This window comes from Phyllostomus discolor, chromosome 5, assembly GCF_004126475.2.
Source record: "Phyllostomus discolor isolate MPI-MPIP mPhyDis1 chromosome 5, mPhyDis1.pri.v3, whole genome shotgun sequence".
In the NCBI taxonomy this organism is placed as follows: domain Eukaryota; kingdom Metazoa; phylum Chordata; class Mammalia; order Chiroptera; family Phyllostomidae; genus Phyllostomus; species Phyllostomus discolor.
In genome coordinates this window covers 157,700,548-157,772,636 of record NC_040907.2, presented here as the reverse complement: position 1 = coordinate 157,772,636, position 72,089 = coordinate 157,700,548, and positions in this window count along the sequence as shown.

Below are 72,089 nucleotides of genomic sequence, written 5' to 3'. Positions count from 1 at the left end.
TTAATGAGTTAAAAGGGGCAGAACACAGAGTTTGAATTAGGAGGTGGGGGGTGAAGGTTCTTGTGTAAAAACCTTAGTAATCATTGACTGATAGTCAATTGGTTGATTGATTCACCTTTGAACATATTTATTGATCCTCTATGTCCCAAACATGGTGACAAGAACTAATACTAATTATGACATACTATTAGATGTGCCCTGGCTGGTCTAGGCCAGCTTCTGGTCTAGTGGATAAAATGACATTCAGCAAATAATAACGTACCTTAAAACAAGCACATAATTATAAACTGAGATAAATTCTATGAAGGAGGGGAACACCACTCTTCAACATAGAATTTACAAAAGGGTTTGGCTTTCCTGAGAAAGGGATACTTGCAATATTAGTAATAAATAAGGAGGAGAGTGATGAAGAAGCATTGCTTGCTTCCAGAGCAGCATGTACAAAGGAGTGTGGGTTGTATGACCAGCTAACAATGGTTGACATGAGAGTGTGAGGAAAGTGCTGGGAAGGGTGAGAAGTAACCAGATTACATTGCTCTGAAGGCTGTGTTAAGGATTTACTTCGTTTTATGTGCAATGGAAAGGTTTTGGAGCCTTTTCAGCCTGTGTTGCCATAATTAGATCTAAGCTTTGACAGTTCAACTTGAAGATGAAAACTCCAGTAGGTATCACAGGATCTACTTTGGAGCTCTTGGCCATTTCCTAGAGGCAGTGCTTTCTTTCATATGCGGTGAATGTACGTGATGTTGTCTGAAATGTGTGTGTGTAGAAGTTGAACTGTGCCTTTAGTTTTTCAGAAGGGTTCTAAGAGAGATGCAATGAATTACAAAGTCCCCAATTTTTATTTAGATACTGTCTCTGTCAATATATATTTAGAATTTTGTGCATTCTTTTTCGTCATTTCATCTTAAATAATAACAGAAAGTGACAGAGACTAAATATGTAACAATTTCTAGCTTTGTATTGAATCAATAAAACTACTAGTTATCAGTAATACCAGGGTATTTTTAAGTTTTTAACCTTTTCATAAGAAGTGCAAAGTACAATGGATTATTCATATTATTGTTTTAGTTTGTAGTGATTATAGGAAATGGACTCTTTGGTAGGTCTAAAGATCTCCTTTTCCTGGTTCTCATGCTGTGGTGTGGCCCCCTATCCAAGTCTGGGCAATACCTGTGATTTTTTTTCTTACCAATAACATATAGCAAAAGTGACAAGCTATATATGATTATTTGTATGTGATTTTATGATTAAGTTACATGAGCCTGTAGGGATTCTCTTGCTGGAGCCTGTCTCTACCCGCTAACTTTGAGGAGATTGTTGGCCATCTGGGGAACTCCACACTGCAAGGAGCTGTGGGTGGCCTCTAGCAGTTGAAAGCCGGCTCCAGCTAATAGCCAGAAACTGAAACCTTTACTCCTGTAACTGCGAGAAGCTGAATTTTGCCCACAATATGAGTGAGCTTGGAAAGCAGAAACGTCCCCAGTTGAACTTAAGGTGAGACTACAACCCCAGACAAATTAGCTTTTATTGCATCCTTGTGAGATCCTAAACAGACAACCCATTTTCACCGTGTTTAGATTCTTGACCTACAGACAGTGCGGGTTATTTAATGTGTCTTGTTTCAGCTTCTGAATTTTTGATAATATGGTTATGTAGCAAACAGTAACTAATACACTGATGGTGCCAAAACTCTACTGTGTGTGGCAGAAAGTCTCACCACTCAACAGATACATTGTTACTGGTCAGTATATGCATGGAAGACTGAATTCAACCTGGGAAACTTGATTTAGGAGCATCTATGCGTTTCTCAGAAGAGTTTGTTCTCAAAAAGTCAATTGTATCAATGTAGAATAATGGTTTCATATTAACTGGGGAAAATTACAACTTCTTCAGTGTTCGTTTTCTCATCTCTAGAAAGATAATATTTGCCCTTTTACATGAGGGATTATTGTAAGATTAAATTGAGATCATTTTAATTAAATAATTAGTAGGTTTGTCATTGTATAATACTTTCATACGTAATAGATAGAATCCAATGATATATGTAAACTGCTGGCTATTTAAGTGGAAGTATTAACATAGTGTTAGTGAGTTCTCCTTCACTCTCTGAAACCTGCCGTTGATACATCCAGCTTAAACAGATTCTCAGAGTTCTTGGTTTATACTCTTTGATTTAAGAAGAGATTGGTTGTTAATATCTTTAATAGCACCCACAATGTAGCTCATCACTTCAGCAGGGGCAGGTGTGTTATTCCAGGTCTAAGTTATAAGAATTCATGTGGATGAGTTACCGCTTACCCTTAAATTGTGTTCTTGGTTACAGTGCTACTTGAAATTCTTTTGTTCTGTAAAAATTCAGTGCTTTACATATGTTCATGCCTTGCCATTAATATTTGCCTTCACATTTGCAAGCCTGTCACAAAAAAATGAATTTATTTTCAATTTTTTACCATTTGTGCAAATACCGTTGTCACCGAAGGGTGAAGCTATAGAAAGAATTTAAATGTATAATATCACAAATGTTTTTAAAACTCTTTTATTAATGCAGTTCACAGCACAATTAACATAAATAATGTTGTTTTTAGTTCACTGGTTCCCAAAAGCATTAAGATGTGAGAGTAGATAATACAGAGAAGGAATCTCAGTATAGTTAGAAAACGAATGTCAGCGACTGGGTAGAAAATGTGGTTCAGCTGCTCCTGTAAAGCTACTAATAACAGTTTTAAAAAGAAGATACGAATTGCAAGAGACATTTTTTGTTGTGCAATTTCCCTGTTGACTGATTTTTCAGCTGACAAAGTACCCTTCCTCCCTGGGTGCCCCACTAGTGATATCTCCAGATTTATGTGTGTGTATGTGTGTGTCAGTGGCAACCCACATGGGGAAGGACTAAACATCACGGGCAGAAGTTCATCTTGAGGCGTCTCACCATTTCATTGAAGCAAGGGAAATCACAAATCACTTTACTTAAATTAAGATGTGTCCCTCAAAATGGCGGTCCTCAGAAAATGGGTTCTTTCAGGTTTCACATTCACTGAGGACAAGCTGTAGCATCTGCTGTAGCTATTCCGGAGAAGAAATGAACGTAATCGCAAAATTGCTGGGTTAAATGTCTTAGCTACAGTTTTAAGACATAGCTGCCCCAAGGTAAGTGGGAATTAATGACAAAGAAAATATGTATTTATTTAATGAGAATATCTTATTGCCTTGAGATTAAAAGGTTTAACAAAACACCACAACTCAGATAGGTACTAAGAAATAATTCAAAGGAAAATGTAAACTTTTTTAATTTTTTAAAATTTTCATTGTTGTTCAAGTACAGTTTTCTGCCTTTTACTCCCATCCCAGTCCCCCCAGTCCTCCCCACCTCCCTCCCGTTTCCATCCCCCCCTTGTTATTGTCCATGTGTCCTTTATACTTGTTCCTGCAAACCCTTTCCCTTTTCCCCTGAAATTCCCTCCCCTCTCCCCTCTGGTCACTGTCAACCTGTTCTCTATTTCAGTGTCTTTGGTTATATTTTGCTTGTTTGTTTGTCTTGTTGTTTAGGTTCCTGTTAAAGGTGAGATCATATGGTATTTGTTTTTCACCAGCTTGGATAACATTCATTGGGTGCTTACTATGTGGCAGTCTCTATTCTGTTGTTTCTACACAGGTTATACATTTTATTCCTTATTACTAATCTTATCAGGTGTATACTTGTACTGTCTCCATTTTACAGGTGAGGGATGTGAGACAATGAGAGATCAAGCAGTTTAGCCAAGGGCCAGAAAGTTGGGATGAGAATCCAGACAGTGAAGAAGCTAGAAATCAAATGTAGGCAGGTAAATTACAACCTGCCCCAACCAGGTATCTTTGATGTAGTGAAGGTAGGGCAGGCTTTGCAACCAGTGAGAAGCAAAACAGAGACCTGATTCTGCTACCCAAGAAAGGCCTTATCTTCACTACTTAGCCCCTTCTGAGTGAGACAGTGCATTTTAAAATGAAACAATCTAGAAGTATAACATGAACAAGTCTCAAGTTCTTTCCTCGGGTTTTGGAACAACACAAGGAAGAGTGTATCTAGTGAAAGAAGAATTTTCTGAAACCTCTCCAAGGAGCCTCCTGTCTTTTTCCCTACTCTCATTCTTCAAATACAAGAGACTGGCAGAGAGAGAGGGATATTGAAGAGAGCTGAGCCAAAATTCTTAATGAGCAAAGGGAGAGATATAGTTTGTGGCTATATACATTAATAGCTCTTGTTCGGTTATGACATTATTGACATGTGTTTAAAGGCATTGATGGAATGTACTTGGAGACTCCAGAGTTTGAACATGTCAGATGTTAGAGGTTGGCCAGCTGGTATTGAAAACAGAAACGCACAAGCTCTTATGTGGCTTTATAGCCCACCCCCATATTATCTAATCCCTTCAGAATGAATTGTAGTAATGTTATATTTACCCGTGTATGTAGGCAGGGATGAAGGTAAATCAGGACACAATTTCTAAGAGATTAATTGACAGTTATCTGCTTAACTGTACAGATGGTGTGTTGGTTGAAACAGGAATGCTGGTCTATTGTATCGAGGTTTATATGTAGTTTGTAAATGGTTCTCTGTGAGAAATATTAATTACTAATACCATTTTACTGGGGAATAGCACTTCATTAAATTTGGATCTGAAGTACAATCCCAGTGTTACTCTTAAGTGACTGAAATGAACATTCAGGAATGGGCAGTTTTGTTTTCACTGTGTGTTTCATAATGTTGTCACTTTAAGCCACATACATTGAGGAGGGGCAGCCGGAAGCCAAGGTGTGAATGACAGCTTGCTCTTGTGCTTTACCAAAGAGAAGTCAACTTCCAACCAACCTACACTGTCGCTAACAAGAGTTTTATATTTGATCGAATCCATATCAAACTGAACCACAATTGGGGAAGCCCAGGTTTCAAAGTTCAGCCTCCCATAATTATTTCACTTTATATTATCCCCTTTATACAATATAGTAATGAATTAGCTTCTGTAGACCAAAGCCCAAATAGTCACAGAGACAAAAGAATATCAGAAATTTGTATTAAGTTCCAGAGTTCTCCAGGGCATTATGATAGAACCTAGCAGTAGAGCCTTCATATATGTTAATTTAATCTTTGTAACAGTCTTCTAGACAAGGGATCGACCCCATTTTAAAGATAAGAAACTGAACTCTTGCCCTTCATTTACAAAGAAGTGATGGAACATAGCTCAAACTCAGGCAGATTTAAACATCTGGGGGTTTTTTGTTGTTTTTTTTTAACAAAAATATTTTACAGTAAAAGATAATGGGGTTTTCATTTACCCTCTACCCATAATCCCTATTATTGACATCTTACATTAGTTTGTTCGTTTGGCTCTGTTAAAACCAATATTGAAACATTGTTAATTCCGTATTTTTTCAGATAGCTAAGTTTTTATTTAATGTCACCATGACAGCCCACACTTAAGGAGTGGGGAGTTATGTTCTACCTCCTTAAAGATAGTTAACTTATTTGTATAAATTATCTATTTATCAAGTTTTGAATAATGATCTATTATCTGGATATATTATTTGGAATTATTCTGCACGAGAGATTTGTCTCTTCTGTCCCATATTTCCCCTATTAACTTACTTATATCAATATATATTCATGAATACTTATTATATATATTGGATATATATTTTATTTTGTTGCCACAAATCTGAAATCCACATGTTGACAAGACTGTGCTCCCCCCAAAGCCTCTAGAGGAAGATCCTTCCTTGCCTCATCAGCTTCTAATAACCTCGGATATAGTCCCTGGTTTGTGGCAGTGTAACTCTAATCTCTACCTCTGTCTTCCTGTGGCCGCCCTACTCTCTCTCTCTCTCTCTCTCTCTCTCTCTCTCTCTCTCTCTCTCTCTCTCTCTCTCTCTGGGTCTCTTCTCCTCTTCTTATAAGGACACCAATTATATGGATTAGGACCTGTCCTAATGACCTTATTTTAACTTAATTACATCTGAAAAACCCTATGTATACATAAAAATACCATGACAGGTATCAGGGACCAGGAGTTCATTTAAATTTTTTGGAGGAACACAAATAAAACCGTAACAAGAAGTATCATATTTTCGGAATTGCTAATCCATAGCTCCAAGGGAAACAATGTGTTCAAGGAGAGTACAGTTTTTATGTAAAGTTTCTTTTGTCTTAATCATATAGACTTCACTCGTGTCCTTAATTAGATCAGCACTTTTTCCTCCATCTTCTTCAAAAAAGTTGTTTCATACATTTTCAGTACAGTTAAATGATACTTCCATATTCAGCATTTTATACTTATGTCCCTTGATCTCTTAAATTGTTTTTTAACATTTGCATATATGAAGGTTCATTATTTGTTCTTTAAAATTGTATGGGTCTTGTTGAATGCATAATGTCATGTATCCACCATTGCCGTATCATCCAGAACAGTTTTACTGATTCCAAAAATAACGCGTGTTTCACCTCTTTAAACTGTTCCCACCCGATCTCTGTCAGTCACGGTTCTGTTTACCATCTCTACCGTTTTGCCTTTTCCGGAATGTCATCTAAATGTAGCACTTTCAGACTGGCTTTTTCTACTTAGCAATATGCATTTGAAATTCATCCAAGTGTTTGGTGGCTGGAGTTACTCTGTTGGTTAGATGCACCACCATTTGTTTACCCACTCACCTTTTGAAGGACATACTGGCTGCTTCCAGTTTTAGGTAAAATTGTATAAAGCTGCTGTAAACATTCATACGCAAGTTTTTGTTTGAACACAACTTTCAAATTAGTTAGGTAAATAACTCGAAGTACAATTGCCAGATCATATGGTAAGGCTGTATTTATCTTGGTGAGAAAGGGCCAACAGTTCTCCAAACTGGGCGTACTGTTTTGCCTTCTCCTCGACAGTGAAGAGAGCTCCTGTTGCTTTGCATCTTCCTCGGTCGTTGGTGCTGTCCTTTTTTTTTTGCAGGGAGGGGGGATTTGAGGCATTTTAATAGGCACACGGTGATATCTAATTGTTGATTTGGTTTTTATTTCACTAAGGATAAGTGATGTTGAGCATCGTCTCATATGTTTACTTTCCATTTGTGAATCTTCCTTGGTGAGATGTATGTTTTTTCCAACTCTTACCCATATTAAAAATTAGGATTCTCATGTTCTTATTTTGGAGTGAATATCTGTTTTAATGTATAATGTCAAACTATGAGGTTGGAAGGGCATATATGGACTGGGCACTCTGGCATGCATTATTCATTTCAGCCTAAGTCTCTTCCTATAAGATACATATTATGATACCTTTTTAAACACATGAAATATATAAGGGTAAGAGATTAAAGGTAATGACTCAAAGCCATACAACCAGTAAAAGGTATGATGGCCTTTTTCTAATGCAGTCTAAAAAGTGGTTCGTAGACCTTTCAGACCTAACAGCTCCTTTTTTGTTATAAATATGTTTATATCTCAGAATGATACTTATAAATAATATAACCAACTTAAATATATGATAAAATAATATAAAAGCTTGTAATATGGATTAAAAAACAAGAGGAAGAAAACAATAAAATATATGTTTATAAATATAAATACATGTACATAATTATATTAGATTATAATACTAATACCAATACTAGCACCCACTTATAATTAATACATTTAGATGTAAAAGAGCAAAAGACTTTCCATACAAGACTCTTGGAGAATTAAAAGAGAATTTATATAAGTAGACTCTGCAATATAAAAACAAATGTCAAATTAAGTATTAGTTAATGAGACTTATTTGAGTATGGGAAAAAGACGAACAATAATGTTTATGTAAAATAAGGAAAACATGACAGGATAAATTGTAAAATCTAAAAGTGGAGAAATGAGGAAGCATACATTTTTTTTGCAAATAAGATGTATCCAAAAGTCAGGCAAGATGTGGAAAAATTACTGAGTGAAACCGTCATGCATTGCAAGGAATGTACCGTCCCTGGTACCCAACCACTACAACACATTCCAATCATAACCTGCATTTACTGTGATAACCCAAAACATATTCCAGATTACCGTAGTGCCCCCTCATTCTAAATCCACACATTAATCATTCTCACTTATTGTAATTTGAGAATTAATCTGACTCATCATGGAAAATTTTGAAGCATTTCAGAATATTTTGGATATTTTAATTGATGGCAGAGAAAGTGTCGGAGATCAGTAAGGCACAGAGATTAAATCTGTACAACTCATGGCCTTGAATCAAGTGGATTTTTTTTTCTTGGATAGCACATGAGCTGTATAAAAATTAATACAATATATCATATAGAATAAAGTCAAATCCTTTTGATTTTGTCCAAAACTGGCCAAAAAATTCTTAGGATCATCCATCTGGTTCTGCCTCATGTACTTTGCAGCTTCGGCAGCTCTCTCTGATTGTAGTACTGAAGGATGGGCTATGAAAAATCATTGCCTTCCTTTTAGTAAGCATCCATTATGTTTTTTCTTGTTACTAAGGATGGTGCTAGGTAGGTATGGAGGATACCTGTGTAAATGGAAAGATGTCCCTCCTTTTGTCTTTTAAAGCTCCTTGACTCTCATCTCAAAGGTTAAGGGTATATGACAATCCAAGTCATAATAAACCAGTATGGCCTTGTCATCTTTGAATTTATTTGAATTCTCTTGGCATCAATATATGTTTTGCATCAGATATTCTGGTAATAAATTTTATAGATTTACTCCTTGTTCTCCGTAACAAGTCTTGTTTTATTAGTTCACAGTTTCACTTTTTACTCTTTGTTTTTGTTTTTGTTTTTTCTTAAGCAGAACCTTCATATATACTAGCCTGACCAGTAATTAAAAGAGTAGCCAAACTACAGTAGGAATGTAGGGAGTTCAAAGGATTTGGGAACCGATCAAAGAAAAAGATAGGACCAGTAGGTGGCAGTGGCACACACAAGGTTTATTTGGGTGACCCCCTTAGAGGTTTGCATGTGGAGAAACACCTCATAGCATGAGACCATCTAGAGGTTACAGGATGGGAGGACACCATCGGGTTACCAAGTTTCATGGGACATGCAAAACAGGCTGGCTTTCAAAGGCCAAAAATCTGCTTATTTGGTTTATACTATTTAAAACAACTGAATGTGTAAAAAAATTGACTTTGGTGTAAGCAGGCTTTTTAGCCATTGGTCTCAGTCCACTCTGAAGAAATAAACAAGCTAAAAATAAATGGCTGAAGTGAGAGGTCACAAGAGTTTATTTGAGATCCAAAAGAATAGCTATTTCAAAAGCACTGATTCAGGAAAAAACCCGAACAGCATTCTGGTTAGTTGGTGAAGGCAAAGTATTTATGAGAAAGGAAAGGGAATAATTACAGGAATAAAGGAAAGAAATTTTTTATAGGTGCATATAACCTAACCTAAAGTGCTAATTCTAAAGAATGTCTTTAACTTTCAGTAAATTTGTCATAATGTCTGCTTTCCTATTACCTTAGCAAACAGTTGTTTGGAATTCAGTGTTGCTGTAGGCCCAATCCAAAGGTTATTTTGGCCAATTTTAACATTCCAAAGGTTTGAAGGGTAATGCAATGAGGTAATTTTTAGGGGGATGGCAGCTCTGATTTCATTTCGAAGTGGCTCTGTTAACAGCAAAGTTAGACCTCAGTCCTTGAGTTCAGCTAAGAAAGAATTCAGAGGCAAGAACTTTTGCATAAAAAATGTATTTAGAAAGTCACAGAGGTAGGAGAAGCGAGGCAGCTGGGCTGCAGGGACTCAGGAAACAAGTTACAGAAGCAGAAGGAGTGTCTTTGGAGCTTAGGAGAAAGAAAGCCAAGGTAACGTGCCTGAGGGAAGGGTGGGGGAAAGGCTTGGGGCAGGAGAGAGAGAGAAAGGGTGGGGGGGGGGAGACAGAGAGAGAGAGAGAGGGAGGGAGGGAGAGGCAGAGAGAGAAAGAGAGAGAGAGAGAGAGAGAGAGAGAGAGACAATGACCACAAGCACTAGGTCCTTTGTTTTAGCAGGGGTGTCCAACCCAAGGCCCAAGGACCACATGTGGTCCAGGATGGCCCTGAATGCAGCCCGACACAAAACCATAAGTTTACTTAAACCATTATGAGGGTTTTTTGTGTGTGATTATGTGTTGCAATGTAGTTAATGTGTGGCCCAAGACAACCCTTCTTCCAGAGTGACCCAGAGATGCCAAAAGTTTGGACACCCCTATCTTAAAGAGTTTTATCTGTTTCTTTAGGGGCAGTCTCAGAGGAGGATCTCAATAGATATTCATCAGCTTTTCAGATGTACCCTTTCATGGTCATTGTATTTACTGATTGGTCAGCAATAGGGTAGAGTCATTAGCCATTACATCTGGTACTGATGTCAGCCATGGTATCACTTCATTTGGTTTTGCTGCTTTTCTGAGGCTGGACCTGAAACACAACTGGCACCTCCATGTTGTCTCCAGTTTGACCAAAACTCTGTCTCTGTGGTCAATAGACTCAAGGCTTTGTTCCTAAGATTATTTGATGTGGGCCAGACCATTACTGTCCTAAGAGCTGAATGCTAAAAGGACTGGTCATGTAAGGGCTTGTATGGGATTTTACGAGGCTATTCTCTGGCCCCCTTGTTCCTCCTCTAAGGGGGTCTAAACCACATGCCTAGTGATAAGAAAGGTCAGGGGATCTAAACTTCATGAGTAGCTACATGGTGGGGTGGAAAGGTCATGCTGAGGGCAAGGTCTTAGCCTATAATACTTATTTTCCCAGTTTTGTCAGTTGCTAGGCACCCAAGACTTTCCAGTCTGATGATATCCCATACTAGCTTATGTTTCCTACTCAATTCATGGCTGTCTAAGTGCCTCCTCTTTCAACTCCGTTTACATTATTTTTATATAGAGCCAATATATGGAGGACAAACTTGGCTCACTTACATAATAGGGAGATTCCGTTTGCAATCTTGTGACTTGGTCATTCAGATGAAAATAATTTCTCATATATGTTTGGTTGTTGTACAGAACTCCTCACTGACAGCCCCCTGAACTCTTGGAATTTCCCCTTAGAGTGTCCTAAGTGTTGATAGTGATATAGTTGTCTGATTTTTTCTCATGTGAATGAGGTGACTTTTGGAAGCACCTAAAGGATGGTTGCCAGGAGAATCAACCATGTTATTAGAAGGTTGTAATTCCCAGTCTCACCCCACTTCTGGGGAGGGTAAATGAGCTGGAGATTAAATCAATCACCAGTGGCCAATGATTTAATCCATCATATCTAGGTAATGAAGCCTCCATTAAAACACAACAGAGAAGGGATTGGAGGACTTCTGGGTTGGTGAACACATGGAAGTATTGGGAGAATGTTCACCTAGAGGGGGCATGGAAGCTCCACACTCCTTTCCACAGCCTTGCCCTATGCATCTCTTCCATCTGGCTGTTCCTGAGTTAGATCCTTTTCTAATAAACCCACGATCTAGTCAGTAAAATGTTTCTCAGAGTTCTGGATCTGCTCTAGCAAATTAATAGGACCAAAGAAGGGGATTGTGGAAACCTCTGATTTATAGCCAGTTAGAAGCACAGGTAACAACCAACCTGGACTTGCGACTGGTATCAAGTGGGAGGAGGGGGAGGCATTCTTGTAGCACTGAGCACTTAACCTGATGCTGTCTTCAGGTAGTTAGTGTCAGAGTTGAGTTGAATTACCAGGCACCCTTCTGGTATGCAATAATTTTTTGCTGGTGTGGGGGAACCATGTGGAATTAGTATTAGAACCTATTTATCATTGTGTGGTGAGTAGAAGGTTGAATCTGGAATCACAGATCAAGATTGGAAGTCATGTTTTCTCTTATTAGCTGTGTAGCCTCCATAAATTCTATTACATCTGTTATCAGACTAATGGGGTCTGTTTGCCTGCACACATCAAAGCCCAATAAGACAAAAAGAGGAGCTTGCAACCAAGAAAGTAAAGATGTATTAAGGAGATGGAGCCCAGAGTCACAAGCAGCTCATGCTCAAAGACCTGGCTCCCCGATGACTTCTAGCGGAAGCCATTATGGCGACTAAGGGAGTTAGTGTCATGGGCAGGGCCCTGGTCTCTAATGATTGGTCAGTGCTAGGATAGAGGGGTTGATCAATGTGTCCGATCCTGATGGCAGCCGTGGGGTCACTTCATCTGGTTTCTCAAGGATGCAGCCAGTGGGGTGGTTCTGGAGCTGGAACAAAACCGAAGTGTACATGTTCTCTCTAGTTTGACTGAAACTGTGTCTGTAGTCAACAGACCCAAGACATTGTTCTAAGATTACTGGATGCTGACCAGAAACTCAATTTCCTGAAAGCTTACTGATTAAGTAACAGAGAGGGAGGTGCCTGCATTAGGGCACTAGGTGAGGACAGTTTGAATCAAAGGAAAAAAATAAAAATAAAAGGCCAGAATCAAAGGAATAAAATAAAAATTAAAGGCCTACTGTTACAAGGTCTTCCCAGAAAGTAACCAGCCATGTACTATGAAAAATAGAGACATTTATTGATGGGCAACCTGTACCCATTCAACATTAATGGGCAACCTGTACCCATTCAACATTCTCAGGTGTTCTGCTTATTCTAGGCCTTCCAGAACATAGATCACTTTCAACAGATTTTCAATCATCTTTGAACCATTTGTGCCACACTTTTATTGGTGTTACATGCATTGCATTGTCCGGGAACTCCTTTGAATCATCCAAATAGTTTCTGTGGATGAATGTGCAAGCTTAATGCAAAATTTGATGCAGATTTGTTGCTCTACTCACTTAGTCATTGTAAATGTGATGGCCACACAGTACACACACTCACTTAATGGGGTCTACTATCCCCACTGACTAGTACAATGAAGTCATCATTGTTCACACAACTGCATTTCAGTCCACTCTCCTTGGCTGCCAGGTTACACTGATGTCCACACAAACTGTTCTCCTTATATTAACAATGGCTTGACATTTTTTGGACAGACTTTGTATACATTTAAGGAACTCAACTATCTCCTGTGAAACAGGGGGAGGCCCCTAGCCAACTAAGAAGAATAGGATGAAAATTAATTGAGATAACACATGCTGAACACTAGGTACACAGTATAAACTTTAATAACTATTAGTTGTCTTTATGATTCTTCCCCATACTTGGTGGATGTCTTAAACTGAGTACTCTTGGATAACAGAGCATCACCCAAGAACTTGCATGAAATTGTTTGTTTTGGAAAGTAATCTCAGGAAACTGGAGTGGGGACTGGAGGGAGGGAATCCAGGAGAGAGGGAAAGTTTTTATGCAGGTGTGCTCCAGGGTGTGTTTTCACAGTGGCCAGGTATGGTCTGAGCAGCTTACTGAATGTGCCTCAGGATTACTGTGGGGGCTAAAAAAATACTAATACTTTTCCTCTCACCTTCTAAGTTCTTCTAGCTAGGCTAATAATGAGATTAACAGAGACAGCCCTAACCAGTGTGGCTCAGGGAGCTTGGTCATCATCCTGCAACGTGAAAGGTTGCCGATTCCGTTCCTGGTCAGGGATCATGCCTGGTTGTGGATTTAGTCCCTGGCTGGGTCACGAAAGGCAACCAATGGATGTTCTCACACATCGAAGTTTTTCATGCTTTCTTTTTTCCTCCCTTCCACTCTCTCTAAAATTAAATAAATAGAATCTTTAAAAAAAGAAATAGATTGATAGAAGAAAATCAGATTTTAATACATGAGCATGGGGAATTCACATAGGCATAAAAATCCCAAAGACAGCAAGGCAACACTGGGTATATGAGACATTTTTGAACAAAGGAGAAAGGAGGGGAATGGAGTATTAGATTTTAGAAATGAAAATAGGTGGTTTTCAGATAGTTGAGGAGTTGTAGAACATACACTTACTAGGCAACTCAGAAACATTAGGACATAATGGGAATCTAGCTAACAGGCTCCTGCTAGAAACCCTTCTATTTACTATAGTTATTTCAGATTAAGCTAAACTGATATACTGAGATCTCCTTACTGAAACAGGTTTTTCTGTCTGAATCTCTTGCCCAGAAAGGGGGGAGTCAAACACTTCCTCTGATTTTATTTCTTAATAAACCACTTAAAATCAATATTCCCAAAGGCAAACTTCAGGGTGGCAAAACCTCGCTTCCCTTCTTTGCTCACCAGAGGAAGAGGAGAAAGGAGAATTTACCTTCAGGCACTTTCCTGTATCTCACCCAGCTGCATGTTAACCCCTTCTCACTTCCAGTTTGTACCTGTGGGAGGCTGCTAGGTTTCCAGCAACTACCCAATAACATCGTCATTGCAAACTCATGGGGTGAGACACTCTGCAGCTACACCTATATCAGGCTGGTTACTGCAGGAGTGGTTGGAATACGTAAGGAGGGAGCACGTGGTGTTTTCAACAGAGAATGTTACGTGAAACAAAAGAGAGATGACTATCCAATAATGGGCAAATCCATCATGGAAAAAAGGGGTTGTTTTTTAATAAAACCATGAGGTAGCTTGTTGATTTTTTATCTTGGGAATGTAACATTTTTATAGACTACACACTCTGTCGTTCTCCTTGATGATTCTTGAACAGAGCTAATTTTAGATATTTGTGATTATGTTTCTCTATGAGAAGATTAAAGTGGTAATATACCTGGTTTTCCCTTTCTGTTAAATTCTTTTGTTTGCAAGGGACTGAAGTTTGCTTATTTTACTTAAAGAATCAGTGATAATTTGGGAAGCTACACATGCACAAAACCCAGGGTGCAGCTTGAGATAGACATTGTTAATTCATGCCAATTCCTTTGTAGAGTATGGGCTTTTCTGACAGTGGAGAGGGATGAAACATGTAAAATATGCGGGGCATGCCTGTGACTATTCCACTAGTTAAACATGTCTAGGAGTGAGCATGAGCTGGAAGATGGGAATTTTGTTCGTTGGTCATTCTCTCATAGCAAAAACATATGAAACCCTGCAGGATTATGGTTTTTAAAGAAGCATGTTTTTCACACAAAATGTCTCCCAAACGCAAGACAGTCCCTTCATCTGGTACTCAAGACCTATGGCCCAACTCTAGGCCTGGAACTTTGCTATGATCCTAATCCCTTTCAGTCTCATAGTCCCAAAATTCTCTGACCCCCTTCCAGTCAGTCAAGTGGTAGGACAATGCACCTTCCTTTCGAGTCTGGGCAGCTTATGACTCTTTTACTGAAAGAGGTAGCTTTGGTGACTCTCAAGGCTCAGTCATAAAGGATGACCAGTTTCTGCCTTGGTGGTTAAAGCACTTGCACTTGGATCCCTGAGCCAGTCTGCCAACACTGAGGTCAGTGTGCTGTGAGGAAGCCCAGCCACTCAGTCATCTCAGTTTTCACTGTGGAGCCTGGCACAAGAATGAAGGAGACCCCAGCTCATTCCGTCTTCCAGTCCTTGAGTTTGCCCAGCCTACAAGCCTCCCCAGAATTGATCCCAGACCTTGTGGAGCCATGAAAAGCCATCACCATAAGTAATAAGATATAAAATGAATAATACAATAGCTTTAGTTTTATGCCACTGAACTTGGGGGTAGTTTGTTTAGCAATGACAAAAAAACTGTTCCATCATCTGCAACCTGAAAGCAATAGTAATAAATGTCATACAACTGTGTTAGGAAGACTAAATGAAATAATAAGTAAAATGCGTTATCTATAATAAGCAATATGTTATAGCTATTAATATACAGTTGCTGAAAATGATTCTTTAATTCTAATGTTTTAACTGTGATGGGTTCTGTATTCCTTTTTTCCTTTCTCAGCAGCACCCACACACCCAGCCTCACTGCCGGTAAGATAGAAACTGTAGATTTAAAAATTCCCACTCAGACATTTAATAAAGCAGACAGCTTGTGATATTGGGTTGGCCAAAAAGTTCATGTGTTTCTTTTCTGTAAAATAAGAGACACATTTTTGATTTTCACCAATAACTATTGATTTGGATAGTTTGAGTGTGTCGGCTATCCCCTGCATGGCATAACTTTGTTCTCAATTAATGTCTCAATTTGATCCCTATCAACTTCAGCTGGTCTACCAGACTGTGAAACACTGTCCAGTGAGAAATCACCAGCATGAAACTTTGCAAACCACTTTTGGCACATTTGATCAGTCACAGCACCTTTTCCATATGCTGCACTATTTTATTTTATTTTATTTTATTTTATTTTATTTTATTTTATTTTATTTTATTTTATTGCATTGCATTTTAGTTCTGGGTATTTTTTTTTAGACAACTTGAAATTTTTATTTATCTTTTTTCTAGAAGCCATTGTTATTGGTTTTATTTTTTTCCAATGTGTAGGATAGTATTGACATTTCATTTTGGGGTTAAGTTGATTTGTTTTCAGATTTTTTATTGCTGTTCATGTGTAGTCGTCTCCATTTTCCCCCAACCACTCCCTTTTTTGCAGTTATAAATTCAGCATATTATGCTGAAAATGTGTGTTTTCTTCCGTCTTCAGTATTAAAATGGCTACACAAAAATTCACTAATTTTGATAAGTTTTTTTTAAAATGTGTGCTGATATGACAGCTTTCACAAAACAATCTGACAAAATTGTTTTGTATGAAGTTAAAGACAACTACACGCTACTAGAGCCATCTTATGGAAAAAAACAAACTTTTTGGTTAACCCAATTGTTATGTACCCTCTTCAGAAAAATAAGATCCAGATAAGAAATCCATAGTAGTTATTTGTTTAGTTGCCCACTTATCAAATGTGTAATGTGTCAGAATCTCTGATAGAGCCCATGATAATCAGCCATAGGGAAAATGTCTGTTTTGCTTCTCGCCCAGCAAAATAGGTGGTACAGTTCTTGATTAAGTGGCACAGTCCTTTCCAGCAAGGAGTTTGCAATCTCACTTGCACCTTCTCAGATCACACAGACACTTGCAAACACAGAGAGACAACAATCACCAGATCTCAGCATTTTCTCACATTCAGGAGTTAGATTCTGAGAGCGTCTCCTCCAAGTTGACCCTGCTCTTTTGTTTTGTCAGGAGATAAGGAGCTATAGATTTTGCCTGGCAGAAACGACGAGGGAACAGTGTGAGATTTAAATGCACATATGATTGAAGGGGCATTTTTTATCCAGAGCAGTTCCATTCAAAGCCACGTCGCTGGTGAAGGGCACCAGTACTGACGAGAATGACTGAGCCTTGAGATGACTCTGTGCAGACAAACTACCCTGCTCTTAAGCCTACGGACAAGCACTCTGGTGAACAGTTCTTTGCTTCAGTCATAATTTAACCTGCTATTTGTTTCTTTGGAAGGCATTCGTCCTGGCTTTGTTAAATTAGGTAGTAATTCTTCAATTATGTGGTGTCATCCTAATGGTTATGATCTTTTGCAGAACTCTTAACAAATTGCAGTGGGAAAGGAGTGCCAAGAGGTACTAGAGACCCAAGGGAAGGTTGAACTTGGCAACAAGTTGTTGGCCAAGACGCTTCTGTCTTCTTTCTGCAGACATTAGCAGACACAGAAGAGAATGTGGGATAGTGAGGTGTTGTAGTGGTTTGTGGTCAGTGAGGTGCCAAGCGTTGACACAGGCACTCCATGTTCATTGCCCCATTTAATCCTCATAATAACCCTGTGAGAAAAAAAATTTATTCTACATTATCCAGAAAGAGAAAGTGAGGTCTAAGTGAAATAACTTGCTTAATGTCAAACAATTTGAGACATTTTGAAGTGTGAAGATGGAGCTATCTCTCAGGGGGTCAGGGGTGCTGTTTGAGTCTGTAAATCCAATGGTAATAATCTTTTTACCACATTATTTTAGAGTATTTATACATGATTTAAATGCTAGAGAAGGGTACTGGGTTTTGAGCCTAGGTTTTCTGACTTTATACCATGGTCTAGAAATCATAATATTTTGATCTTCTAGATCAAAAGTTGGAATTGTATGCTACCTACCCAAAGTCAAGTCTCTGTTTTGTCCCTTTGTATCCCCTTTTTGCCCACTGCCACCTCCCCCCACTGCAGTTTCCCTTTGGCTGTCCCCATACTGCTGCCTGTGTCTGTGTGTCACATATATGAGGTCTGTCCAGAGGTATCCAGCCATGGACTATTAAAAATAGACATTTATTGAGGAAGATACAAGATACAAGACACATTATACATAGGACAATTATGCCTCAGCCACATTCAAAGTAGGTACCTTGGGACCTTACACAGTTCTCCCAATCTCCATCAGCTGCCAATTGTATTTTCCTGAATCTCATCCAGGGTCTGAAATCTCTTCCTGTTCCAAGGGGATTTTAATTTTGGGAAAAGTCAGAAGTCACAGGGTACCAACTCTGGGCTGTGGCAGGGCTGAGTTACCTGGGTGATTTGATGTTTCACCAAAAAACTCTACATAAGACATGATGTCTGAGTGAGTATGTTGTCATGATGAAGTTGCCAATCACCAGTCGACCATAGCTGTGGCTTTCTGCATCATTCAAATAGTTTCCACAGAGGATTGTTCAAGCGTAATGCAAAATTGATGCAGATTCGTTGTTCTACTTGCTTAGTCATTTTGAATGCGATGGCCACACAGTATACATTCTCACTCATTAATTTCTACTGCCCCCACTGGGTAGAACAATGAAGTTGTCATTATTCACACACATGCATTCCAGTCCACTCTCCTTGGCTGCCTGGTTGTAACGATGCCGCTCAAACCATCGCCGTTATATTAACAATAGCTGGACTCTTTCTGGACACATATATGTAATCTCTCCATATATATTTATATATTTATATATATAAATAAAATCTTTTGCAATTTTCACCCAGTCCTCCCCAACCTTCTTTCCCTCTGATAGTTGTCAGCCTGTTCTGTGTACCTATGCTTTTGTTTCTATTTTGTTTCTTAAATTATTTTGTTCTTAAATTCTACGTATAAGTGAGATCATGTGGTATTGGTGAGTGCACAATGCAGTATGCACATAGTGTTTTATTGAGTTGTATACTTTAACCCTGTATGGTTTTATTAACCAATGCCAAACCAATACATTCAATTAAAAAGTTGGTATTGTAGCTTAGTTATTTACAAAATAGATTAGTAATAGCACCATAAGACACAAATACATAGATTTGCTACAATTTAGAAAATGAAAGAGGACACACACACAAAAACCCCCTTATTTCACTTTCTTTTTTTCCCTGTGGAGAAGATGAGGGTTAGAATAAGCAATACCCAAAGACAAAGGCTCACATGCACATTTCAAGCTTAATTGTAGACAGGTCTTTCTTTGTGTAAGTCACCTGACCTTGCCAAGCCTTATTTATCTTATTTTTAAAATAGGGATAATAATAGTCCCTACATGGGGTTAATGTGAGGGTAAAATGTGATCATTTAAATAAATGCCAGGCTCATCATATGTGCTCAATAAATGATAATTATCTAAATTCCCGCCAGTTTGTGAAATTAAGCACTACAGATCAGGAAGTACTCACCAAATATTCATCCTATTCCTAAGGTCATCTACTGAAAGCAACTCTGAAATATAGGTTGCTTACCGCAAGTCTTCATTTCAATTTCCTTGAATGTTAGGACTTTAATTACAGAAAGTAATTTTTTGTTCATGTTTCTGTAGAATCATGGAAAGAAAGATACAGAGGGAGAGGGAGCACACACAGAGACCATTTTAGGATATGCCCGTCTCAAGTGTAAATCATTTAAATCTGTACTTGATTGTCTCTCCCCTTAGAATTTCTATGTGCAACTCCTTCATTGTAAGTGTTTTACACAGATTTATGGATTGCTTTATTTTCCTGGGTATTTTCTGGGTAAAGTCTCACTTTTCTAAAGTAAAAGAAAAAAGATATGCTCTTGTCTTCATCATTGTTATCAGAGGTCAGAATTACTGTGATGCTCTTACCTCATGCTGTTAATGACATTCTGCAGTTTAAATTAATTTTACAATACAAATGGCATTGCCCTGCTTTCTCAATTACAGAAACTATTGGCATGTGTTGATGTATTGATGAAAAATAATTGTTGCTTTTAGTTTTGTCCACAAATAGTAAAAGAAAGAAGAGACAATGCAGAAATCATTCCTTAGTACATTCTTTAAAAAAAAAATCATTGTTGTTCAGTTACAGTTGTCTGAATTTACTTGCCACCACTCCCCCTACAAGTCATCCCCACCTCCCTCCCTTGCTTCCACCCCCTCTTGGTTTTGTCCATGTGTCCTTTATAGTTGTTCCTGAAAACCCTCCCCTTCCCCTCTCTATCCTACCACCTCCCCTCTGCTTACTGTCAGATTGTTCTTAGTACATTCTTAAAAGACCAGTCAATTCTTACGTTCTGAGTTTTCATAAGTCTTTTGTTAAGTCTTGAGTTTTCTCTCAAAATGTTCCTCGGCGATTCAGACATTTTGAAAGAGTGGTTATATGAGCTCTTTAAATAAGATATACTTCTGAATATTAGAAATTTATGAAAATAAATCCACTTGCTTCTGTTCTATCAGTGATTAGCATATTCACTAAACAAGGTTAAGGGACTGAGAGTTGACATTGTAACACTATTTCCTCTGCCCAAAATATTAAATGTCTTCCAGTACGTATGATAAAATATTGCAGGTGCCTGATTTGTGCCACATTGATAGTGTTAGACTCTTTCAGGTGACAAGGACAAATATTGACTACGGGTGAAGTTAAGTTTGAGAAAATGTAAGAATATAAGGATGCTCAGGAACCTTCCTCAGCAACTCACTCGTGATTCCTCAGGGTATCCTTGTGACCCAGAAGCAGCTCTCACCATGTGTCTTTCCCATCAGTCAGCTTGTCTTTGCCTCTGTGCTACCTAAACTGTGCCTACAGACACTCCTAACACTAGTCTATTAGTAGTCCCCGTGTCCTGTACTTTGTGGGAAGCTATGTAATCTTGTCTTCAGGTACCCCAAGAACTTCTGGTGGGGTTGGGTTAAATGTTCAGTAAGCAGCACAGAATGTCCTTTTAGGCTGAGTTCTTATCCAAGGATTAATCTGCTATCTGTAGATGACTTCCTTTGGCTAAGGATTTGCATCAGTAGGTAACTGCATATCTGTATGACAAAGTATAAAACATTTATCCTTTAGGCCAAGGAAATTCCTCGGCTACTTCATTGTAAAGGAGCCATATAACAAGTAGGAGTATCGAAGGTTTGGTTTAAGGTGAAGATGGAAAAAGTATAGTTACTATTACTGGTAGTAGCAGAGTTATTAAAGTTGGAGTTATATCAATTGCCTCGCCTTATAATAAGAGCTTTATGTAAATGAGACTTGCTGATGTACATTTTTGTCATTCTATATCTTTGCAAGAAAATAGTGTTCTTTGTTCAGCATCCAAGGGGGGATTTATTCTGGCTTTAGACATGAAGATAAGGAGGTTGGGCTTTAGGAAATGCCCTGGTGGTTTATTTAGAAACTCAATTATAAGAGATGTCCTACTTTCAGGCGGACAGACACATGAATGGCTTAAACTGCATTTGAAGATAAAATATTAATTGGAGCACATAGTCCCAGGACTTTTATTTTGCTATTTATTAACTCTGGTTTATCACAAAAATTCTTCTTTCTGAAAAAAAAATTGTAGAATTATTTTTCTTATTTTTTTTCCAGATCTCTTGGAAGCTTCTATTCCTTTGGATGTCAAATGCCTCAATTAGTGTAAGTTGATGTGTGAATGTCATTTCTTTTTTTAAGTCAAGAAGGGAAAAGTCTTATTTATATGAGTTTTAGCATTGTAAATTTGTAGCACAGTTAAAAATAATCATCATGCATCTTAATTAAAGGAAATGTATTTGTGGACTGAAAGATAAAGTTGAGGGTTCTTTTTTCTTTTAATACAACTATCCATGTTGATATAATAAAAAATATCTTTAAATATGAGTCACCTCTATCTGAATGCTGGTTCAAAATATGCCACTGTTTCTGTGATATTGGGCAAATTATTTAACATTTCTTGTTTAGTTAAGTTTCCTTATCTGAAAAATAAGGTATCTGTAACATTTTACCTATTACTTCCCAAGAGATTTGGGGATATATAATATTTTACATAGATTATATATATATTCAGGGGTGGGCAAAAGTAGGTTTATAAAGAACTCTGTGCCAAAATGTGCTTGAGTATAGCAAGTAGACAATGGGAATGTGTGAATAATGAAGACCCACAATCTGAGCACTTACAGGCACAGAGCACCTAAGTGCACTGTGCCAGTGTGTCATTCCTTTGAGTTACTAAAGCTGCCGTAATAATCATAACCTGCATATCTTTTTCCATATGAATAACTGCAATCTATTTTTGCCCACCCCTTTATTATACATCTTTGATGTCCCTCTCCTATTACCATTAAAATGCTATCAGATACCATTAAAACTTACTGAAGCCACTTAGATTCCTCATCAAGAATATTTATTTTATGATTGTATGTATTCAGACATTCTTGTGGATTTAGGGATATGTTCTGTTCCTGGTAGATCTTAGTGTCTTTCTGGTACTTTCAAGTTTCTTTCTGGTAGGCTTTCTTTAAATACCGGGCCTCTTAACTGAGTTTTGAAATGAAAATACTCTTTAGTCCACTAAACCAGGAAATAACATTCTCCCCTACAAATTCTATCCCGGGTACATTTATGATCTTTCTACCCTTGCTCCACGTTAACTCACATCAACTCAGCTCACCAACATACAGAAGCATTTGCAGCAACATTTAAGTGCTGAAGATCAGCTCTCACAGGGCTAAGTTTCCAGCATTTTGCAAATTTTATCTAGAAGGAAAAAAAAACAAAAACTTTAGCAAGTGCTTTGCTCTCTTAGGGGTGAACATGACAGCTGTTTTAACATCTGGAAGTTATGTCTCTCGTCAGCTCAGCAAAAGAGCTGTAGACTGCTGAACATATCAGAAAGAAAGTGTGCATGAGCAGAGTGTCTTAGAACTTCTACAAGACAAATCTGATATAACAGCTTTGCTCCTCTGAATAGTTTCTAACCACAAGCTGTCAGCAGGTTGGATCTGAGACCTGGGAATGTTTCCAGCTTTCCATTATTCAAAGTCTCTGAATAGTAATGCTTTAAGGAGAGTGAAAGCCCCTACTTGATAATTAGTATTAGTGATCTAAAATAATGTTACCCAAGTATTTGGATGTTATAAATGCTGATTAAAATACCACACGGGCAGCAGAAGGACAAAGGCTCTTAGAAGTTTTGATGGAATAATTTGTGGACTAGGAAGCAATAATATACATAGAGTTCACCATTAATAAGAGCAATATGAATGGTTTTGCCCCTTTTCTATCATGGAACTACACTGTATTTGGAACTACACTATACCATGGAACTACACAGATTTATAAATATACCTTCTAAAATATCATTCATATATTCATTCATTAAGTTATTCATCATTCCTTAAAGCATTCATGCCTTACACATGTTTATTGCTTACTCTTTATATCAGTTATCTACTGTATGTGAACCCTGAGTCAAGCACTGTAATATACATTACCTCTCCTCACTTCATGGCACCTGTTGGGGAGATAACTATTAAGCAAAGAATTCCAGGCAAAGATAACAGCATGTGCCAATGTCCTTAAGCAGAAAGAACATGATGACTTGAAAGATAGAATAGTGGTGTGGCACTGGACAGGCAAAATCAAACCAAGACTTTGCAGGCTACGATAACTTTAGGTTTTATCCTAAACATATTGTGAATTTTTGGAAGCTTTAAACAGGAGAAAGAAAGAGATAAGTTAGATTTTTATTTACTACAGGCCATTTTGGCAAATGAATGGAGATTTGTATGGGGGCTTGTGGGACAAGGTGGCAAGTTGACTTCAGGGATGTAATTTAGAAAGCTATTGCGGTGGTTAAGACAGGAGATGAGGCTGAGGACATGACCAGGTGTGAGATAAAGAGGAATAAACACATTTTAAAGACAGGAAGTAGAAAGAATGGGACTTGGCTGTCCATTTGGTTATTGTGCATAAGAAATAATATAAATTATTAAATTTGTCAAGTATGGAATAATTTTAAAGCAATACTTTCATTAAGTGTCAGTACAAATGGCAATGAAGCATTATTAATTTCTTTGATACTTGCTTTCATATACATGAAATACTACTATGAAATATGACTTAATAATGCCTGGCTCTTTCTGAATAAAAGCTTATAGTTTTCATAAGATGATAAAAATTGCCTTTAAAACATATTTAATGTGAACCACCTTTTATTCCAGTATAGTACAGGTTGGCAAACTATGGCCATTGGCCAAATTCAGTTCATGATCTGTTTTTATAAATAAAGTCTTATTAGAACACAAATATACCCCTTTATTTTCACATTTTGTCTATGGCTGGGTTTGAGCTATAACAGCAGTGTTGAATAATTATAATGCAGACTGTGTGGCTCATTGAGTCTAAACTATTTACTATTTGGCTCTTTAAAGAGAACGTTTGTCAATTTCTGCTCTATTACTATAGAAACTGATCTTACAATATTCATTAATTTAGTTGATTAGAACCCTGTTTACTGGATATTTTACAGCATAGAATATGAATCACATGTGGAATTATGAATTTTTAATGCTTATCAAAATTTTCATTATATTAAAGGATTTTAAAACATATGCTTACCACTGAGAAGGGAAAGAATTATGTTAGCAAGATTAATTTTTAAAAATGCAATTACTTTCAAAGATCTCAAAAAGTAGAGAATTTGTATAGAATTTGATGTTACTTTTGAGTGCCAAATTCCATAAAGAAGTCCATCTATCTTATATTTAACAATTTCAAAGACTGTGTTAAGTGTGGCAAATTGAAATGCTAAAATACATAAATTAAGTCAAATGAATGTTTAAGGGTGTTCTGCTTGTGGAACAATGAATGTGGTTCTATAAATGTATAGGCTTTACCCACCTTCCTGCCCGCACGCCCACCTAGCTGAAATTGAATTATATATTTTCTATATATTGATAGTTGCTCAAGTTTTTCTGATGCTACCTAGATATCACATATCAAAAAAAGAGAAACAAAATTTTCCCTAAAGGCCTCTCATCTTCATTGCTTATTATAAAACCATTAGCCAATGTCAAATCAATTTCACTGGATTCCTACAAAATAAAGTTTAGATTTGAATTAACTTTTCACCCAATGGTTTTCACAGAGCATGAAATTATCTCAGTGCTGAGAATCACCAAGTGAAATTACACCCTTGTCAAAATGTTCCTAATTAGCGATTACTCATGGCAACTGGCTCGTTTTTCCTTTGCACAACTGGGGCTATCTGTATTTAGAGAGGATGATGCTTCTGCTCACCAATAGTTATTGGAAACTGGAATCTTCTTCGTAAGAAGACTCTTCTTGTAGCCCAAAAATTCCTGGCGGAATGTGTCAAGCATATCCTTGACAATGACAGTGGTGATAGCCACAAGTCCATGCTAGTAAGTGCCATAACAGCATCATTAGAAGTATAGCAGTAGATGGTAACATGCATCCTAGGACTATACTCTATATAACAATGACCTCACTTATAGTTTAAAAAGTCATCTTCATAATTGTATATATTTTCCTTATCTAAAGGTTTATTTATTTATATGTTTTATTGTGTTTTTTCAGTTACCATTTACCCCCTTATACCCTGCTCCCCTTGGCATCGCCACACTATTGTCCATGTTCATGACTCCTTTTTCTTTTTGATTCCTCCACCCCCTAATGCTTTCCTCCAATAGCTGTCATCCTGTTCTCTGAGTTTGTCTCTATTTTGCTTATTAGTTCAGTTAGTTCATTAGATTCCATATATGAGTGAAGTCATATGGTATTTGTCTTTCTCTGACTGGCTTAATTCACTTTGCATAATGTTCTCCAGGTCCATCCATGTTATCACAAAGGGTAACATTTTCTCTTTTTTATGGCCAAGTAGTATTCTGTTGTGTAAATGTCCCCTAGTTGTTTTATCCACTGACCTACTGAGGGACACCTGGGCAATTTCCATATCTTGGTGATTGTAAATAAGGCTTCAGTTAACATAGGGATTCTTATGTTCTTTCAAATTAGTGCTTTTGGGTTTGTTTGGATATATTCCTAGAAGTGGGATTACTGGGTCAAAAGGCAGATCCATTTTTAATTTTTTGAGGTAACACCTTACTGATTTCCATGGTGGCTTCACCAAGCTGCATTCCTACCAACAGTGCAAAATGAGTCCTCTTTCTTCACATCCTCACCAGCACTTGTTTTGGTTGATTTACTGACAATAGCCATCTGACCAGTGTAAGGTGATCCCACTGTGGTTTTAATTTGTGTTTCTCTGATGATTAGTGATGTTGAGCATCTTTTCATTTGTCTGTTGGCCATCTTGACAAAACTTTAGCCAGACTAATGAAGAAAAAAAGAGAGAGGACCCAAATAAATGAAATCAGAAATGAAAGAGGAAAAACAACAACTGACACTAATGAAATACAAAGGATTTTAAGAAAATATTGTGCACAACTGTATGTCAACAAATGGAACAACTTGGATGAAATGGATAAATTCCTAGAAGCCTACAATCTTCCAAAACTAAATCAGGAAGAATAAGAGAATCTGAATAGACATATTTCACCTAGTGAAATTGAAGCAGTAATTAAAAAACTCCCAACAAACAAAAGCCCTGGACTGGATGACTTCACAGGTGAATTTTGTCTGTGGAGTTCTTCACAGGTGAAGAACTAACACCTCTCATTTTCAAACTATTTCAAAAAATTCAAGAGGAGGGAAGGCTCCCAAGCTTGTTTTATGAGTCCGGCATTATCCTAATTCTAAAACCATATAAAGACACTACAAAAAAAAACTTATATGCCAATATCCCTGATGAACATAGATGCCAAAATCCTCAACAAAATATTACCAAACCAAATACAGCAATACATCAAGAAGGTCATATACAATGATCAAGTGGGAATTATTCTGGGAATCACACAAACCAATACATGTGATACACCACATAATTGTATCTTCATTGGCATTTCCCTTCAGTATCCTTAGTGATCTACTGAAAAAAGTTTTTTTTTTCCACATTATGAAACTAAAAAGATATATACTTGCAAAAAGAATGGGGTGGATCAAGACCAAAATATTGATTTTAAATACCAAGGTCAGTAGACCTTGACAGTTTTACAGGTGAAGGATATATGTTTTGCATATATTTTTCAAAAGAGGCAAGTAAGATTCCTTCCTCAAACTTGAGTTAATTCTCTCCTGTTACATCAGATCTTAATATTATTTGCTCTGTTCTCATTGTCATTAAAAAGAGGTGATTTCACAATGTATCAGAAGTCTTATTAAGCACAAGGGTGGTCTGTATGTTTCCATTATTTTCTTCAATCATTAAACGCCTAATATAAGCCATCCCTGAAAATACAAAAGTGAGTTCAGGCCCTGTCTCTGATACCAGTGACTAAAAATCAGCCAGGCAGAGGGAGAGCAGGTCAAACAGAGGGGACCACAAGTGCAAAACGTTGTTGGCATGAGAAAGAGTACAGAGCATATTACTTATGCATTGAATAAAATCCACGTTCTTAGTAGGGGCCTACAAAGCTCTGTGTTGTTGAGCCCTTCCCTCCGTACTAATTGATACTCTTCTTTTTCTGGATGCATCCAACTAACTTATACCTCATGATCTTTACTTTAGCAGGTCCCTAAGTGTGGGGAAAATTGACTTTTTTCAGACTCTTAGCAAGGCAAGTTCCTTCTTAAACTTCAGATATCCTCTTAAATATTGCTTCCTTTATGAGTCCTATGCTTATCTCTGGGCAAACTCACACTTCATTATTTGGTTACCATGCCACCTTTATTTCATCACTGTCCATATGCCAAGTTTATTTAGTTACTAGTTTACTTATTATTTTTCTCCCCCACTAGCCTTTAAATGCCATGAAGACAGTGAGTGTGTCTCTTTGACTTATAATCATGCTTGTAGGGCCTAATACAATGCCTGGTTCATGCAAGAAGCATGATAAATATTTGATGAATGCCCATTTAAAGAATCTACTGGATAAAATCCCATGAAGATGTTAGATAGTCCATCAAAAGTCAAATCAAGTAGACCATGAAGATCTTATTAATAAGGACTTCAAAGTTTATCTTGAGAGCAGTAGGGAGCCATGTAGGGCATTAAGCTGGAGAATTAAACTATTAAGCTTCATGGGCCCTCTTTTCTTTTCTTCCTCAACTTGTTATTTTTTTTTTTGTAGTTTCATAGCAGCTTTCTGCTGTTGAAGTTCCATGGATTTCCAACCAGGAACAGACTGCTTTTTTATGTGTTTCTCTGTTATAACAGTTTTCTATCGCTATAGGTATTTATTTTTCTTAGATGTGCTACTGGGAGATTCTGAACAACTAGGAGGTAAAGCTCATTTTATTCTCTGTGTTTTACCTAGTGTCTGCTATAGAATAGGTGTTTAATAAATATTTACAAAATGATGATTGGATATAATTAGGAGAATCTAGATACATTATTATATAGGCGTGGGTGGGTAGAAGGACTACAAGTTTTGGCTGCAGTGTCTTAGTAGATTTTTAGAACCTCTGTACAACACATTTTAACACTTTGTGTACTACCAATGTGGTGAAGGTTAGTTCAAGGAACAAGGTCATTGCTAAGAAAGTGAAGACCTTGTAGTAAAGAACAATATCACCTTCTTAGCTGCATACACAGAGACAATCAAAACCAGAACTCCATTTTGTTTATTATTTCTGTGCCAGTAAATTCTGCCCTGATTCTCATCAACATGTGCTGACATTTGATCTTCGAGTGAGATGGGGCTGGATCACCTTAATTCACTGCTGGTATTATAGCCTCTCATCTCTCATCTCTGTATTGAAGAGGACAAAGGCCTCTTTATTTCCATAGGTATATGTGACTTAGCCTACTTGTGTGCTACAGTAGCATAACCAGAAATCAGGACAATTTTGAGTGGGTCTGGGTTACTCAGACTCATGAAGATGGTCTTATAAAAGCAAAGATTGGGAACTAGTAGGGTATTTGGCTAGCTCAGAAGAATCTGTGGTTCTTATTACATAGTATGACTGTAGCACAAAGACAAGCTTTATTGTTGATGGTTTAAGGTACATATGTATGCACATGCATAAAACCTTAGCCAAAGAAAATCACTTGGATATGGGTTAAATCTTAAATATCACAGAAAACATATTTTAAAAAACTAGATATTGTAATTCTCCTCTAATTAACATTAAAAACTCCTATTGAACTATTTATTTTTAATTTTTTAAATATAAATCATCAGAAGATTCCTATAATTATTTTTAGGACAGATTCTTATGAGCTAATCTGTTCAGCAATCCAGAGAAGAATGTGATTTTTTAAAATAATGCTTTTCCCCCTACTGTTAGGAGGTATAATCATTTAAGGAGTGAGTCTAATTTTATTTCCATTTTTGTTTTTAGACTGCTTTTACAACATTCAGCCTCGGGGTAATTACAGTCATGCAAACCTTAGAAACAACTTCAGCATGACTTTCGAGGACAAACTGTACCCCCTTTTATTATTGAAACTAAACAGTGTTCTCCCTCCTTTAAATTGATCTTGGGGGGGAAACATGTTTCTACAGCAAATTTTGTGACATAATTTGCATAATGTTGGCTTTGTGGACTGAGAAAACAATGATTTCTTGTCCTTGATTACATTAAAGTCATGTCAGTGTAGCTGCATTCTCAGATCCACGGTGATTAGGATGGTGAGATAACTGACATTTTACCTAAAGATTTTAAGTCACTAAAGCCCATTTTCCTCTTGATAAACACACTATTTCTGGTTTTAGAAATGAACAATAACCAACTAAATAAAAAAAATATTGAATGCCTCTGGGTACAAAGCATCCGACTTTGACAATGTAGGTGAGGCAGAGATAAAGGAAAGGTAGTTTCTGCCATTTAGGAAATGAGTATCTGGTTGGAAAATAGCAAAGACACAAATCTAAAAAGTTCTGCCCTCATCAATTTTTTTACTAGAGGTTAAAAAATGCATCTGTGTATTGGAAGCATAGTGCTACCTACATGAATATGTGGTATGGGTGGCATAAAGAATTTTAAATGAAACCGGTTTTTTCCCTTTGTCAAAAATCTCTTAAGAAAAGTAGAGACAGATCTAGTGAGAAATAGGGCTTTATTTGCTGCTCCTGAAAGGTACCAAGTGTGGCTGAAATACCTGTCTTTACATCCTAGCATCATGAGAAGACTCTGGCCCTGAAATGACAGATTGCATCACGTGTCCATCTGGTTCAGTGGCCATGGAGGCTTGACACTAGCTGACACCCTCTTCTTTCCCTTAAGAAGGTAGGCAGAATATACACAGGTGGGGAAAATAGGCTTACAGTTGTCCGTATGGAAACATAATCAAATAATGAAGAAGAATAATATGAGAATAAACTGCGTTTTGCATACTCACAGCTGTAAACCTACTTTGCCCACCCTGTGTTGTACGATCTCAGATGATACCTGGGAGAAGGACGGTGCAGACAATTTTCTTCTTGACCTTTATTACTCATGTGACTAGGTAATGTGCAACTTTATGTGCAACTCATGTGCAACATTATTACTCATGTAACTAGGTAATGAAAAGGAAGAAAAATACATTAAAGATACCTATTTGTGTGAATTAAGTTATTTTTTTTTTGGTCATTGGTAATTACATAGCATATTTTTCTCTCATCCATAATTGACAGGGATTTTGAAGTTTGCAAATTGCAGCTCTGGTTAGAAAGTTAAGCAATGTCACTAAAAGCTAAAATATACTATGAAATGGTTGAAGGCCCATCATCTTAATATAATGATTTGAAGCAAGCTTTCTTTTCAGTAACTTGATTTTCTTTATGGGAATACTCACTGTAAAGTGGAAAATGTCTGTGTTTATCCTAAATAAAATCAAGAGTTGGTTGAAATACAATTTTCTCAGCCCAACCCTGAAATAAATGACCCAGCAGAAGGGTGAAACATCATCAGCGATCTCTACAGTGTCTGAGAACATATCAGTAATATTTATGGATAATGAGAAATAAAGAGGAGAGATCTGTGCTTACTTTGAGAGGTTTTAATGGTGTTAGTCACACCGTTTTGTCATCCCGAGAATCTAAAAGCTTACTTCTCGCTCTACACCAAGCATGGGGTGCTGGACGCCTGCCCCCAAAACATCTTTTCTATTTTATTCCAATCCAGTTGGGTTAACCTAGACGTTAAACCAACCCACGTGGGATTGATCAAGGTTTTACATAGCAATAAAAAAAGTCTTTTCAAGACTACCAAATTTCCTATCTCATATCTGAAACCCTACCGAAGCAGGAGTATGACAAAAATAAAAATAACTAAAACAGACATCTGCTCCGTGACAGGCAACTTAGTACATGCTTTATACATGTTAACCTCTGATATGTACTACAATCTCAGGGGGTATTATACTTCTATTTTATTGATAAATGAGGAATAGGGGTGCTTTGTAATGGCTCAAAGACCCACAGCTAGTACGTGGCAAATTCAGGGTTCAGATGAAGACAGTTTGTCTCCAATGCACATGCTCTTAACCATGATGACATACTGCTTATAAAAGAATTTTTTAAAAATCCCTGATTGTCAGTGCAAAATAATTATATGATTCAGGGGTGTCCAACTTATAGCCCACTGGCTGCATCCCTTCCAGGATGGCTATGAATGTAGCCCAACACAAAATCATAAATTTACTTAAAACACTCTGATTTTTTTGTGATTACATGTCACAATGTATATATGTATGTATGTATGTATGTACTTATTCATTTATTTACATTATACAGATACATTTGTATTTTACAAAATTGAGCATTGTATTTTACATTTTAGTTACCATTTTTTAACTTCAGAATATGTCATGTCAGTACATGTGAGTTTAACATATCTTTTTAGTGCCTGCACAGTGCACCATAATAAGTGATGCTATTTATTTGATCATTTCCTTTACTCATTATTAAAATATATATATTCATGGGCAATGTATTTTTATATATATATTCTTGAGTATTTTGATGAATTAGAATCTTGAAACTGAGACTGATGATTAAAATGACATGGGTTTAATAATAGTTCATGATAACCTAACCTCAAAGTTTATTTGGAAATCATATATGGAAGTAACATTTGATGTGTTACAATGTATTTAATGAGTGGCCCATGACAACTCTTCTTCCAGTGTGGTGCTGAGATGCCAAAATGTTGGACACCCCTGATTCTAAATGGTCTCTTCTGTGGTTTACTGAAAATAAACATTCTATATTTCTTCTTCTTAGCAAGTCTATTTGTTCAGTTTTTTTGTTTCAGGGGGGCTTGTCTTTATTAGAGATAAAAAATCATTTTTACATTTGCTAAAACAGCAGGAAAGACTTTATTCCAGACTATTATAATATAAGCAACAAATCAGGTTCAATTTCAAATACAGCAAGGAAGCTGGAGATTAATACGGGAGGAGCAGAGTGAGGGGGTCGGTGAGTGAAAACTGCTAAGAGGACACAAAAAAGGTAGAAGGATTCTTGCTAAACTGACCTACTTAGGAAAAGTAGGTCAGGAGGAGGAACTTGATCAGTCATTAAGGGTGACAAGATATCAGTAGTGAGGGGTATTCTTGCTAAGCCTGGTTCTCAGTTTCTTTATCTGTAGAATGGCACCGACAAATATAAAGATTTCATAGAAATATTTAAAGAATTAATAGAGGAATTAATATTTAAAGAATATTTAGAGAATTAAAATTATGGATATAAATAATTCAAAACAATACCTCACCTGTAATAAGCATTCCATAACCCTTAAACATCAACAACATCCTCATCCTGACCTATAAGCAATATATTAGTGCTACATGGTAAGTGTTCTCATGGGGCTGTCAGTCTGCAAACTGTTGCTAATCCAGGATGAGATAAATACTAAAAGTGAGACTAAGCATCTGTATATTTTATAGCAAGTTGATAGAGTAATGTTATACCTATTGAGCCTGTGATAAAAAGGAGCTATGTCTTATAGGCTTTTCATATTTTGTTTCATTTTTCTAATCCATATTTACTGCATTTTATAAAAACTATCCATCTTCGGTAGATTTGAAAGGGGGGGGCGGGAAGGAACATTTGTACCATAAATGGTTTGGCAAATGCTGGCTTGACTAGGGAAGGAAATGAGGGGCTCATTTGCATATTAATTTTGAAACTGACGAAGAATGTGGTATCCTTCTTAAAACACCAGACCTGCTTAAACACCACAACAGCACAGCTACACTCTACCCTGTCTTGTCCATTCTAGGTTTCTCTTCTCTCTTTACAGTGTTTGTTTTATCTTTAGACAGGCTGTGTATATATGTACATGTAACTAAGGTAGACTGTGAGCAGTGTTTCTTAATTGTTTTCATTCATTCATTAATCACTTGATTTGATGAGGTAGCCCTGAGTTTCCTTAGTTGTTGACCTGGCTCACTGTGTATTTTGCACACTTATACTTGGTAGAGAACATTTATGGCAGATTATAGCTTTCTGGATCTTAAGCAGATGAGTGAATATAATTGAGAAATAAACTCTACCTACGACATCATTGAAAATTAAATTCTGAGTCAATCCACTGTTACTTCTTTTCTAAAGCGGTAACAGTGAGTTTGCCTTTTTGCCTCTTTACTTAATGAACTGGTAGTTAAGGCATCCTGAATACACAGTCTTAATAACTTGTTCGTGGGTATAAGTAATCAGAGCTGTGTATTGATTAAATTTCAATTATAATAAAACAAGATTTTAAGGAATCTAAAGGGAGGTTACTTTAAATTATACCAATTAAGGATTTTATTGAACTTAAGGGATTTAAACTATTCCGCCTTGCCTCTTTTCTCCTGAGTGATTGATGTTCCTTGCAATTTAGAAGGGAAACAAAGGGAATATGCTTTTGCAATGTGCAATAAGCTATAATTTTACTTGTATTAAATTATCTCCTTTCAAGACAGGTTTTTTTTTTCCCTTCCACTATGAGCTTATGGATTTTCCTATGTGGTGCTTTAATGTCTTTACACTTGTGTTTTCTTAACATATTTTTTCTGATACAAACTTGAAAATACCTTTTAATCTCAGGTTCATAATCATCCATCAAAACCTCTTAGTTCTTTTTTTTTTTTTTTACAACACAGCAGTTTCTTACATGAGACAGTAAGGAGTGATATGTTTAGCAGAAAGCTTCAAAGTCCTTGAGGAATTTAACGTGACCTTAGGCATTTAACAAAGCTTTTGTGTTTAATTTTCCTTTTACACATATGGGAATAAGGCTGACACTACTGATTTCACTAGTAAAGACCCACATGAAAAATAAAGTCAGTTTAGACATGTATTAAATGTATTCAAAATGCAGAATATTAGTATTAGCTCATCGAAGCAACTCTGAGGAGACTGTTCCTTTATTTTTTTTCTTTGTAAGGAATATATAAATCACTGCTGTGTAAGCAGTGTAAGTTTTTGATGACCTTGTGACAGCACTGAGATTCTGTTCAACGATTGGGTCTTTGGTTCCATTATACTTTTCCAGCCTTGAAGCGTTTGCCATCCTTTGCTTCAGTCCTTGTCCCCAAGGCTGTAATCTGGGATCTTTTCCAAAGTTAACCCTCCCCCTACTCTGCAACTCATACTTTCATGCCTGGAGAGGTTAGGGGGATACATTGTATTTATTATAAAAATTCAACTTCCCTAAATAGAAATTTTTATTTAGGGATCTACATTTAATGGAAATTTACTTATATTTGCCTAGGTGGATGCCAGTTTGCACCTTCTCGGCAGTATTTGTGGTTCGTCAAAACATAATCAGGCCAATCAGAGGACACAGAACGTGGGAGTGGGGCAGGGGAGGGAGGGTTGCAATTTTAAATCAGGCAGCTAGAAAAGAGTAGATGTTGAACATGTAGCTCGGAGGAATATGCAGACAGAGTGGTGTGTTTCTGCAGCATTCCTGCTGAAGGTAGACGTGAGAAGGGATGGCCAAAGGTGGATGGGTACCTGGTCTGCCCTAGAAAGGGCCAGGAGACCAGTGGGTTGGAGCAAAGAGAGTAAGGGGAAGAATAGAGGAAGAGGTGAAAGGGGTGGAAAGAAAGCAAAAAAATTTTTTACAGGTTTTATTTATTTATTTTTAGAGAGAGGGAAAAGGAAGGAGAAAGCCAGGGAGAGAAACATCAATGTGTGGTTGCTTCTCACACACCCTCTACTGGGGACCTGGCCCACAACCCAGGCATGTGCCCTGACTGGAAAGCCAACCGGTGACCCCTTGGTTTGCAGCCAGCACTCAATTCACTGAGCCACTCCAGCCAGGGCTGAAAGAAAGCAAATTGTATAGGGAATTGTAGACAAAGATTTGCAGGAGGTTGATTTGGGGAGGACGGCCTCTCTCAGTCATTAAATCTGGAAGAAAGTGAGGGAAGTGGGATTTAGCAAAGGGAGAAGTTGAACTATGATATAATTGTAACAGAACCTCAGAAAATCACAGGAGGAGCTCTAGAGCTATGTGGATGCTCCCAGGAGTTGTTTCCCATTGAGACAAGGAGACTGAACCTTTTTACTCCTGCATCCCCCAGGTACCTTTGGGAAGTGATGCCATCCTTGGGTGAGGCTACTTCCTCTGGCCAAGAGCAATTGCAGGACAGAGACTCAGTTATAAGGTAATAGCAGCTCACATTCCCAGCAGCTGGGGGAATGAGCATCCTTTTACTGCAGAAGATATGTATCAGAGGGACAACTTATGACGTTTAGGGAGGTATTGAGGATTTTTGAGCAAAGTGTTGAAATTTTCTTACTGTCTCATAATCCCATTCTGAATCTGTATTTATATAAACAGTATCAAAAATAGAAATAGGGAGATACACTTTAGAGGTCCTTCCAATAATCAAGGTGAGAGTGATGGTGGTTTGGATGAATATACTAGTAATAGAAGTGGTAAGAAATGGTAAGAGCCTGGGTACACTCGAATGTAGAGCCAGTAGGATCTGAAGATTGGGCAAGTGAACAAAATGTTATGAATGACTCCAAAGTTAATAAAGCAACTCAAAAGATGGAGTTACTGTTATCTGAAAGTGCAGTGACTACAGGAACACCATACTTAAGGGGAAAAAAAGTTCAGGAACCCTATTTGAGACATTTAGAGTAAAACATTCAAGTGCAGATGTAAAGAAGACAGCCCCCTGTGTAAGTTCAAAAACTAAATCAGGGTTGATCGCATTCATATTTATTTGCAGTAACTGAGGTGTTTTTGCTGTTGAGCTTAGAAAAGTAAAGACTTCCTTTGGCTACTTTATGATTTAAAAACCTTCCTATTACATGGTTCAAGTTCAAACATTTTATCCTAGAAAATGTTGATGATTTTAAGTCAACTATTAATTTTAGTGAATTGTTTCAAGTAGAAGAAAAAGTGATATTGCTAACACCTGTGCCAACCACCTAATTTTTTAAAATCTTACATTTTTCTATTTTAAATTTAACTGGTACTTTTGCTCTTACTTTTGCTGTCTTTACAGCTACAGTTGATTCTGCCTTTGTATGTTTTTCCAATATTATTTTTTTCTTACTCCAAAGGTAACAATTACTTGGATTTGTTGTTTATCATCCTCATAAATATTTTTATCATTAATCAATAATGCACATGCAACTGAAAACCAAATGTATATATACAAACATTTAACTATACATTGTATACTATATGGAGTATACCAATATATTCTCCATGTTGTTACATTTTATATGATTAGTATCACAATATTTTTTCAGTCTGTAACTTTCTTTATTTACCTAACATTGCTTTTCTGAGATTTATCTGGACCAATAGGTAGCGATAGAGGTATGGATACAGATATAACTCCAGGTCATTTGAATTGTATGGCTTTATCACAGTGTATTTACTCATTCTTCTATGATGGATATTTGGGTTGTTTCTAATTTTTCACTCTTACAGAAAATTATGTGAAATATATTATTTCATATGTCTCCCTGAATATTCCTTGGAGATTTTCAGAGGTGAATACATAAGAGAGTGCTTGGCAGGAGGAAGATGGACATCTTCTGCTCTATACAGTATTGCCAGAATTCTTTTTAATAACAGTTGGACCGATGTACACTCCTTCCAATAGGGTTGAGAAGTTCAGTTCTTCTGTGATTTTGCTAACACTTGGCATTTTTAGCCTTAAAGAGAATTGAAAGACTATGGTTATGATATAACATATTATTGTTTATATTTTCATTTTGTGGACATCTTGTGAAATTGAGCATTTGTCTGTTTTCATTGGCTTTTTGTGTTTTCTCCTCTGTGAATTGTCTATTCATCTACATTGTCTCTTATGTTCCTTATTGATTTATAAGATATGAGGGAAAAAGGGAGGTCTGTATGTTCTGAACAGAAAACTGTCAATTTTGTGCATTGCTAAATTGTTTCTTTTAACATTGTTTCAGTCGCTTATTTATTTATCTATTATGTAGAAGTTTTACCTTTACATAATCATTTTAACACATCAGCTTTTACTTTTATAGCTTATACCTTTTCTGCTTTTCTACTTCACTCTTAATGATCTGGTTATTAAATGTGTTCCTATATTTTCTTTTGAAAATTTTTAAAACTTGGCTTTTTACATTTAGCTGTTTAACATGTTTGGGAATTATTTTTGTGTATTATTTAAAATACAGATTTATCTGCATTTTTACACCCTTACCCATTTGTTGCACTCCCTTTTCTACAAAATATGTGAAGGATAATAAAAGTTGTTGACTTTAAAAAAATTAAAAGTAAAGTACAGATTCATTTGAACAACTAGTCATTTAAGCATTATGTATTAAAAATCGCTACCCCTAAATAATAAATAATTTTATATCATTTATTAAATAATGTCAAGTTTTCATATATTCATGAGTCTTTTTTCTGTGATTGGTAGTTTGGTTACTGGTCATATTGTCTACCTCTGTGATGAGACCATTCTATTTTAATTACAATGAAGATAAATGTTGGTATATAGCAGGGTAGCATTTCTCTCTCCACCCTTTTTCATCAAATTTGTTTTTCTATCCTTGGTTTAGAGAGTGAGCCAGATAAATAGATAGACGGATAGGTAGATAAATAGATGGACATATCAAGTTTTATAAAGTACTCTGCTTGGATTTTAATACAATTTACCATGGCTTAACACAATAATGCAATTAGGAAAAGCACCAGTAACTAATATTTTGCAATTATCTCTATAAAGGCTCGTGCATTTTTTTCTTAGGTTTGTTCATTGATACTTTATTTTCATTGCTTTTGGTGTTGCTGTGTATGTGGTCTTTTTTTTTAAGGAGCCATAACTACACTTTCAAAAATCTTTTTAACATTATCATTAGATGTTTACATATCTATACTCCAGTAAATTATAGACTGTATGGGTGCCATATACTTGTATGCTGATTGCCTTCAATAAATGTCAGATGGCTGGAAAAATGACTGAATGACTGCATTTCAATTACTCTTGCTGTATATCATTAAGAAGTCCTTTGTGGTCCATTTCTCTCTGCTGTTACCTAATCTATCAAATGAGATTGGTGAGAAATTAAAGCTCTCAGGGTCTGTGATGGGCTATAGATTCTTTTGTTTCTACAGCATGGACTTAACTGGCTGAACCTAAGAGTGGTATATGAGCCTTAACCACAACACTTGGAATTTACTGCTTAAACCTGATTCAGGCCTCCAGTTTTGAGGCATTAATAGTAACTGCTGCCTGGATGGGTTCCTCATGCTGACTTACATTTTCCTGAGATAAAAATGTTCAGAGGTGGCCCCACTGCCAATCAAGGACAAGCTGTGAAACGGAAATGATCTGAACTTGAACATGTGCACACTAAATCTTTAGATGTTTCTCCAGATCTTTTGCACAAGTGGATTGCTCTCAGATTTATTCTGCTCTGGCTCTGTTGCAAGTAACCTCTAGGGAGCTCTGTCTACCTGTCAGGTAAAGTATTTTTGACTCATGAATTCTCTTGCTGGGGCAAGGATAACATTAACAAATAGAAGAAAAACACAATAGGGAAGAGAGAGTTGAATTTGCAATTTAAATAAAATTGCAGGAACAGGCATTGATTTATTCTGAATGTCCTTTCAAGGTTGGACAAAGACCTTCTCAGGTTCCAGGACTTTTGATTTTTATGACACCTTCACATTTGAATAGTATATATTTTTTGAGTATTGGCAACAATTCACCAAGTGACTAAAAAGACGGCTTACTAAGATCTTATAATGCTTTTTAGAAAAGATCCTTTTGTTTCCCTTTAAATGTTCCCTATTTCAGGAAATTTAGCTGGTCTGAGTGTTCTTCACTAATCCTGTCTCTGATGAATTTGATTTGTATATTTCTTATTTTATTCTTCTATTTCACTCCAAGAGATAATTAAAAGAGCTCTAATGCAGGTAAGGAAAGGCAGCAACAGTACAGAAACTTTCCTCCCCCAAAGTGAATATTTTCTTTTTTTTTTTTAATCAACATGGAAAAAGAAAAGATTAAAGTAGTTGTAGTGTGTGAGCTTGAAGCTAAGGACCTCCCTATTGTCTTTAAATACTTCAATATACCTACCTAGTAAGCAAAGTTAATTTCTTGTGGGTAATGCAAATCATTTTCAGTAATGATAAATATGCTACTATCAATGCCATAATCATAATAATTACAAGTAACATTGGACAGATCCTTTTTATAAACTATCTACATTATCTCACTTATTCACAACTATTTTTATTTTTCCTTCATTCTCCTTCCTTCCTTCCTTCCTCCCTCCCTCCCTCCCTCCCTCCCTCCCTTCCTTCCTCCCTCCCTTCCTTCCTTCCTTCATTTCTTCCTTCCTTCCTTGTTGCCTTCCTGCCTCCCTTACTACTCTTATCTGAGGACATGCTTATTGATTTTTAGAGAGAGCGAGAGAGAGCATGCACATGAGAGTGATGCGAGAGAGAAACATCAACCCATTGCCTTTCTTAGGTGCCCTGACTGGGGACCGAAGCTGCAGCTTAGTCAAATGCCCTGACCAGGAATAGAATCCACGACCTTCCAGCTTACATGAGCATACTCCAGCCTGAACATCACTGAACTACACCAGCCAGAACATCACAACTACTTTTAAATAGATGTTATTGTCATTATTGTACAGATGGGAAAACTAAAGCATAAAAAAGCCATATTGTTTTCCTAAGATCACATGACTAGAAATAAATGATTTGGGCATCAAACTGATGCTCTTCAGACTTTCAAGCCAATTCTTTTAATTACTGCAGGAAATTTTTCTTCCTCACTAAAATAGAGGTAACACTATGTAGAAATGGAACAAAAACATATTACTATATATAGGATATCTTTACTATATATAGGACATCATGGGTGATGTGTTATACAAATAATGGTGGCACAATATATTATATAAATAATACTTTTTTCCATGAGATAATTGGAACAATTTGGACTCATTTTAGTTTATTTTTTGCAGACCCTGAGTAGCACTTACAAATTGAGCACAAAACAAAATGCATTTTGGTGTTTTTATGGCCAGATTGGAATTTTCCATTCAGAGCACCCTAAAGCCCGTTGAAAAATGATGTTCTGTGTGTTAATCATGAAATTGTTTATCAGGTTTTAAAAAGCCCTCTTCCTTCCTTCCTTCCTTCCTTCCTTCCTTCCTTCCTTCCTTCCTTCCTTCCTTCCTTCCTTCCTTCCTTCCTTCCTTCCTTCCTTCCCTAGCTGGGGCTACTATAGATGTATCTTACAAATGACGGTTGTTCTGGTTACAGAGGGGTGTGGTTCCATTCTTGATCGACTAAAGGGAATTTATTCACGATATCCAAAATTCAGAATTTTGTTCTTTTGGAATTCAGAATTTATCGTCTTCCTGTTTGACTCTTTCTATGTTTACTCTTTACAAAGCTTTTTAAGTTTATGACTTACAAAACTTCAATTTACTGAGCTGGCTGGGTTGTATTCTAAACTAGATGCTCGCACCACGCTGGCCTCTCCAGAGGGCATAAAATAAAGGCTACAGCTGAAAGAAGCCTTACAAGGAGGATCGGCGGGTCTGGAGTGCAGGAAACATATACTTAAATCTTCCTCTTTCTGTCTCTTCCTTCCCTCCCCCCAGGATGATTGTTTGCTATAGTGGAGAAGGATGTCGTTGGCAGAGAAACTTGATTTAATGAAAGGATTTAACACAAATCTTCCCTTTGGTAGGATTAGCTGCACTGGTAACATTGGCAGAAAAGTCACCCTGAAATACCCGTGCTATTGGTAGAAGGGCCCATACCACAGGAGAAAGCTCAGTTTTACAACTGAGTATTTGAAAAGGATGCCTCCAGTTATAATTTATGCTTAGAAGCATTTTTAAGACAAGCAAATGATTTTAGTGTTTTACTAAACACTAAAGGGATTAGTAAGGAATTTATAGTTAACTTCAGTTATAACCATACTCACTGGGACATGGAGAACTCAAAGCCATCTTTCTCAACTTAGTTGGCTTCAGTTGCTTTGCTAAGTGCTATTCTCAGAGTTTAACACAATCATCACATCCAATGTTCAATAGTGAAGAAAGAGAATGCATCATACTGGAATATATATATATGTATGTGTATATATGTGTGTGTGTGTGACACTTTGTGGTTAGAACTTCTATAAGGCACTAGTACTTTAATGCATGTTCTTAATTTCTGAAGTCAAATTAAAGTGCTTTGGTGGACCATCCTGTCATTTCACATCAAGCTAAAAATCACAATGTTGGCTAATGCTTCCAAGACTAGATCAAATTCTCATTCTGTAAGTTCATTTGTCTAAGGACCTGTTCTTGATATAAAATTCTATATTTCAATTGAAATATTTCATGAAGGATAAAGTCTTTTCAAGTCTTTGGGTGAAAAGTTTGCATGACTATCAAGGTCTGTTATTTTCCTTTTTACCCTGAGTTCTTGAACTTTTTTGGCTATTCAATCTTTAATTCCTAATTCCTAATTCTGTAAGCATTATTTGGTAACTTTCTTTAACATCTAGTACCTCTTCTTCTGCAATAGCTTCCTGATATTTACTCTGGCTTTTTTCCTTTGTGTACTCATAAATCTCTCATTTTATTTTTATATAGAACACTTAACGTGCTCAAAGCTCATGCATACATTACTCAGTTGACAAAAAAGTAAGAAAACCTTAGAGATTTAGATGACATTAGTTTTATGAAGAATCTTTTTTCACTTTCAGAAACACCATCAATTATTTAATCTATGTCGCCTTTGTAGTGTTGAGCTGTTAAACAATCCTTTTTTGTGTGTACTGCAAACAATTTTTTAGATGAACAGCAAAAGGTTTTAAAAAGATTTTATTTATTTGTTTTTAGGGAAGGGAAGGGAGAGAGAAAGAGAGGGAGAGAAATGTCAATCTGTGTTTGCTTCTTGCGTGCCCTCTACTGGGGACCTGGCCCACAATCCAGGCACTTGCTCTAGACAGGGAATCGAACCTGTGACCTTTTGGTTCACAGGCCGGCACTCAACCCCTGAGCCACATGAAGCAGTGCACAGATGTTTAATTACATATGTGTATTTTACTATGAACACACATATACCATAAGACAAATACATACATTTGTATTATGGGCTGTGTTAATCTTTAAGGTCCTTCTTACCATGGAAATAACCTGTTACCGGCACTGAGCATTAAAGTGTTCAATTATTTATAGTTTTGTGAACTGCTTAGGTAATCAGCATGTGTGCATTTGTAATTATTCTACAAAAGATTTATTAAATGTGAAAAAAGTGGCCAGTTTGACAAGCATCATGAAGTTCATTTCAGCCTCATTACCTGGACTATTAAATTGCAAGTAAAGAGTATTTAAATACCTATTTATTAACTAATTGCTAAAGAAGTCTGATAAATGTAAGTTACTGGCACACTAAAAAAATTAGATAAATTGAGAAGTAACTGAATGATTGATTCATCTCCTCTGGGGAAAAAAATAAAACATAAATGTGTCAAATCCAGTTATAGAGAATTGATGTTTTATGTAACTCCTTTTGAAGTAGAAATTAAATTTCCTTAAAAGGTTATATTAAGAAGGAGATGGGATGGAACCATGAACCAACACACCACTACTCTAATAAATCTGGGGGAAATTGCATTTTGAAAACTTTTCTGAAGTATGGTATTAAATTGATTTATTCAGTCCTAAGCAGTAATTATGGAATGTGCTTATCTAGAAACCTTCTACTTCTATTGATCCTCATGTCTTCTGATGAAAAGCTCATAATTCACTACATTCTGGAAGTTTAGAATTGTTAGAATTATTTATGATCCGTGGTCCGCGGGGCTGGTAACTAAGGCAGCCGGAATGACAATTTTCCACTGCAGCACGCTGGCTGTTTCCTGGAGCGAAATGGGTCCGGGCAGCATGTACACAGAGAACTCTGGTTTCTTTGGGGAATTTATCACTTTGAGAAACAAATGAATCTGTGAGGGGGTTACTTTTATAATGACCTGCATTTCCTCTGAAGTACTTTTTCATTTAAAGAAGGATAGCCCTCGTTGTATTTGTTTGCTACGAATTTGTAAAACGCCATGGTTTTCAGGAAACAGAGCTCCATAGATCTTCGTTCCTTAATGTCGCTAAAAATTGTAATAGGTCTCGGCAGCATTATACCCTTTACTCATTCAAATGTATATTTACAGAGCCATACCCTGTGCCTTAATTCTAGAATAGCTGTTGTCCTTCATTTAGAATTACTGTTTCATTTGCAGTCACCCCCAAATCTGCGTCTCCTTTACTGTTTGCTGTTTCTGTTGATGGCGCCTGAGTGTATGGGGTTGCCTAGCACTCAACCATAGCACCTTCTTCGATTTGTCCTGGCCTCTCATCGCTCCCATTCGGTTAATCACAGGTTCCTGTCGAGCCTGACTCCACATCGGTCCCCTATCTGTTCTTGTCTCCCCACTCCCATGGTCACCATCAGTTTCAGGACTTTATTTCCTCTCATTTGGACAATGGCAATCTCCTCCTGAATGATATCTCTGCTTCTCGTCTTTTCCTCAGACAGTCCTCGCTGCTGCAAAATTAATCTTCCTGAAGCACAGCTCTAATTATGTCACCCTCTACCTCAAAGACTTTTGATAACTCCCCTTTGACTTATAAATTAAATGTAAAGTTTTCCACTTGGCCATCACGATGCTGAGTGATTTGAACATACCAAATTAACTTTTGAACCTCTTCAATCACTACTATTCTACTACATAAACCCAGTGATCTTGCCAACCAGATCAGTAGATACCAGACTCTGGAATTCATTTATTATTTATTATTATTATTAATTATATTAATTCTGGGCTTTGGACAAACCTTAAATATAAAATTATAATAAATAAGATTAATATAAAAATTAAAAATACAAAAATACCATCTATTATATTTGTATGATAGCATTTTATAAAATAATGACTGGTTTAACTTAAAAATAGAGTGATTTCAAATTTAGAGTAATTGTTTTTAAAGTGAAATAACTTGTCTTCCTTTATAAAACACTCATAATTATGTACTCATTTTCCTCAGTTAAAAAATTAAAGTTATTGGGGTGACATTGGTTAATAAAATTATATGCGTTTCAAGGGTACAATTCTATGATACATCATCTGTGTATTGCATTGTATATTTACCACCCAAACAAAACCAACTCTCCTTCTGTCATCATATATTTGACTTCTACCCTTTCCTACCTCCCCCCCAACTTCTCTTTCCCCCCGATAACCACTCTACTGTTGTCTGGGTCTATGCTGTGTTTGTCTTCTTTGTTTATTTGTCTCTTTCAGCTTCATATCCCATACATAAGTGAAATCATATGTGTCTTGACATTTTCTGTCTGACTTACTTCACTTACCATGATATTCTCAAGATCCATCCATGTTGTCATAATGGCAGTATTTCATTTTTTCTTGTGACTGAGTAGTATTCCATCATGTATACATGCTACATCTTCTTTATCCAATCCTCTATCAAAGGACACTTAGGTCGCGTCCATGTCTTGGCCACTGTAAATAATGCTGCAGAGGACATAAAGGGTACGTACATCTTTACAAGTAAATGTTTTCAAATTCTGGGGGTAAATACCCAGAAGTGGGGCTGCTGTGTCAGACAGTAACTCTATTCTTATTTTTTTGAGGAACCTTCATCCTGTTTTCCATAGCAGCTGTATCAGTTCACATTCCTATCAGCAGTAAATGAGGGTTCCTTTTTTTTGTCCACTACCTCTCCAACACTTCTTATTACTTGTCGTATTGATAATTGCCATTTTGGCAGGTGTGAAGTGTTTTTGATTTGCATTTTCCTAATAGCTAGTGAAATTGAGCATCTTTTATTTTCCTCACTTTTCAACAACTTGTAAAAAACTTGCATAATAGTATAGAAACCACAGAGCCAGTTTATTTTCAAAATGTCATTTATGCCTTAGGGGATGTTTTTCTGTATGTTGAAAGTTTTCTGAGGGTAGAGATTATATCTTTCTCTTTCCATTGCCAAAGCGATGACCGTGAGAACCTGGATAACTTCCTAAGTATGACAGCTGGCTCACCCCAGGTGTAGTTATTGAATGCAGTGACTCCCACATAATATTTAAGGGTGTTTTACTATTATCCTACAGCCATTTTGTATTGAATAAGTATGGGATAAATTGTGGACTATTTTCTAGGTTGTGCATGAGAAACAAGGACTCAGGGAATAACAAACCAATGTTCCAAGTGTCTGTTTCATATCATGGCCTTGATCATCTTGAGAGTCAAATGTTTTATACTATTCAAATGGAGATTCCTAGCTAGCACCTTTTATAGAATAATTAAGATGCATACATTCACCATGGAACATAATGTTTAAAATTAGTTTTGCCCCTGAAGGTGAGAATTGTAGTAGGCTGAGGATCAGTTAACTTTTATCCTAAAGTCGGATAGTAAATATTTCAGGCTTGGTTGTTGTAGGGTGAAAGCAGCCGTGGATGATACGTAAATTAGTGAACACAGCTATGTTACAATAAGACTTCATTTAGGTACATTGAAATTAGAATTTCATATAATTTTACTATATACACTATAAAATACTCTTCTTTTGAATAATTTTCAACCACCAAAACCATAAAAACAATTCTTAGTTTATGGATCATACAAAAGTAGTCCGCAGGTCAAATGTGGTCCTCGAGTCACAGTTCATCAATGCCAGATGGCGAAACACATTGATGTCAATAAAAAGGGCTTAAATAAGAATTATGTTTCAGTATAATCCATTTTAAATGAGGGTGTTATCCTTATTCTTAGAGACTAGGGTTCTAATCAAACGTTTCTGTATCTGAAGCTATTTCTGAAACAGTTACTAAACATAAGGACTCCATTCAGGAACCGACTATCTACAGGGTCGAGTTGGTGGGGAGCAGTTGATTTTCTCCTTGTGAGTCAATAGTTTGATATCTGACTTGTTTTTTATGGACTGGGGAATAAGTTAATCTGTGGAGATCTATGGAGACTAACTTTGGGCTGTAGGAGAGGTCATTGCTTTTTAAATTATTCTTTGGGTTTGTTTGGTCCCGTGTTTTATATTCAAAGACTCTCAAGTGATTTGGTAGCCCATTTCCAAAAGGAATAATATATCCTACCTAGATTTTAAGTATTCACCTTAGGCAGAAGGGGTATGGACAGAAAACTCTATTACATTTTCTCAGGAAAAAAAGTTGGCAGCATTTTCCTTGCTGCTTGAAGCTTTCCACATTTTTTTAATGATACCTTTCAGACTGTCTCCTGTCTTCTTACACATCCTTCTCTTGACAATGTTTTCCTTGGGGTGTTCCATTCCATCTCTGGTGAGCAGATCTAATTCAGCTTGAAATATAATTACAGTCTCTGGTGAGAGGATAAATTCTAATGCCTTAAGGATATCTGTAAAGATACATGCACAAAAGGTGAACCTCATTACTTTCCTGTAGGGTTCAGCTCTCACAGCTTCCAAGTTCTTAGACATGAAAGAAAACATTCTCTTTGGTTTTAGATTATGGCTAAGGCTAACACTTCTGTATCATTGAATGTTTAAATCCTTGGGCTATTTAAAAACTATTGCCAGCTCCTTCATATTGTAGAACATACATACAATATTTAATAAAACAAGAAATAGGTTACAGAAGCAAATTAAGCTACCTCATTCATATTTTCTAAAATACCGTTTTCCATGCTAGTTTTTCTTCCATTACTACCTTTCCCTAAATCTCTGTGTGTGTATGTGTGTGTGTGTGTGTGTAAATTCCTGCATTTGGAACAGCCATCCTTGGATTTCTGTCCCTTTCCAAATAATGCACCTTCTTAAAGTACTCTCTAATGTGATGCAGTAAGGAAAACATTCAAATATAACAAAACTCAGGAATATCCCTTTACCTGAGTGTTCTAGCTCCTAATACTAATTTCCTATATTTAAATAGAATTTCATCCCTTTGAAGGTAAAATGTAAAACCTATTTTAGGAGGTGGATGGTGTGGAAAACAAATATTCACTAAGCACATGATATAAGCCAGTCATTTTGCAGGCTCTGAATAATACCAAAATAAATAGGAGAAGGGGTCTGCTTTTATCCAATATATAACCCAGTGATCAGAGAGTGCAAGATGGGAAGATGTGTTCTGGACTAAAATTGAGGGAATTTGAAGTCCAAGTTCAGACAGTTACTAGTTTTGTAATCTTGAAACTATTATTTATCTTCTCAACACCTCAGCTTCCTTATCTGTAAATGGATGAAAATGACTGAAGTATTATAGCATGCTTTAAGGAACAAGTACGATGATAGGTGAAATGTACTCAGTATAAAGCTCATAGAATAAGTCCTGAAAGATGAATTTTTTCCCTTTCTATTATCCCATTTATTGCTGTTGTTAGGAAACCGCAGAAGCACTGAACCTTGTTCACAGCATGGGGGTGTAAAAGCATCTTGTAAAGCTTTTTGGAAGGAATGATGCTTAGGTTGGACTCTAATTCATAGGCCCTCAAACAAGTTACTTAATCAAGTTCTTCACATATGAAAATGGGGTTAATGAGTCCCACCTGGCCACATACTCTACAGAGCAATGCTCATTTTCTTTTCTCCCTTCCATTCTCATAACAATTTAATAGGTATGGCCCGTATCTGTACAGGTGTGCCCACCATTTTGGCTAGACTCGGAAATCATATTCCCTGTGTAGACATTTGGAATGCAGGATTGAAATAGAAATGTCAAAATAAATTAGAAATGAAACTTGTGACAAAACCAACAATCTTTTCAAGTTTGAATACTCTTCAGAAATTTTGAAGTCTCATGAAGATTATAATGTAGGGAGATGAGGTGTACTTTCTAGTAACAGACAAAATGCACATTATAAGAGGTATCGATAACTGTCAGTGTACAGGTTACCCAAAAGGACATTCTGGCTATCAAATGTTCACCATGCACTTTTCGATGAGGTCACAGCTCTAGACAAGGCATGAGCAAGGTTCTTGGATGTCCTTGGGTAGCAGAGATCAGCTGTGTAGCTGAGCCTCTGATTCCTCATTGATATTGGTAAATGTTATTTTTGTCTAGCGAAAATGACAGGGGGATACTTCCTACTGGCAGAGGTGAGATGAGTCAGAATGAAACCTATAATTCATATGATTATAGTCACTGCAAATGAAAGAATTTGATTTACCAGGAAACCTAATAATAGGCAAGACCATGGGGGCAAAGTAACAATCAGAGATTAGTCAAACATTTTCTACACTGATGGAGAAAAATCTGTGTTTCTTTTATTCCTGCTCAGAGCCATGCAGAGAAACTAATGTTTCTACTCAATCTATAATACCCACGACCCCTATGCAGACACATATTTGCCTAGATACGGTTCTCACTTCTAAAGGTTGATTGTGTTAATAATTTTGATGTTTCCCTTTTATTCTCAGTTTTCTCTTCAATTCAAATTTGTTTTCTTAAACTTGATTAGTAATTGCTTCACTACTCTCTCTTTTGTCCTGACCATGCATACTGAAAGACCATTTTCTCTTTGGGCATCAGCGACCTATCTGTAAAACACAGGTGGCCAAGATCCCTTGTAAATTAATACCCTTGATTCCCTTCTGTAAGTCTCAAAGCACCAATGGACACTGGCTTCATCTTTATGCTAGAAGCCAGTTGCTGCCAAAAAAAGAGACCAAAAATTAATTTTATATCCTAAACTTAAGTATTTTTTCTAGAACAGAACAGTTAGCACAGGGCATATGTAAATTCTCAAAACAATAACTGTTAATAGCTTATTCAACTGTAAGGCAGTAGACCATAATTCTAGAGAACTCATTCTAAATGATTCATTTTTAGATTAAAAAGTAATGAAAATATATTATTTATATTACTAAAATCTTGTAAAAAATGTATCATAGGTTAAATTCCATGAGTTTAGAGTTTTAGAGTAGGTTGGAAAAGCACCCAGAAATTTAATGAGTATTTGTTATTGTTTTAACTCACAGATAATCTTTTAAATCGACAAAAACTACTATTTAGATATGCCATTTATGTTTATTCTGTTAATTATTTTCTCTTCTAACTTTAAAAAAATGACATTGTTCACTGTTGATTTCTCTGCTTCTTCTTTTTTCTAATTTCTACTGCATTTCTGGCCATTCCTCAAATAAATTCTCTTTCTCCAAAACTTTTCAGAAATAAAATCTTTTCAAAACATAATGTCTTTGTTATAAAACTCCAAGAAAGCTTTTATTGTGTTTCTTTTCCTGGGGTCTTAGAAAGGTCAAAAACAAAAATAATAAAAATTGTGATCCTTGGTTTTTCACATGGAAAGTTTTTCCCCATATCTTCATTCATTAGCATCCCTAATACAAATCGGTATTTTTAAAACCAATGAAAACATGTTTGGGGTACCAGACATGTGACATTTGTTATCACATGGGCAGTGAAAATATTTTGAGCCCTGGGTGGTGTAGCTCAGTGGATTGAGTGCCAACCTGCCTGCAAACCAAAGGGTCGCTGGTTCAATTCCCAGTCAGGACACCTGCCTGGGTTGCAGGCCAGGTCCCCAGTAGGGACACACGAGAGGCAACAACACATTGATGTTTCTCTCCCTCTCTTTCTCCTTCCCTTCCCCTCTGTCTAAAAATAAATAAATAAAATCTTTTAAAAAAACTGTTAATTAAAAAAAGAAAATATTTTGAGAAGGCATCGTTATCTTCATGTTACCACAATGCAATAAAATACTAGAAGTTTCAGCACAGCTCCTGGGGTAAAGGCATTAGTTACCTGGTAATGGTTGGAATAATAAAAAGGTGTAACTAGTAAACCAGGTGTACATGACCCCACAACACAGGGGCTGTCCATCAACATTTCTGATTCTGGCAAGCCCAAGTATCAATATATCAATGAAGTGAGGAAAGATTTCTTAAATCCCAAAGCAAAACATCTACAGTGACTGAAAATCACTCTTTAGCAGTCTAAAAATTACCTCTGGCTCTTCTTTGTCATCACAGGTGGTTCACTTATGGGACAAAGGACTCTCATGCCCTTTTGTGATTACCTAAAAATCACAAAAAGATAGTGACTTAACTGATGCCCTGAATGCAGTTTTAATTTAATGGTAGGGCCCTGAGACTCTACCTCCACAAGCCAAACATTTGTCCTTTTTAAAAAATCCTCACCCAAGGATATGGTTATTGATTTTAGAGAGAAAGGGAAGGAGAGAGAGAAAGGAGAGGCATCACTTGGCTGTCTCCAACACACGCCCCGACCTGGAATGGAACCTGCAGCCTTTCGGTTTATGGGGTGACGCTGCCACTAACTGAGCCACCTGGCCAGGGCACGCTTGTACTTTCTTGAGTCTTGCACATTTATCACCAAATTACTAATCTGCAAGCAAACATTCCTTCCTTGCTCTTTACCTTGTAGCAGAATTATTTTACTACTTCGGTGTATCACAACCCTGGGAAGAACTCCATTTTCCCCCAGATTATAATATCACCATCCACTATGTCCTAGGAAAAAAATACAACTTAACTCTCCCCTCAGCTACACCGATTTCGTTAAACGTTACTCTCTGTAATCTGTGAAATGAACACCATTGTCTTTTTTATTCAGATCTAAAATTATATGTTTATGTTTGATTATTTGCATTCTGAAACTCTCTTCCTAAATCCCTCCAGGAACAAGGGAAATAATTGCTACACCTGAGTCTGTATACGAGTTTTGGGAAATATATAGGATTCTTTTTTTATTGCTGATGTTATGTTGAAAAACAGGAGAGGAGGCAGTTTGAGACTCCTAAAGAAAAAGAAGGTACTGGTAAGGCTGTTTCCAGGCAAGCCAGGATTGAAGATGCGAGTCACTTGAAGGTCACAGCCTGGAAGGACAGGAGGCGTCCCCACTGCTTGTGCTGTGGCTGAGCCGCGTCACTTGTCATCTTTACTCAAAAGGCACAGGAAACCTGTCTTATCTCAGAGTCATGTGGAACAAAACTCAGTCACTGAGTTATATATTTTTTATTTATTGGTGTTCAGTTACAGTTGTCCTGCCCCTTTCCCCATTGCTCCCCCCTACCCCCACCACTCCCACAGTAGTTTTCTTTTATGCCTTGTACTTTGAAGGGAAAGCGTATCATCAAAACCTCGGGTGGACTGTGGTGTGGCTTCTCCTTTAAACCTGGAATGGTTTCCCTGCCTATATGGGTGAAATTGTTGTGAAACTGTCTCCATTGATATCTCCATTGATTGGGTCTAGCTTTGATAAGAGCGGAGCTCTGTAGCCATGTGAATTAAGCAATGTCTGTATATGTTTATGAAGGTTCTTTATTCCCACAAGATCCAGTCCAAGATTATAGACGTCTATGAAGCAAAAGCCATCATTGAATACAAAATGGTTTGCATCAGAAAATTTATCCAATTCTTTTTTTCTCATTTTGCTTTCCAACTTTCTGCTCCTCACCTACTAGTTTGCCACCGGTCAGCTTCATTTTCTCACCCTCATCACTTACTTCTTGGCTCCTTCCCGCTGTCTGTCCTGACTTGGATGATTATTTTCTCAGATCCAGATTATTCCTGACAAGGAACCTTCACACTGTATAAAAACGGGAAGCAGGCATTTGTGACCTCATCTCATTTACTGACCATACTAGATGTTGGCCCTGCGTCAATTGTTACAAAATTATAGAACACCTCGTAAAAGACTTGGCATGTGTGGAGCCTCAAGTGTGTGTGTTTAGTAAGTACATATTTTTATTTTTTTGTGGAAAGTGGTTCCACAAATCTGCAGGCAACTTCAACATTAGCTACATAAAAGTAATAGCTCAGCTGCTAGTTCAGAACAGAGGATATTGGCTAACATAAAGTGCAGGTTCATCAAATGTCTGTGTGAATGCCTTTGTGTGAAGAGAATCATTTTTTTTTAATTTTTCCATTTTTTTGCTTCTTTTTTTAAAGGTTTTATTTATTTATTTTTAGAGAGGGAAGGGAGGGAGATAGAGAGAAAGAGAGAAACATCAATGTGCGGTTGCTGGGGGTCATGGCCTGCAACCCAGGCATGTACCCTGACTGGGAATCGAACCTCCGACACTTTGGTTCACACTCAATCCACTGAGCTATGCCAGCCAGGGCCAAGAGAATCATTTTTAATAAGGGGGAACAGTTGCCTCAAATTCTCCTTAACTGAAAGAAAGATATTACCCAAATTGTAAAGGAGATAATGTTATTGAAGGGACACTGTCAAAAAATCAAATAAAAAAGGAATCAGCATTTTATTTTCTGCTAACAGAAACTACTTGGAATTTTAAAAATTTGATCTTAGAAATATAGATAAATAGATAGATAAGGAAAGTAGGACTCAGAGAAGTTATGCATCATGTCTCAATTCTTATAGTTAAAAAAATGGACTGATATGTAAAAATTAACATCAGAATTTGAACTCAGGTCTATAGAGCTCTCAAAGCCACTTGGCACTGCATCATATATTCTGAGAGAAAATTTTAATGGAGGGTCTGACAGAATTTTCCGGATTTCTGATGAAATGAAAAAAAATGATGAAAAGAACATTAGAGCAAATCCCTTCAAAAGATAATCAAAAATCCATTTTAATTTAGCCAACTAAAAGGCTGCCAAAATAATGATATACTTAATAGAGTAGGAAAGTCTGAAGTAGCCAAGTGGTGAGGTATGTTTGGGATCCTCTGAACAGGTGGGACAGCGTTAGATGCTTCAACTATTTTACCAGAATTAAAATGCAGTCAGATTTATTTTCCCCAGATATTGAACGTTCTTAATTAGAATCCTTTCACATTATTTAATTACATGTTATTAAAATTAATAATGAGGATGATAATAAGTACTTTGACCCTTGTGGACTCGAGTGGGGAGAAAGATATAAACTGGCCAGGAATAATGTGAAACCATTGAATTTGGGGCACCCGAGGAGTCTCCAGCACACCCCAGGAGCAGATGGTAATGATAAAATCAGTCTTCTGAATTGGCTGCATATAATTTGGGATCAGAAGCCATTACTGTTCTGAGGGCAATAGGAAAGATATTTTGTAAGTTTTGCACATTACACTTAAAAGTCAATACTGCAATTTCTACTTCATTGTTCCACCTCACCAACATCAATGGGTAATCTAAATAAAACTGGTTCGTTTGGTTCTAACAGTAGAAATGATGTGGTATCATCACAGTGATACAAATAAATGGCCACATAATAAGCCCAAAAGGTTTGAAAAGATCATGTACATCTTTACTGAAGATTTTCCTAAGGGGGCATCCAAAGGAATTTACACATCATACCAGAAAGTAAAAACATCCTGAAAAATGCTCATCATGAAGTAATCATTCCAAAATAATGTCCATTGAGAAACAGCTGCCTTGTAAGACACAACTCTAACTAAAATTCCCAATCCTCGCACAGGTTCACTTAGCACTCTTCTCAGAGATGGCAAGTCCCCTCATACTTTCACCACTAACTGAATATTGCCTCACCAGTTAATCATGGGTGAGTCAATTCTCTGCGTTTCCTTTTAAATGCTGTGATTGCATACATAGTATATTTTCTTTTTAATGGAAATAGATCACCTGACCACACAATAGTTCTCTTATCTTTTGTGATTCCATCCTCATTTACCACCTTGCTCAGCATCCCAGTGTCTCAGACTGTTAACCTTATCCCCTGAGATACGCAAACATGACCATGAACTGTAACACTGCAATGCAAGCAGTCTAGGTCTGTTTATGACATCCTCACAAGGAGAAGTTCATTTAATGACTGTGTGGATATTGTATGTTTAGCCACATGGGCATTCTGAGCCGTAAAAAATTGAAGGTGGCATCTAAGTGTGTGAACGAAAGACAGATTGTAGGTTTCTGTGTGTGGAAGTGAAGCTGTTGAGCTCTGGAACACAGGATGTTTGCACAACAGCAGTACGCAGGACGCCGTCCCTCGTTCAGACTTCACTGGCCGTTTTCCTAGCCAGATGGCAAAGGGCATGTGGTGCTTTCCTTTCTTTTCTTTCTAAGTTGACCCAATAGTGTCCAGGATTTTAAGGGAAGGCATTAAAAATATTTATGAGGTTATTAACAGAAAGTGCCATTACCATTGCTGCACTTACTCCTAAAGACGTCAGAGGACTCTCAGAGGGCCCATAACAGTACTGAAAACTTCTTGGTTCACAGGGACATGCTCAAAAGAAACTAGAAATTCTACCTTCTAGATAAAACTACTGTTAACATATACATTTATATACATCCAGAATTTTCCTTTGTATATACACATATATTCTTGCTTTTGAAAAATAAAATGGTAAAATACTAACTTCTTTTAAACCCTCCATTGCTTGGGGTCCTCTTTACTCTCTAATTTCACTAATCTGTGAACTTCTTGTTTTGATAATTGTCCATTTGTATGGGAACATTAATGTAGCTATTTATCCTGAATTAGGCAGATATTCTAAACTAAGTCTTGACTTCATAAAAAAAATACACTTTATATGTAAAAACACAAGTGTGTGTGGCTGCTTCACATTTTTATTTCCAATTAAGCATTTCTAGTGAGGTGGATATTAAAATAGAATTGCAAGTTCAACATTTGAAAAAGGAAGGTCAGGATTAAGAGTGAAAAGAAATCTTGGAATTAAACATTTCCTTGCCCCCCCACCCCCCAACCCCAATCAACTATAGTGTGAAAAATGTAGAGCTGAATATGACAGAATTTTGCTCACAAAGGAAGATTCCTTATTTGGTGACAAAGCAGACAAGGTAAGACTGATCAATGACTTGGACGCAAAGCAGCTTTCAGGTAAGAAAATGAATTTACTAATAAGTGATATCAGACTTTCAATGAGGGGACCACTGAGGGAGGGGGTACCTTGATGAGTCTTTCCACGTCTTTGGAGCAAAGGAGAAAAAATGATCACCTGCTATATTCAGGAAACCACATCAGATGTTTTAAAGCTGCTCTGTCTAATATGGTAACTACTAGGCACATGAACCTGTTTGTATTTAAATTATTTTAAAAGAAATGCAATTAAAGCTAAGTTGCACCAGTAATTTTTCAAGTGCCTATTAAACCATCTGTGTCCAATGGTCACTATGTAGGAGAGTCGAAATTTAAAACATTCCCTCATTGCAGAGAACTCTACTAGACAGAGAGTTCTCTATTGGAGAACACCAAGCTCCTATCTTCTATATTGCGACTGGGGAAAGAAGACACAATTCCTTGAAGTTAAATAATAGTAGGAGAGCTATCACAAGATCATGCATATTTAATTGCTAAAGGGATGAGAACAACAAAGAGTAGAAAATAAGGTGACATTTTCACACTTCAGGCCCCCAAAAGGAGACTCACACTAAATATAAAGGGAGTGTGTTTGCTGTTTTATTGTTGTCTGCGTGTGCTTATATTATAAATAGTTTTTCAATCCACAATGACTTTCTATGAATTTTTTTGAGCCATACAGATATTTTGTGAGGGTTAGTAAAGTTACTTAATTTTTGCCAACTGTGCAAACATAAATGCATTAAGGTGCATAACACTGAACATAAATAAGGACTTTAGGATGCTGTTATGAAACCCTTTGGCTTTGAAAGCCACTGCTTCTCTCAGGACTCCTGTTATTGCATATGGTGAACAGCTACCATGACAACCACAAAAGCAGTTACAAGAGCATTGCAAATATTAGTACATCTTACTTTTTAGTTTTTCGATAAAAATAAATACACATAAATTATTTCTAATATGTTCACTCTTTATGCCTGTGAATGATCGTGCACAACTCAGGTTGAGGACTACTGCTAAGAAACCAGATGAGAGCCATCGCCCCATTCATGACCCAGGTAAACATTTGCTGCAGTAAAATGGCGCATGTCATCTATACCATGCTGAAATTTAATTACCCTTATTCCTAGCAAAGAAACTTGACATTGAATTGGCTTGCCTCAGAGCTCAGAGGAGCAAATGAAACATAGGATGAAATTATTGCTTGTGAAACCTTTCGTTCAAGAGAGCTAATCGCTATAATTGAAACATATCAAAACATTTGATTTGCTTTTGCCCTACAACCAAATGTTTGAATTAAACTCATTTGTATTAGTGAAGCAGAGATCATTTCCAATGCTTTGTCCAGATTATTGCAAGCTTCAGCCTGGAACCTCAAGCTCAGACTTTAGAGGACACAGCCTGGGCTCTGGGGAGCCTGTGACCCAAATGTAACAGGGATCTCTCAGTCCCATGTGGGGTTACTCATTAGTGACTATAAGCATTTTTTTCTTATACTTGAGACAAAAATTATTCTATGGAGAGCTAATCAGTATCCATAGCCAGCAAACAGAATTCCAAAGCACTTTTTCTACTTAAAGAGCTGTCTTATGTTACGCATGGCAATAGAAGATGAAAATACCCTTTCCACCTGCTTTTGATCTATTCAAAATATTGAAATGTTGTATATGCAGAGATGAAGTTGAAGTTCAGCTCTCCCTTGCAGAACCCTTATCAGTGCTTGCCCTAGTTCTACCTTTCTCGACAGCATGGATGGAACTGGAGACTAATATATTCAGTGAAATAAGCCAGTTGGTGAAAGACAAATACCATATAACCTCACTTATAACTGGGATCTGATGAACAAAATAAACTCATGAGGTAAATAGAACCAGAGACATTGAAACATGGAACAGACTGATAGCTGTGGGAGGGGAGGAATGAGGGGGTCACAGTGGAAGGAAGGGGAAGGGACTAGTCACAGAACATGCATGAGTGACTCGCAGACATGGACAGTGGAGAGGGGACTGACGGTGGGTGACAGGCGTGGGCTGGGTGGAGGGGGGCAAGAGGGGAAAAAGGAATCGGGACAACTGTAATAGAATAAATAATAAAAATAAATAAAAGGATAATAAACAAACAAACAAAAGAAATAATGAGGACTAAATTCTGATTAGGTGTCTAATTATTCTGAAATCCAGAACTGTAGTCATTAACATGATTTAAAGTTTAATGACCTTGGATGTTGTGGAACACAAAGGGATCCTAAACTGCATCTAAACCATGAAGGAATTGTCCCCCTCCAACAAGTCATCCCAATTTGGGAAACTGGGAAATCAATGACATGAAAAGACCTCAGTGGAATGTGGTACCCTGGATATTGACCAATATTCACTGTCTTCTGGCACCACGAATCCACCTTCAGAATTCAGAGAAAGTAAAAAACATAATCTATGTCTCCATATGCAACATTGTGAGGCCAAGGGGGAAGAAGAAGCTAGGTTTAAGGTCATACAGCTATTCTGGAACAAAACCAAGACTAGAATCATGATCTCAGGGACCTCAATATTATTTTGTCAATGTAACTCAAAGCCAGTTTGCATACCAAAGTTTGGAATCAGCATCTATTATCATTAGTGATTCTATTGTCTGAAAATGTAGTGATTTCTCTTACCTACCTTCCAATTTAATGCAAAAAAAAAATATATATATATATATATACATATATATAAAAAATAACTTGACCACAAAGTGTTTTTTGCCTTTATCATAATAAAGGTTTAAAAAGTCTGATATATATATATATATATATATATATATATATATATATTCTCCAAAATTATCATACACTTTCTGAGGCCAGGGAGAGCCTTTCATTTCCTGTGATTCTGCCCAGATGGAGCAAGTCTAGCCTTAGTGTAGGCACCCAGCAAACACCTGTCCATTCATAAAGATAGAAGGATCTACTACCCTCCCCCACAGCCCTGCCCATAAGAAAATGTGAAATATATTACAGTGCTTGACATAGAATATCTGTGTTGTAGAGCTTACATCTACTTTTGAAAGGATGCATTTAAAATTGCTTTTCTTTCTTTTGTTTCTGTTTCTCTTCCTATCCCTGCTGTGAAACAGCATGGAGGATTTTAGAATGTTTGCACATTTTGGTTCTCTGAGAGGGAGAAGAATTTGAGGACCTGACCCTCACCTGTGGTGCCCCAAAACCTATCAAGCAAGGATTGATTTTGTTTTTGAAATTTATAAGGATTCCTTGTCTGAGCCAGAATCTTCTGTCTTTAGTAAGTAACAGTTCTGTGGGAAAACAATCATTAGATACTTAGAGCTAGTTACCTACTTGGCAAAAATCTTAGGACAATTTTGCTGCCATTTACAAAAGATATTAAATTTATTGGTGTGGCATTGGTTAATAAGATTCATCATGTATACAATTTTGTAGTATATAATCTATATATTTCATTGTGTGTTCACCACCCAGTCAAGTCTCCTTCTGTTTCCATATATTTGACCCCCTTTACCCTTTACTACCTCCCCCCCATCCCTCTTTCCTTCTGGTAATCACCATACTGTTGTCTGTGTCTATGAGTTTTTGTTTGTTTGTCTTGTTTGTTCATCTTGTTTTACATCCCACATGTAAGTGAAATCATATGGTTCTTGACTTTTTCTGTCTGACTTATTTTACTTAGCGTGATGCTCTCAAGATCCATCCCTGTTGTCACAAATGGCAGTATTTAATCTTATCTTATGGCTGAGTAGTATTCCATTGTATATATGTACCATGTCTTCTTTATCCAGCCCTTGAAGGACACCTAGGTTGTTCCCACGTATTGGCCACTGTATAACACCACAGGGAACATAGGGGTGCATATATCTTCATAAATAAATATTTTATAGTTTTTATTACAGACACCTAGAAGACAGATTGCTGGGTCATATAGTGGCTTTATTCTTAGGTTTTTCATTTCTTAAAAAAAATTGGATAGGATCATCCACCTGGTCTCTTTCTTACTAAATAATAATTTTTCTCTACTATGGGTACCTGACCAATTCTTCCACGATTCCAGAGAGTATTTGATAATTATTATTCCCATACAGGAGTGATCATTTGAAAGAAGACAAATGCAGAGGTATAATATTGTTGGAGCACCATTTTCAGCTGGCCAAACTAGATTAAAAAGGTGGTTGTTCCCAACACGTGAAGAGAGACCAAAGTCTAAGCAAATGAAAAAAGCTATGATTTAAATAAACGAAATAACACTATAGAAGGCATAAATTGTGGTTGTTTCTATGGTTTCTGTATCATCCCTTGCTGGTTCATGAAATACGAATGCATGGCTGACCATCTAAATAAATTTAATCACCAAAGATAAGCAAAGGAACCATAACTGAAGGTTGTGAAATATGATAGTAAAAACTATTAGCTAAAATAATTTAAGGTCATGGTAAAAAGTCAAATGGGGATATTTTAAAAGGCAAATCTAATTTCTATATTGGTGTGGTACTTACACACTTCTCCCCACCCAGGTCTGTTCAAAATAGTCTTAACAATAAAACTAATGTCATCAAACCCATTGATTCAAGCTGCATCAGGGTTTTATGAATCTTGTTACAGCACAGAACTAACATTAAAAAATGTGTTCTCTTTTATGGCTGAGTAGTATTCCATTGTATATATAAATGTACCATAGTTGTTTTATTCACTCATCTACTGGCAGACACTTGGGCTGCTTCCAAATGTTGGAGATTGTAAATAACACTGTAGTGAACATAGAGGTGCTTATATTTTTTTTGAATTAGTGTTTCTGATTTCTTTGGATAAATTCCCAGAAGTGGAATCACTGGGTCAAAAGGCAGACCTATTTTTAATTTTTCGAGTTATTTCCATACTGCCTTCCACCGTGGCTATCCCAATCTATACTCCCACCAATAATGCAAAAGTGTTCTCCTTTCTCCACATCCTCACCAGCACTTGTTATTTGTTAATTTATTGATGATAGCCATTCTGACCAGTGTGAGGTGAGGAAAATTTTACCCTTTGTGACAGCATGAATAAACCTAGATAACCTTATGTTAAGTGAAGTAAGCAAGTTAGAGAAAGAAAAATACCATGTGATTTCACTCATATGTGGAATCTGATGAACAAACTGAGTCCACAAGCAAAATAGAGATGGACTCAGAGATAGAGAGCAGGATGCCACCTGTTGGGGGCAGGGATCAGGGGGTGGAGGGATTGAGCAAAAAAGAAAAAGGGCTTGTGGACATGGGCAACAGTGTGATGATGCAGGAGGAGTGGTTGACTGGAGGCAGAAGAATGCATAAGGGGGGTAAATGGTAATGAAAAGAATACAATAAAAAGTCTGTTTTCCAAAAGCAAAAATAACTAGTTGGCTTGGCAAGGGACCCTTGTTTCCTAAAGTCTAAGAAAGCAGCAAGGATCAGCATGGTTAGTCTTCCTTGCAGATCAGATCGTTTATTTGTGAAGAGAAACCATGTGCAGAACTCTGGTGAGACAAAACAGTAATGACTACTAGTTTGTAGTTTGGGTTAAATAGATATTGATGGAAGGAAAACTCAGCTGCTATAGTTTTTAGAATTTGTTTTTCAAATTGTAAGACAATCTAAGGCATTCTGACTGTACTAGTAAAGCACAAAATTTACAGAGAGCTTAAGGACAAAACTGAGGAAACAAATAATTTTCCCCAAGGCTTTTCTGATGTTTATATTCATAAGTCATTGCTAAATTTGCACAAATGACTGAGGAGAATAAAACAAAGAAACAAAGTCCTAGGAGCATAGTAGATGGAAAAAGGGGATTGTTGGTTTGTGTATAGACAGCACTCTCCCTTTGATTGTCTCATCTGATATTCTATATTAGAAGGAAAGCCAGCAATGCCTATCACCATTTTACAGACTGGCAACTAGGGCCTCAGAGAAGGTAAGGCCATTTATTAAAAGCATGTGGTAGCCAAGGGGAAGAATTAATATTCTAACATGGAACAGTCTCTTTCGGTTTGACACAATCCAACACCAACCCTTCTATTATAATTCCAATTAGAATTGAATTCTAATTTATTTGTTGTCAGTCAAATTCAATCAATCAATTTATTGGAGGAACTCCACTTCTGGGAATATATCTGAAGTAGCCCAAAACACTAATTTAAAAGCATCTATGCTCCCCTATGTTTATTGCAACTTTATTTAAATAGTTAAGATTTGGAAGCAGTCCAAGTGCCCATCAGTAGATGAGTGGATAAAAAGGAAGTGGTACATTTACACAATGGAATGCTGCTTGGCCATAAAGAGAAGGAAATTTTCCCTTTTGCAACATCATTAATGGACCTGGAGAGTATTATGCTAAGTGAGATAAGCCAGTAATAAAAAGACAAATACCATATGATTTCACTTACATGTGGAATCTAATAAACAAAATGGGAACAGATGCACAGATACAGAGAACAGATTGACAGCTGCCACAGGGGAGGGATTTGAGGGACTGGATTAAAAAGGTAAAGGAATTAAGCAAAAAAAAAAAAAAAAAAACCTTCATAGTCATACAATAGTATGGTGATTGCCAAAGGGAAAAGTGGGTAGAGGGAGGTAGGAAAAGGCAGAGGGGGGATAAATGGTGATGAATGGTGTGAATGGTGATGAAAGGAGACTTGACTTGGGATGGTGAACACACAGTACCTTATACAGATGGTATGTTACAGAATTATATACCCGAAACCTATATAATTTATTAACCAAATGTCACCCCAATAAATTCAATTTAAAAAGAAAATAAAAAAGTAAAAAGCATTACATTTTATGGACTTTTTCCACATCATTAAGTGTTTTAGGAAATATATTTTGAGTGAATTAAAAGAAAGAAAGAAAGAAAGAAAGAAAGAAAGAAAGAAAGAAAGAAAGAAAGAAAGAAAGAAAGAGCAAGATAGAAGCCATGGTCTTTTTGTAACCTAATCAGGAAGTGACATCCCATCACTGTTCTGTCTTCTAGTTGTTAGAAGTGAATCTTTAGGTGCAGCATGCACTCAAGGGGAGGGAGTTCCAAGGGCATGAACACCAAGAGGTGGGATCATTGGGACCTCAGAGATCACCATACTTGGGTGGAGAGGCTGTTAAAAAGAAAAAAAGGAAAAGAAAAAAAAAATTGGAAGACTCTCATCGGCTGGTACAATGTTAGGCACTAGAAGTGAAGTGACGTACAGCTCTGTCTTTGACAACCATAGAGTTTAATGGAGGAAGATAGGCAAGCACAAAGTCCAAACCATGGGAATATAGAATATTAAGCAAACTGTGTCATTGTAAGACTTAAAAGGTTTTAAATTTAAGATCACCTTCTGTCCTGACGTGCTGGGACAATTCTGGCTTACTTCTGCTGTTCTTGAATAATTATTCATGGCACCCAATTTCACCCTGGAAAGCATCCTGTTGGGATTATAAATTATATGGCAGCCTATGTTGGGAGATGAGGAAAAGCATTTTGGATGATGTTGCCCTAAATTAATCATCTCCCTGATAGTTTTCCAACTAACTTCTCAAACTCCTGTCTAACCCACATCTAATATATGATCTGTATTGTCACCAAATGATCTTTCATAACCAAAGAAACCAAATCTAGTAATGTCATACTCTGACTTTAAAAAACCCTTCCACGGTCCCTCACTTTCTCTAGGATAAATTTCAAACACTTTCATATGATATATAAGGTTCTCCATATATAAGGTTCTCCTGGCCATGAACCATCTGTTTATATACATTCAACACAGACAGATAAACCCATATGTCTCTTACTTATTCAGCTATTGGAACTACTTGAAAATCTTTAGTGTGCTGTGCTGTCAGATGCCTGTGCCTTCCTTTACATGTTGCTCCTGGTGACTGCAATGCCGTTGGCCAACATGGATCCACCTGGCAAATACTTACCCCTCTCCTAAGAAGCTTTCCTTCCGTCTCAGAAGCTGAAATTTCCCTCTTCATTCCACTATTGTCCACTCTCTGCATTGGTAGTCATCGCCCCACATTACATGTTTTGTTTACATGTCTGCTCCCTGCCTTAGCTGTAAATTCTTGAGAGTTATAATCAAGTATCTCCATGCCTCATCAAGCCTGTCCTCATTCAGTAAATTCTTAATGAGCTGGATTTGCTAAAGATTAGGCAGGCAGGAAAGGAGGTGGTGTAGGAGAAGCTTTCCAAACAAAGAAGATAGAATTTGTGAGGCAGATGTAAACAAAAATATCAATATTGGGCTGTTCCTGGGAACTGCAAATTGTTTTTTTTTTATCTGAGGCATGGCTAACTATGGGTCAAGAGAGTAGGGAAGGAGAATATTTCTGTGTAATTTTAATTTAGAAACACATATTCTGTGGATTATCTATCTTTCTAGAAAGTGTATATGTATATATATGTGTGTGTGTGTGTGTGTGTGTGTGTGTATATATATATATATATATATATATATAACCATGCCCTCACCAGAGGACATGCTTATTGACTTTAGAGAGAGGGAAAGGGAGGGAAAGAGGGGAGAAACACTGATGTGAGAAAGAAACACTGATCAGTCGCCTCTCATATGTGCCCCAAATTAGGAACAGAACCCACAGCCTAGCAATTTGCCCTGACTGGGAATCGAACCTGCAACATTTTGGTTTATGAGCTAATGCTCCAACCAACTGAGCCACACTGGCTAAGAAAACATATATTAAGAGGGGCAAACAGGATAAAAGATTCACACATGTGCTTTCCTAATGGGTGATGATTGTGTAACTACCACGGAGCAGGCCTTGTGCAAAGCAGCACTGTGTACTCTGGCTCTAAGGACAGCCATCAACACTGGTCCCTCACTCATGCACTTCTCAGCATTCCCATTAGAGACTCCAAGAAGAAAGGTCTTGATGACGAAGGGGCAAGGAGACTAACTTTTCATGAGCATCTATTCTGCTCATACCTCATTTTACAGCAAAGGAAACCAAGGATAAAGTCACAGAGGATATGCATGAGTGGCAGAACCAGCATGACTCAGAACACACTCAGACATGACGCTGGCTCTAGAGGGCTCAGGGCTCAGTTAGCTTAGTTGACAAACTAGAGCAGAAGACACCTCATGGGCTCGTGGGAACCATTCGCTGACGACCTCTTGGGTATGCAGGTGCTGACACAGTTTCCAGCATGAACAGGATTTTAGTGAATGCCAGAAAGAATGAAGATGACCAAGATTTTTAAAAAGTGAATTCATTCACGCGGACTTCAAACACAGTGAACTTGAAATGAACCCCGGCCTGTCCCCAGTAGAGGGATTCACAACCCTAGGTTCTGTACATTCCTGGAGCTATTCTGGACCAATAGGTTTAGGACTTGAGGAGTTTGGGGGAGGGGGGCTCTGGTAAGGAGGTCTGCATTCTAGGAGATATTTTCTGGCTGACTGCCCTGGGAAATTTTCTGGGACTTTGGTGAGGAAGGGGGATTAAGTTACAACAATTTCAAAGAGGCTTAGAAGTTACAACAGAGATTGCTAGATCTCTTCAGGCTAATTCTAAGGGAAGTACAACAATAGAATAAGTCCAAAGACTTTTCTAATATTGCTTACTTCTTGGTGATAGTTTCTTTTAAGTATTAATTTTTTTTCTCAGAAGGTACATGCCAGTCACAGCTAATCCTGTATGGTGTAGTTTTGCATTTCCTCCTTCTGTAGGGATTTGGGCAGTAGGGCGGATCATACACACCTGCCTGAGGTGACACATGACAAAGTGGATTTTCATTCTCTCCCATAATGAGTTTGTAGGAGAATTGTGTAGTTCTGCAAGGGAAAACAAAGAAAAATATGTATATAATGTATTTTATATATTGATATATATAACTTCTGAAATTCTAAGAAAAACTTTATGAAAGAATAGGGATATGCAAAATTATATATATGAGAAGCAGATTTAGAATATTTGTTATAGATAGTTTTTAAATTATTTACTTTCTAATTAAGGTGCATAGAATCTGGGGTTATGGAAAAGACACTAATATTTCATCATAGCCCCACCAAAGAGCTCTGGGAGGGAGGCAATGCTTTTAAACAAAGAAGTTATCTCGTTTAGACAGAAAGGCTGCTCTGCGTGCTTCCAGGATGCATCAGCCACCATTGAGCAGGCTATAGACAACTATATCTAGTAGCTGGTCTTGTGAACTCACCTCTTCACTACTAAGGTCAAGAAGTAACTTGTTTGAGATGAGGGGGAGTACTTTGAAGATAGATGGCTCTCTTTCTAGCTGGAGTTCATGCTTCGATAGGCCCATGACACATTGATGCATGATAATAGGCTTTGCGTTGTGTTCAACGGTAATTGTAGCATAAAAATTGGAGCATTTTAAGAGACACATGGTGCCTAGTGCAGCAAGCGGTTGCTTCCCTTAACCATGGATCCCCTGGGTCATACTTTATGCTGTGTTCTAATGCAGAAGGTTGCCCCATGTGCGGGGCCATCTTGTGAACTGAAGTAGTAATGCCTGTGAAAGCCTGTAACTAGTTTGAACAATGACCCTTAACTCCATCAGAGCAAAAGTACTTGGCACAGCCTTATTGTGGTTCCCAAGATTTTGTGTCTTCTTGTTTTCCTGTCCCTCCAACTTCCTCTGCTTCACCTGTGTTGGTTTCTATTCACTCCTGAAACACATCATCTTTTCTCTGTCTCAGACCCTTTTAGATGTAGCATTCTTTCTACCTATAGCATCCACCCTCCAGATTTTTCATGTCGGACTCCTTTTCAGTACTCAAATTTCAGCTCATGTATCACCTTCTCAGAAAGAGTTTTTATGATTAACTCTATTTAGCCTCCTCTCTGCACCCCAACACCAGCAATCTCTATCACATTTGCCAGGTTTATTATTTGTAACATTTACCACTATTGAACATTTCTAATTTTTAATTTTCTGAGTTATGAGCCATCTTCAACTGCTAGAATTTAAATTTTATTAAAACAGAGACCTGCATATCTTATTTATGGTTATATTTCCCAGAACTCAAAACAGTGCCTGGCATATAGTAGATGATCAACATTTGAATGGTTGTATGTCTACTGAAATGGACTATAGTATCATTGCCACAAGTGGCCTAGATTCTGTCACATACTCTGCCTAGGAATAGTTAAAGCCATCAAGTTGGGACTATGCTTTCTCTCTGGGCTCATTATTTATCTTATACCCTTTTGACACAATGGAACACATCTAGGTTTCAGAAAGAGATGAACTCAGTAGGATATAGCCATGAAAGCAATATTATTCTTCCTTGTCTCTTCCCACAAAATTTGCCTTATGGATCCATTTCCGCAGAACCTGGATCAATTTCAGGTAGGTTCCTTGGCTTTTCCACTCATTCTTAGACAATGCAGAAAACTTCATCCCTGTTTAGTGATTAAGGATGTGATATAACAACTCTAACTCATTCAAAATTAAAACATTTCCCTTCCTCAGAGTAGAGTTGGAGTTTGATCAAGAGGGACCGAAATTCTCACAAAAGCTGAACCTCACACTTACCACCATGTCAATGGAGCTCCTTGATTTTTTATATATATATAATTTAAAATACATCAGCAGCAACTTAACACTCTAGTACTTTGGAAATTTTCTCTTCATTTGAATTCATGGTGTACATAACCTGTGCCTCTCATTGGACACTAACCTTCAGTTCAATGGGCATCATCTTTTATGTTATCTATAAAAGTATGTCTTGTTTTCATGATTATTTTCAATTTAAAGGGCAAGGATATGTCCTTGTCTTCTCTTATCTTTAACTTCAACTTACCAGTAGTAGGTGCTTGATTGGTAATGATTGATGACTAGCTTTCCTTTTTTTGTTTGTTTGTTAGGTTCTTATTATGTAAACAATACTGTGAGGGGTCTTATTATACTAAAATAGCAAGAGTAAAGTCACTGTTACCCGGGAGTCAACTTGAAGAGGCCCCTGCTGGTCAATGATATGGACATTTGATAATTTAACAGGGGTGTCCAACCCATGGCCTGTGAGCCACAGGCGGTCCAAGATGGCTGTGAGTGTGGCCCAACACAAAATTGTAAATTTATTAAAACCTTTACTTTGCTCATCAGTTTCCATTAGTGTTTGTGTATTTAATGTGTGACCCAAGACAACTCTTCTTCCAGTGTGGCCCAGAGACACCAAAAGCTTGGACACCCAAGATCAACAGCAATAATAAATTTAGTGGGAACTACTAAATAAAAGGAAAGAGTCAAGTACTTACCCTACTTTTTCTATGCTGATTATTTCATTGAGTAACCAAGTAGTAGGGGAGACATATGAGTAAAAAGTAATATTAATGTTAACATTACCTCCATTTTAATCTCTAATCAATAAATGGAAATAGTCATTCAACATCAAAGACTGCTTACATAAAAAAAGATATATTCCTTATGAAGTTATTTTTAAAAGGACTTAAAATCTGAAAAGCTTCTAGATCCAAATTCCAACTTACAGGAAAAACAGAGAACAGAAGAGCATGTTAGGAGTGGAATCAGCAAAATCTTGGCTTTATAATACTTCACAAGGAATATAACCTACCTTATTTGACTAATATATTAGAGGAGAGGGACAGAGGAAAGGTAGACAGAGAGAGAACACATAGAAGGAAGGAGCCTGAAAACACATACCAACCAATCCCAACATGTGGGCATTATTTGAATCCTAATTTCAATAAATCAGTGGTGTCAAACTCATTTTCACTGGGGGCCACATTAGCCTTGCAATTGCCTTCAAAGGGCTGAATGTAATTTTAGGACTGTATAAATGTAACTACTCCTTAACAGTTAAGTGAGAGCTCAGAGCTACTTCTGGGTAGAAACAAGGTACTGGGCCAGATAAAACAAGGTGGAGGGCCAGATTCGGCCCATGGGCCTTGTGTTTGTTGCCTGTGCAATAAGTAATAAAAATAAGTGAGACTCCTGCAACACAGTAGAAAATTTGAACACTAGATGTAAATTTAACTATACTAATAAATAGTTGTTACATTATTTTTGGTGTAACAGTATAATTCTTATACCTAAAAAGGTTCTTATCTTTTGGAGATGCACACTAAAATACTTATGAATAAAATTACATGGTGGATGAGGTATGCTTCAAAATAGTGTGGGAGAGGAGATGGTAGATGGGACAGAGATTCAAGGTGATTCACTATAGGTTCACAACCGCTGAAGCTGCATGATGGGTGTATGGGAGTTTATGTATACTACTCTCTTTTTCTATTGGTTTCACGTTTTCATAAAAAATCTAGAGGGAAATACAGTATATTACTTAATGCTAATCTTCCTTTATCAACCTAGCATTTTAGTTCTCAGACGGATAATTTTGTGAATATTTTTAAATAGAAAATGTGTACTACAGAGTAGCAATGTGGGCACTTTCAGCCTGGTGTATGGGTTCAAGACAGATTCAGAAATTTCATAATGACCCAGAACTACATCAAATTTAACTCCGAATGTGTGTCTTTTTGCATTTAAAAGTTCAAAAGACTATAAAACAAAAGATTGTGAATACAAACAATTCGTAGGCATTATTCCTTTTTAAAAGAAAGACTACACAGAAATGTTGATATTCTTAGTGTGATCTGGCAACTGCAATGAAAAAAATGCACTTTAATGATAACTTAGTGAGTGAGAAAAAAGTTTTCATGTTGTTAGATCCAAGCCTACCAATGTACAATCTGTGGCAAACCTGCTGCTTGAGCAAAATCAGTGAAATATCTTGTCTACTTGCTGTCTTTATGGCCTGGGTCTGCTTTGTCCAAACTCCTGCACTCAAAATCACCTCCCTCTACACCACTTATGTAAGGCAACCTCCCTCATGGCCCATAGCCTCTTCACATTGGGCAATGTTGATCTATAGCTACTTTTATGAGCAACTTTTAGATTTCTATATGAATGTTACATATGTTCTCCCTGGAAGAGCAGGATATGTCTCTACTGGCAAAGACCATAGAGAGATCATGTTTTTGCCGGCTATGCATTCTTCCAGTTGTTTGAATCTGGTGAGTAAGAAAGCATCACTATTTATTTGCTTCCATTCTTAATTCCAACTGACTCCTGATCTAGACACCAAAGTGTCCAGGTTAGATATTGTTGAGAATACCAAATAAATAATACCATGTTTAAAGCAACTATTTGTATATTCCTTATTTGTTTGATTCTCTAAGTCTACTCATCTACTTTTATTCTAGATGAACTTGAAAAGGCAGACATACATGTGAATATTCAACACCATATCTGTAGGCAAAATCATTTTTTTCAACAGTTTTCTTTTATTCTTATTTAATTCTAGTAATTAGACATTTTAAAGCCCAAAGTGTAAATTCTAAGATATAATTACAAGAAATCCTTTCTCCCTTATGTCAGTTATCTTGTAAGGTTATTTTGAACATGATCTCTCTCTTTTTTTTTCTTTTCATAGCTTCATTTAACAATTTTTTAAAACTATAGACTTTCACAGCTTTGCTAGGTTATCTACCTCTTATTCTCACATTTAAAACTGATTTTAAGAACATAAATTATCCAGGAAGATTCTCACGAATTTTCCCTTCAGCAATGTTACGTGTTTTTCTGCAATGTAACAGCTTTGGAACAGAAAGGCATTTGAAATAGGCATCCTTGATACAAATTGCAGATTACTTTCTCACTACTCCTGGCTGTGTGCTCCCAAATCGATAGAAATTCATGAGATCTGAAAATTATATCTTGCAGTGCATTTTTGTTCATTCTGGCTTTATTGATAAGGTTATAATCCTTCTGCACCATTTTAAGCAAGTTCAGGTGGAAAAGTATTAACATTGACATTTGAAAATGAATGTGTTAGGCAGGAGAGGCAGAGGAGATGTAAGAACTCCACGGTCCAATTACCTAGGTCCTCCTTAAATTTCAGAGACCGCACGAAGCTCATCAGATGGAAAAGCCCTGCTAGTGCTCAATTTGTTCCTGTCGCATTTCCCACATGCAAGGAAAAGACTCAACAAAAACATGGGGAAAAAAATAAAGCTCATTGTTTTCCAGTTAAGGAGCTGTTGATCTAGATCATCAAAACTCAGAGCTCTGCTACAAAATCCAAGATAGTTTACAGTGACCATAGACTCATTTCTGAAGGGCCAATACCCAGTACTTTATTAAAAAGTGATAGATTCTGAATTTATATAGAACCTTGAAGGGTTCTGTGTGTTCTTGCTGGCTATGATATAACACAGAGTAAGAAATTAGTGGTTTCCATACCTTTTCTTCTCGGTGAACCACTAATCCATGTTATAGGGATTATGATTCCTTCCTTCAACCACCCTCAAGAAGACGATATTATTAGATTGTCCTTTCTCTGGTAGATTGTTTGAAAATAAGCAATCATTCTTCACATCCTTGTCTAACCCAGTAACCATTAGAAATCTAAAATTCTCTGTTTCTACACCTAGATGATTTTTTTCCCATATGAATATGAATCTTCTCTGATTTGATTTCATTCCCCAGTTTTCCTCAGTCCCTCAAAACTTACAAGATCTCATAATCTGTCATAAACATTCCCCATCTTCTTAATTTCTCTCATTGGTCTCTTTTTCCTTGCTGCAGGTAGGATGGTGTCCCTGTCCCAAATCTACTGCTTCCCTTGCAGCTCTATGAAGTTGTCACTGTTTTTTAACTGCCATACATCCCAATATGAGATTGTTTCTTGATTCTAGTTGTCATTTCCAGAACTTTTTCCCAAAAGAACCCTTGTTCTTTTTATTTTCTGTTTTTCCTTTGACCCTTACTTTGGTGTAATTCTTGGTAATGTTGACAGTCATTGGGATGATCTGCTGTAAGTCCTGAGCTCTCATATTTTTATACTCGACCTCAGCCATTCAGTCCTATAGTCATTGCTTAGATATTAACATTAAAATTGTACCATCTCTCAAAAATTTCAATTTTTACTCTCTCTCAGGACCATCTCTTATATGCTCATTTATTGAATTCCATCTGTGATAACAGCTTGACTCCACTTGAACTTCTAATTTATTTATCCAACCATTTTCCAATTTCTCCTATGTGTATACTCATTTTTCCCTTCCCCCAGCTTAGGTTCCATGGTTCCTCACTGCAATCACTTCCACTTTTGTTGCACCCTTCCTCACCATCACCATCTGTCTCACTAAAGTCCAACATGGCTTAAACTCAGCTCTCTCCTTACCCTCTTCTTGATCCCATAAAGCTGTGTCTAGAGAAATCGCACAACTTTGCTGTTAAGATGAAATTTAAATCTGTGACAGAAAATTTAAATGAGGACTCGGAACTGCTCAGAAGTGCCCACATTCTCCTCATCAAATCATCCCAGAATGTTATACTTGTCTTCCTTCTTCAAGCCCCGCTCCCTGTGAAGAATTTGTGGAGAATGAGAGCATTATGTTCCTCCATTGAATCTACCAAACACACTCATGCTCTTGGCATTTCTCCTCGTTGCTGGCTAGGTATGGCACGGCACGTTCCTGCTCCTGTCACTAACCAGCTTTTTCTTCAGGCTCTAAGCTCCATTGCTTCTTGTTTCCTCATGGACTTCATTCCTGCTACTACCCCCAGTCTTGTTTGCTTCATCATTTTTTCCCCACATCCCCTAAGTCTTTGTCAGTTAATATACAATTGTGCTATACTTTACAATCCCCCTAAAATGAATAAAAGAGGAAAAACAACTTTCTAGCCTTAATAAACCTCTTTAGGTACAACCTCATATTTCCATCAAGCATTGTAACAAAAATCCTTGGAAGATTTTTTTACTCATTTTTGTCGGATTCCTATCTCCCATTTTCCCCTCAGCTCCTTCCACCACTGCCACTCCATTGGAAGCATTGTC